The sequence below is a fragment of the Trichosurus vulpecula genome, chromosome 5 (genome assembly GCF_011100635.1).
Source record: "Trichosurus vulpecula isolate mTriVul1 chromosome 5, mTriVul1.pri, whole genome shotgun sequence".
NCBI classification, from domain to species: domain Eukaryota; kingdom Metazoa; phylum Chordata; class Mammalia; order Diprotodontia; family Phalangeridae; genus Trichosurus; species Trichosurus vulpecula.
In genome coordinates this window covers 285,230,307-285,302,395 of record NC_050577.1, presented here as the reverse complement: position 1 = coordinate 285,302,395, position 72,089 = coordinate 285,230,307, and the positions used below count along the sequence as shown (strand labels likewise).

The 72,089-nt window shown below is 39.9% G+C and overlaps 1 protein-coding gene across 1 annotated transcript; it reads left to right on the top strand.

Moving 5' to 3' along the window:
• The first annotated feature begins 22,286 nt into the window (after positions 1 to 22,286).
• On the top strand, positions 22,287 to 60,473 carry LOC118851633 (sodium-coupled monocarboxylate transporter 1-like). The gene is made up of 15 exons (XM_036761142.1): positions 22,287 to 22,637; positions 28,962 to 29,027; positions 33,852 to 33,903; positions 37,423 to 37,490; positions 38,108 to 38,262; positions 45,413 to 45,553; positions 48,855 to 48,984; positions 52,230 to 52,318; positions 53,384 to 53,496; positions 54,557 to 54,624; positions 55,348 to 55,434; positions 57,006 to 57,220; positions 57,600 to 57,703; positions 58,207 to 58,286; positions 60,348 to 60,473. Exons 1-15 carry the CDS (start codon positions 22,287 to 22,289, stop codon positions 60,471 to 60,473), a joined length of 1,845 nt encoding a protein of 614 aa, XP_036617037.1.
• The last annotated feature ends 11,616 nt before the right edge of the window (positions 60,474 to 72,089 follow it).

The following is a 72,089-nucleotide window of genomic DNA, read 5'->3' as shown; positions in this document are numbered from 1 at the left end:
AGTTTTGGGTAGAGGAAGGAAGGACACTACGTCAAAGCTGCACTCAGATAGGGTTGGCCTGTAAGCCAGGGCAAGTAGCTTATTTGGTAGGACTTAAAAATTTCTTTCTCTCCTGTCCCTCTTACCCTCTGTCTCCATCTTTATTCCTTGAGCTTTTCCATGTGGCAAGTAGACTTTGCACAGCTCTGCCTTAATTAAATCTAATTCACTTGCAAGTCAAGGCATCACCCTCCTTGATGTTATTGGTCCTCTTCCAGAAGGAAGGATGAACAACAATCTGTGAGTAGTGGTAGCTGTCCTGCTGGGGACCCAACCAGCCAGTTCCAGTTGGGCAATGCTGTTATTTCCTTCTCTTCCTCCCTCCCCCCCATCAGTCTAGGTGAGGAGTCATATCCTCACATGTGGGTACTCTGTCCAAAGGAATATAAAATTTGATCTCTTGGGGTTTGGGAGCTAAATATTTTTCCTTCCCTACTTATTTATTCTTTAGTGTTTTTTTTTAAAGTTGGGACAATTAACTCTTTTGTCTCATGTAGTTTTTATTTATGGTTTCTTGAAATATAGATCTGAAAAACCAGGCTTTGATAAAGCCCATTGGGATTTAAATGGAGTTACTTGACTATGCCTTTGAACCCAAATCACTCTGGCTTTCACTGATTGGCCAATAATGGGTTCAAACCTCACTTGCTTGTTGTTTGGGTTTTGATGGCTCAGAGTGAGTGTAAATAGCAACTGTTTCTGTTCTGGCTGGAAATTCTGAGGGCCTTCCCCTCCCTTTTAAGAAAACCATATGTTGGGGATATCGTAGACATCTACATCCAGGGTTAGTTACAAGTTGGACTAGTTGGCCTCTGAGGTTAATTCCAATTCTGTGATTTTGCGATCATTGCCCTGGTCTCCTGAAAGGTTTTTTGGTATCTGTTCTCTTTATCCCTCTTAATTTGTCACTACAGTCTTACATCTGCTTCTTAGCTATAAAATTTCCTTATAGATCTGGGTATGCTACTCCTCTGCTCAAAACACTTTGATAGCTCCCTATTGCCTTCTGTGGGCAGTTAGGTGGCCCAGTGAAGTCGGGAAGACTGATCTTCCTGAGTTTAATCTGGCCTCAGCAGTTCCTAGCTGTGTGACCCTGGGCAAATCACTTCACCCTGTTTGCCTCACTTTCCTCATCTGTAAAATGAGTTAGAGAAGGAAGTGGCAAACAACTTCAGTATCTTTGCCAAGAAAACCCCAAATAGGCTTGTGAAGAATTGGACATGACTGAAGTGATTGAACAAAAACAAATGGTCCCTTGAAGCTCAGTGTTCCCACGTTGGAACGCTAGAAGCCTGTTAGTTCAAAGCTGAGTTCTTTTCACTTTTAAGACAAGTTTTCCAAGTCCAGTATGTTTGGAAGTGGGAGATATGAGGCTAGATGGATGTGTGGGGAGGGTGGAATCAGTAAGATTGAATGACATTTTCATTTTCTGTTTGATCTATTTGAATCTGTGATCTCCCTGAGTCAAATTCAACCCTCTACCTCTCCCCACCACCCCATCATCCCACTGAGAGTCAACATTTCCTGAAAAGCCTGGGGCTCACTACCACAACCTGGTTAACTCCTCCTATACTAGCTCCCTCCCTCTCTTCTCCTACCCCTTACTCTTAACCAGCTTTCCCAGCTTTGGGATGTGGCAGGAGAAGCACTGAGACCCCATCCCAACAGGGATGGAAGAGGGTCAATCCCAGGACTCATCTTGGAGAGAGGGCAGTGACGAAAAGTCGGTACCCATCGCCAGCATGCCCACATACATAAACATCCTAGACTCGGACAGAGATGGGAGAGAGTGCCAAACATCAATAACCTCAGGACAGGAAGTGGGAGTCAGTATCAGCCCGACCCCGTTTGGAGTATGCATCCACCTAAGGAACAGAAAATTAAATTTAAAAAAATAAATTGTTTCAAATAGAGAGAGCCTAGAATTTATTTAACTTAACTTATCTTCTTAATGCCAAATTTCCATTTGATCTTAACAAGCCCTTTATTCCTGGGAATGATGTGATAATGTTTATCTATTTATTTGTTATTTATTTAATTAAATTTTTATTTATGGAATAAAACAAGCATTTCCACAACACAGAATAATAAAAAAGATGATTGCACATGAAACTGCAAATCTATTATGTACAACTTGCTATTTCCTTTTAAATATATAATAAACTTATGTAGATTTCTTTTTTTCTCTTTTTTCTCCTCTTCCCCCACTCTACCCTAGAGTTGGCTACTATTAGATAAAAATAGGTATTTGTGTAAAAATTATATACATACTTCTATTCATCAGTTCTTTTTCTGGATGCAGTATCTTTCTTCATGTGTCCTTTATTTTTAATTTGTGTATTTATAATAGTCAAAATGACTTAGTTGCTCAAAATCATTCTTAAAACATTATTGCTAGTCACTTAACCCTGACTACCTCCAAAAAGAAAAAGAAAAGAAAAAGAAAAAAAACCTCAATATTACTGTTACTGTATACAATGTTCTCTTGGTTCTGCTCGCTTCACTCTTCACCATTTTTGGTGCAAGTCTTTCCATGCCTTTTTAGGGTCATTAAGCTCATCATTTCTTATAGCACAGTAGTACTGTATCACAACCATACACCACCACTTGTTCAGCCTTTCCCCAATCGATGGGTATCCCTGCAATTTTCATGTCTTGTCACCACAAAGTGAGCTTGCTATAAACATCCCATTCACATTCAAAGTTATAATTACTACTTGTGAATCTCTCCATCTTATTTTTACTCACTGTTTTCTTTCTCAGCCTCTCTTTTTACCCTATCCCTGTTATCATCTTTCCCCGACTCTCCCACTCCCCATCCCACTCACCCTTCCAAGAGTTTAAAAAAAATTTTTTTAAGTGAGATTTCAGTTCAAACGCCAGAACTACCAAAGACAAACTGTTAATACTGTCAGATGAGTTCCTGATGCTTCCTTTTGTTTCTCTTCTGGCATTTAGGACCCTCCTATCTTTTCTACCTAGTTCTTAATGTCTTGCTAAAGGGTAAAAGGATGGAACTTTTCCAGCAGGTTTAGCTCTTCTGACCAAGTCAGCTGGGGCTGGGGGTGGGGGGTGGGGGTGGGGGTGGTGTTTCTATACAGATAAACCTTATCATTTACCTTGCTGGTGTTATCCATGTTAAATTAGTAAATTTAGTAAATTATTAATTAGATTAATTAGGAATTAGAATGTAATTCCCATGTTTCTCAGATAGAGGTAGGTCTAAGCATCCTCATTTTCCAAATGACTTTCCCAGTTGTGGGTTTGTTTACAGAAGGCAACAAGAGTGGCTATGCTGACCTCTTCTCCCTGGATTCCTCTCCTGTTTTTCAGGTTTGGTTGGGGTGAGAAATCACAATCTGGGCACAAGACTAGGCTCTGGGTTCCTCTCTTTGTTTTCAATCTCATTTTCACTATCCTAGGAAACATCAGAATCTCAGATAGATTATAATCGTCAGCACCCAATGCTGACCAAGCACCACTGCCAGGGCAGGTGAGTTGGTCTAGTTGGAGCATCAAGGCTCTTGGAGGGAGAGACTGAAGGTGAATCAAACCACCACCACCCACTTGACCACCATTTTCCCTCTCAGCCTGGTGGAGAGTGGCCAAGGATCCTGAAGCCGAGTGTGAGAAATGGTGGGAGAAGTTTTGTTTCCATAGAGTTGAAAGTATCTCCCCCTCCCCCAGCTTTAGAGGAGAGACCAGGTTTCTGATCAGGTTAAAGGTTAGAGGCTTGTACGCATGCTTAAATGAGCCACTTGAGGAGGGCATGACGTAGGCAGTCACGGGGTTGCATCTGGCCAATGAAGAACCAGGCAGGAGAGTCGAATTAGGAGCCAATAAAAGGACTGGCATTTGTCTGAGTCCCTTGTACTTTCTCCTGTAATCTGTTCAGGGGATGCACCCATTTATTCAGGAGGAATGAATGTAAGATATAATTAAAACCTTCTTGACCTTCCAACGAGTATTGCTTGTTCCTAGACAATGTAAGTATGTTTCTAACACAAGGGCCTTGGGAACAGCAGTGTCCCCCAGGTGACTGGTCCTACTTCCAGCCTCATGCCTCACCCCCTTCTCCATCATCCAGGATCCCAACACAGGTGTCTGCAGACAATGTCCCTACTCAAGACCCAGGGAGGAAAATTCTCATGACAAAAGTCCATGTCCCAGTCAAATGGTTCAACCTCACAAAAAGATTTGGGACTTAAAATGGAGAATAAGATATTTAATTTTGGACATGCCTTTTCTGGGGCTTTGTTTTGCTTGACTATGAATATTTGTTATGAGGGTTTTTATTTTCTTCTTTTTTAATTACACAATTGAGGAGGGGAGTGGGAGGGAGAGAAAGTAATGGCTTGTTCATTGGAAAACATAACAAAATTAAATTTGGGGGGAAAAGAAGTAGATATGATCTTATCGGTGAAAATGGCATTAAAGAAGATGTGTTACTTTGATACTTTCTAGTAATAATAATAAAATTTAAATAATGCTGAAACCTTTCCATCTGACTTACAGCTGAAAGCCTCCCCCATTAGAATGTGAGCTCCTTGAAAGTAGGGAGTGTTTTGCCTTTCTCAAGATACATGTCCCCATAGTGGTTTGCATATAGCAAGAGCTTACTAAATGTTTCTCCATTCATTCCTCTTTGGCAGATGTGGTCACCCAATAGAACATAAGACCCTCCCTTAGGACGCAAGCACCTCCAGATCAGGGAATCATCCCTGATATTTCATTGGGAAGTAAGTATCATCATCATCCCCATTTTCTAGATAGAGTAACTGAGGCTGAGAGAGTTTGAGTGACTTGCCCAGGGTCACATAGCTAGTAAGTGTTTTAGTCAGCATTTGAACTTGGGTCTCCTTGACTCCGAAGTCCATACTTTGCCATTCAGCTACTTGCTGAACCTTAGGCAAAGTCACTGAACACCTCTGACCCTGAGTTTCATCTGTAAAGTCTTGTTTAAGGATATAATGTTCGCTAAATGCTTTGCCAGCAAACTTTAAAGGGCACAAAATATCAGCTACTGTATCGTGTAGATTGTTTGCATTTATCTTTCAATAAAGACTTTCAATCAACTAATAGGTATTTATTAAGCTTGTGCTACTTACTATATGGACCAGGCACTATGTGAGGAATGAGAGCTACAAAGAAAAAAATAAGATGAAGCAGTCCTTGCCCTCAAGGAGCTTATATTCTGTAAAGTGAGACCATATGTACACATAGAAATAAATACATACAAAGTAAATATAACATAGGGACAGCTGGGTGGTCCATTGTTTAGAGGGCAGGACCTGGAGTCAGGAAGATCTGAGTTCAGATCCAGCTGTGTGACCCTGGGCAAGTCACTTGAACCTCTGTCTGCCTCAGTTTTCTCATCTGTAAAATGGTGATCATAATAGCTCCTACCTTCTTGGGTCATCTGTAAAGCATTTTGTAAACCTTAAAGAGCTATGTAAATTCTAGCTGGTATTATTACTATTATTATTGGTGGGCAGCTAGGTGGCACAATAGATAGAGCAACGGGTCTGAGTCAGGAAGAGCTGAGTTCAAATCCAGCCTCAGACATTTACTAGCTATGAGACCTAGAGCAAGTCACTTAACCCTATTTGCCTCAGTTTCCTCATCTGTCAAATGGGTTGAGGAAAGAAATGGCGAACCATTCCAGGATCTTTGCCAAGAAAACCCCGTACGGGGTCACAGAGAGTCAGCCACAACCGAACAACATTATTATCGCTTCAAGATGATTCGGTAGTATCAGGAAAGGCCTCATATAAGAGCCAGCATTTGTTGCTGTTCATCCTTCGTTCTTGAAGAGGACCGTGACGTCAGGGGCTTGATGTCTCGACTGGTGAGTGAATTGGATTTAAGTGAGGCAGAGCTGTGCAGAGTCACCAGCCTCACTCTCTCCTCCGGAGTCGTTGAAGTCCAACAGCAAGACGCAGGTCAAGGTGACCGGTGATGACCCCGGGTGCGGTGGGACACGCTGGCCTTCTTCAGCCAGGGTCTTTCCCGGGTCTCGGCTTATCTGAGGCAGCTCTCATTCATGAGCCGAAAGGCGGCCTCCTTTGCCTTCACAGAGAATCGGTCTGGGAAGGGAAGCCCCTCGGAGCTTCGGGATTCACACTCACGCTGAGCGTCACAATCTAAACTATGACCTGGCGGGGCTCGGGCTGGGACCTATTACCGGCCAATCAACGAAAGCCGGAATGATTTGGGTTTAAAGGCACAGTCGCGCACCTTCATTTGAATCCCAATGGGCTATATCAAAGCCTGGTTTTCCAGAGTTATACTTCAAGAAATCATAAATAAAAACTACAAGAGACCAAAGTTAATTGTCCCAGTTTAAAAAAAAATAATGATGGTGCAAGAGCCGGCATTTGAGTTAAATTTTGAAGGATGTTAGAGATTTTAAGAAGATGAGAGACGGAAGGCATTCCAGGTGTGAGGGACAGCCTGTCCCCCAAAGGCATAGAGCCGGGAGATGGAGAATCATCATCGATGAGGATCAGGAAGAAGACCAGTTTGCCTGAATATCTCATATATTTATATTATATACATATATATCTATATAAACATTAATAAAGGCTAACATTTATATAATGCTTTTAAGTTTGCAAAGTACCAGAGGTGCTAGTCCTCTTGGAACACCCCATAAACAAACCAACAAACAAATAAATAAATAGATAAGCACACAACAAATGAATGAATAAGTAAATATGGGAATAAACAGATAAACATGTGAATGGCTGAATATGCATTATCACATATATACAATATCTTTTATATATGTGTGTGTATATATTATATGTGTGTGTGTATATATAACATATAAATATATATGTATGTATATATATATGTAAAATTGGAGATAATCAGTAGAGAGAAGGCACACCAAGCTGCTTCCCTATCGTTCTGTGTCAAGTATTAAGCTTACCCTATACTAGAATGCTTGAGGGAGCATAGTACAATGGAGATGGAAAGGTAGGTTGGGAGTATATTTTGTAATAACCCTTCCCAACAATCTCGTGCTGAAGTAACAAGAAACCAAAAAAAAATGACATTGATTGCTAATGAAGTAATTGCGTTTTCTTCCTGCTAAAAGGGAGTGAGTGACAAGAAAATGACTCATTGCCATTTTCAAAATGTGAAGTATAATAGAGGGAGGGTTCTTTTTGACCCTCTTGCTCTTTTGGCGTTGATAAGTCCTAGTTTGATGTACTGTGTATCGTATAATGCCACACCTTTGCCAGCTGTTTCCTTTAAATCTTGCAAATTAATACATTACTGCTAAAGTGTTGAGATGCCTTGATTCATCTAATGTTTATTTTAATCTGCTAGCAAGGAACTAGGAAATAAACTAACTCTCAACCCCAAGCATTTTTTTTTACAAGACTTAGCTCCAAGAATTGTCTCTAAAAGAAATATTTTGTCATTCTTGGGATTAAGGTGCATTTGCTCAATACTTCCTCCTTTGGGGTGGGGGGGACAAAGATATATTGGCTTAAGTTCATACTAGATCAGGGCTTTATAACTGGAGCTGTTGTTATAAATATTACTCAAATAATTTGTATAACTTGATGTGATCATCTTTTCTAGAACTCTTCTCCTCCCTATCTGGAAATCAACTTGCTAGAAATTTGTAGCTTCCTGGCCAACTGGCACCCATTTGCCCAGGTTATCAGTGATAGGAAATCAAATGATGTTTGTGCCAGGCCCTGCCTCTCCCTATAGAACACGTGGCCCTCTTCCACATACCCAAGTAACTGGGATGTGTGCCCTCACTGAACTGAGAGGAGGTATGAAAGCCTGGAATGACTTGGGTACCAAATCGCATGGACACTTAGCCCTTTATTGCTTCTTTGGACAAGTAACTTCATTTCTCTGAGGTTCAGTTTCCTCATCTGTAAACTGGAGTTAGTGATATTTGAAATGCCTGCCTTACAGGATAGTTTGGAGAAAAGGGGGGCTGCAAGTCTCAGAGCACCATATATGTGAATTATTATAATCTTGTATCATATTCATTTTTTTACCATATCACGTCACCCCTATTAGATTGTATCCTCTTTGGAGGCAGGGATGGTGCCATTTCCAGAGCTTTGTACTTTTTTTTTCCTTTTTGGTCTCACACACAGTAAAGACCTACCTAATAAATGTTTGTGGAATTAATTAATTAAACGTAACTAATTAATTAGTTAATTCCCAGATCACAGATGGAAATTGCAAGAGTGCAGATTTAAGTTCCACATAAATTCTACTCAAGACCCACCTTCTTCAAACTGTATTACAAAGTGGAAATCATCAAAACGATCTGGTACTGATGAAGAAATAGAGTGGTCGATCAGTGGATTAGGTTAGGCACACAATACACAGTGGTAAATGACCCTAGTAATCTAATGTTTGATAAACCCCAAAATCTACCTGTTGAATATAAGGTCCTTGAGGTCAAAGCCTGGTTTTTTTTTTCTTTGCTGGCATGGTGCTTGGCACAGAGCAGGTACTTAATTAATAAATGCTTGTTGATCAATTGGTTGAACATAAGGAAAATAATTCCTGATTACAGCCACCCAGGAGTGAAATGAGCTTTCTTCCTTGAGAAGTGGTTGGATCCTCTTCACTGAGACTCTATGGGAGTAGCAAGAGTTGGACCAAATGACATTCAGGGTCACTCGTAATTTTGAGATTCTGTGATGTTGTATCCTTACCTCAACACATCCTAGCTTTGTGACGGTGGGCAAGCCATTTAACCTCTCTATGCCTCAGTTTCTCCACCTGTAAATTTGGGATAATAGAGCTCACACTAACTGCCTTAGAAGGTTGTTGTGAGAAAACATTACTTTGAATTCTGATAGCCCTTCCTAAGCATAATGAGCCTCTTCATTGCTAGGTACTGGGGGCTGGTTACCAAGAATTGAAAAAAAGGGGGGCTGCCTTCTAAGGGGTCTATAAACTAACTCTAAACAAGACATACCCTTAAAAGAATAGTATGGGGAAAGCCAAGATGGACACAATACATCAATTTCTTAGTGGTCAATTATCAGCAGTATTTATCTATTAATACAAGTATACTTAATTAACTTCACACTGAAAAGCTTGGTTTTTTTTGAAGACTATGTTAGTTGAATTTTTATCATTTCAATATTTTAAGTGCATTGGGGGGTGTTTGCCATGAGAGGAATCCTTTGGCACATGCCTTTTTTAATGGCAAGAATTACTCCACAGGGCAAGCAATCATCCCCAATTGGTTTTGCAAATAGGAATTTTAATATTGCAGAATTGCTTTAAGTGATGTAAGCCTGCATCTCTTCTGGGACATGGGTAGGCCCGTGGGAGATTTCTGGTTAATGTGGCAACACAATGGTTTGGTCTGTTCTTTACCAAGAAACACCTCTCCCGTGGTAGTGAACCCAATGAGTCAATCAGCAAATGTTTCTTAAGAACTTACTTTGTGTCACGTACTATGCTAGTCATGAAAGATACAAAGGCAAAGGTGAAACAGTCCCTGGCCTCAAGGGGCTTACATTCTATCAGGAGTAACAACAGGTATACTTTTAGACAAAATGATTTTGGTGGGGAGGAACTGGTAAATGGGGGTATCAGGAGAGGCTTCATTTAGGAGGCACCTGGACAAAGCCAAGCTGATGGGAGGTGGAATACTACTCAGTTATCCTTGGGGTGAGAAAACATCCCACCACTGTCCAACTCAAAGCAGAAATTATTGTATTCCAATGTTATGGAGAATTGTCCTGCATTTCATTAAAAAAAGAAAACCAAGAGACAGACCCACAGAATGTTGGGGATGTATGGGACCCTAGAAATTATGTAGTCTAACCTCGTTTCTTTTCTATAAATATTTTTTCCAAGTATTTATAGAATATAAACATTCTAGAAATACTGAAGTAACTATAATTTTTTTGGACAAGCCCAGCCTAACCATTCTATAGAACATGATTTCTATGGAGGAATTTGTTCAAATTTCAAATAATCTTACAAACTCTTGAGACACGACCTGTTTATAACTTATGGCCTGATTATACTACAAGAAAAATAAGCAAAATGGGAAAGACAGCAGTGCCTAGTGCACAGTGAGCTTACCTAGGTCCCAGGAAGCCTTAGGTCACTTCCAACACATACTTAGTGACCCTGGGCCCCACATTTTACTTCCCAGGGCCCCAGGCAGCTTTCCAAGACAGGCTTTCTTAACATTTGTTGGTGTTATGGATGCCTTGCACACTCTAGTAAAGCCTATGTACTCCTGCTCTGAGTCATTAAAATAAAATGCAGAGGATTTCAAAGGAAACCAATTATATAAAAATACAATTATTAAAATCCTTTTAAAAAATTAAGTTCCAGGGGCAGCTAGGTGGCACAGTGAGTAGAGCACCGGGCCTGGAGTCAGGAGGACCTGAGTTCAAATCCAATCTCAGACATTTGACACACTTAGTAGCTGTGTGACCTTGGGCAAGTCACTTAACCCAATTGTCCTGTCTCTCCCCATCCAAAAAAAAAAATAAGTTCCAGACCCTGGGTTAATAACTCCTACTATAAAACTACTAAGTTGTAAAATAATTGCCATATTGGTAGAGGGAGTTTGTTCACTTAGAGTTCCCTATACCAATTCAATCACAGATATAGATTAAAAAGATGATAAAGATCTAATTTTGAGGGCACTAGGATTCTTTCCCCTTTCTCTTCTCTAATACTCACTCAACTCGACCTCAGGGCATCTTGTGTTGGTGTCGGACAGTATTTCATCTTGTTAGGCTGTTTCAGTCTTGTCCAACTGTTCATGACCCCATTTGGGGTTTTCTTGGCAAAAATACTGGAGTGGTTTGCCGTTTCCTTCTCCAGCTCATTTTACAGATGAGGAAACAAAACAAGATTAGGAGACTTGCCCAGGGTCACACAGCGAGCAAGTAAGTGTCTAAGGCCAGATTTGAACTCACGAAGATGAGTTCTTGACTCCAGGCCCAGTGCTCTGTGCACTATGGTGCCACCTACCTGAGTACTTCATCTTATAGTAATGTGAAACACCAGCCATGACTTGGCTATTCTTCCTCCAGAAGCTATCTGTAACCTGTATCCTAATGTAATAACGATAGTGACGATGAAGACGGTTAACATTTATATAGCATCTACTATAGGCACTGAGCTAAATGCTTTACTCATTTAATCTCATTTGAGCCTCACAACAACTCTGGGAGGTAGATATTATAATGACCATTTTACAGACAAGGAAACTGAGGCAGACAAGGAGTAAGTGTTTTGCTCAGGTTCACACAGCTATGGAAGCTATGAGGTCATGTTTACCAGTTTCATTTGAGGGAGATGTCTGTCTCTCACAACACCTCTTTTGTCGAGAACTTTTACCTAGGCTTTCCCTGGGGAACATAAGAGTGCATAGCTCATATCCTGGTCTAGGAAAAGAACCCTCAGTTCCTACGGAAGCACCCAGAGCATCAATGTATCTCTATAATGCAGGGACTCTTAATCTGGCATATGTGAACTTGCGCTTTTTTATATTTTGATACCTGTAATTGGTTTCCTTTACAATGTGATGCATTTTATATTATGCATTTAAAAATGTTATTCTGAGAAAGGGTCCTAACTAAGTGCCTTCCCTTGTTAATTATTTCTGATTTTTCTCATAACTAGCTTGTTTTGTGTACATTTGTTTGCACGTTCTTGTTACTTTAAATTGTAAACTCCTTGAAGACAAGCATTATCTTTTGCCTCTTTTTGTATCCCCAGTACTTAGCATAATGTTTGCCACCCAGTAGGTGCTTAACAAATGTTTATTGATTGATTCAGCCCTCCCTCACTTATCCAATTCACTTTCGTGTCTCAGCATCACCTCCTTGAAGTCATGGTCCTCTTCCGGAAGGAAGGACAAACAAGAACAATGGATTGATTGAAAGGATCCAGGATACGAAAAAGTTAAGAATCCCTGACTTAGGGGAAGATCCCCTGGCTTGCTGCATGGATCCCCTGTGGGGGATCTATGGGAGGGCATGAAAGGGAGTCACTCCAGATAGGCAGGCATGGATGAGTGTGCACCATTGGAGATTGTACCCACATGGATGAGAACATAGCTCCATCAATGTATTGGAATGTCCAGAAATCTGCCCCTGTGAGGGGATCCTGGAGGTAATCACCTTCTGTCCAGAGGAAAGGTGACTGATGGCTCACAGAGAACTTGAGTATTCCACCACTGAACAGTCTCCACCCCAGGCCCTTCCTTCTTTAATCTTTTTCCTTCTTTTGGAGGGGGGAAGGCAGGGCAATTGGGGTTAAGTGACTTACCCAAGGTCACACAGCTACCAAGTGGTCGAATACCTGAGGCCTGATTTGAACTCAGGTCCTTCTAACTCCAGGACCAGTGCTGTACTCACTGTGCCACCTAGCCACCCCTTCTTTAATCTTTGCCCCACATTGCCCAGCCTATACCTGAAGTCTCCTTCAAACCCCATGTATATTCTTTCTATTACAACACTATAATTTCCTGTGTGGAAGACCATATCCTGGTTTCAGTGTTAATGGGAAAATAAATTTTGACCAGCAGAAATGAAGGCAGGTGGAGGAACCCAGAAGAAATGAGTTTCTGTCTCCTTGAGTCACCATTTACCTTCGTATCTTCCCACCAAAAATACCTTCCTTCCCTTTCAACTTTGCAAAGAATAATTTCCCCCTGTAGCAGATAAGCATGTTGGACTTGGAGTCAGGAGTCCTGTCTCAGACACTTACTAGCTGTGTGACTCAACCACTTGGTGCCTCAGTTTCTTCATTAGTAAAATGAAGAAAAAAAATACTACCTACCTTCCAAGGTTGGAGGATCAAGTGAGATAAGCTGTGAAGTGCTTTACAATCCTCGCAGCACTATGTAAATGGGTTTGTTATTGTTATTTTTTGCATGCTTCTCTCCAAGTCCAATTTCACAGGCACACAGAGACTCCGGGTGGGAAGGAGCCCAGAGGCCATCTCCTTCGACCTTTGCCTCACCAAGGGATGTCTTCTGTGGAAGTGCTCTTGCTTAAGACTCTAATCTCTTCCAGTCCCTGCAATTGCATTTTCAGATGTATATGTCTGTTTTACACACCCTTAGTCATTGTCTGTACAGCACTCTTAATTATGCTTTTTTCATTTAGTATTATTTCATGGTTGGCTAGACAGTGTCTGGCCTGGAGTCAAGAAGACCCGACTTCAAATCTGGCCTCAGACATTTCCTAGCTGTGGGACTTCAGCCAAGTTACTCACCTCTGTCTGCCTCAGCTTCCTCATCTGTGAAATGGGATGATAACAGCATCTGGTTGTTAGGAAAACCAAATGAGGCAATAATTACAAAGCCCAGTGCCTGGCATGCAGTAGGCACCTAATAAATGCTTCTCTTCTCCCTCCTCCCTTTGCTAGTCAGGGCATCCCATTTTTGTGCATTTGTACTGCTTGGACTGTTCCTTCTCCTCACCTCCAATTCCTAGAATCCTTGGCTTCCTTCAAGATTTAGTTCTGCAGGATAACTTTCCTGGTCTCTAATTCCCCCATCCCCCAGCTACTAGAGCCTTCCCCTTTAAGGGGTGTGTGTGTGTGTGTTACTGTATGTATACATGTATGTACATGTTGTATACAGGGTGTCCCAAAAGTCTTAATGCAGTTTAAAGCCTTAATAGCTTACATCTGCACTAACTATTTTAGAACACCCTCTATGGTATATAATATAAACAGCAAAGTGCAATGTTGTTGGGTCGTTTTATTGTGTCAGACTCTTTATGACCCCACTTGGGGTTCACCATTTCCTTCTCCAGCTCATTTTACTAATAAGGAAACTGAGGCAAACAGGATTAAGTGACTTTCACTGGATCACACAGCCAGTTAAGTATTGGATTTGAACTCAGGTCTTCCTGACTCCAGGTCCAGCACTCTATCCACTGTGCCACTTAGCTGCCCTCACAAAGTACAGCATGGAGGCATTATTATTATTCTTGGGAGACATTTTCCCCATTGTGGTACTGATGGGGCCAAGGGTGTGTCTTGAAAGCCGAAGCTTTTCAGTAAGAACACCACCCCCTGCTCCCATCTGTATTACCAGGAACTCTGAATGAGTTAGATGTTTCCCCAGAGTCCTGCCAGGGCTGGGTTTCTTCTTTGTCTTCTTTGGGGTTCTCCCTCTCCCCCATTTCCTCCTTTGGTTTCTTTATATGAAATGATGCCTCGCCCTGGGCTTAGTCTGGGACTTGAATGGACCTTAGTTGGGGTGGGGGGGAATGGTACCAGTCTTGGGGGGGGGTGCCATTTCCTGTCTCAATAAAAATCTCTAATTGTGTAAAAGGGGTGTCCAATGTAAGGGAAGGGGAGAGGAGGGCATAGTTACACAAAGAGCCTGATTTCCCTTTGTCCTCCACCCTAGAGAGATGCTCCTGCCTCAGACTGATCAGAGTGGGCCTCTGTTCCTAAATCACAATATCTTGGTTCGTGCCGGGCCTCCCCTGTCCTCTTATTTCCTCCACCCCCCAGATCAGGCCTTCCATGAGATGGATGGAATGGTCCTTCCTAGGGCTGGCCATCTAGAAAGATCCCTGTCCTCCCAGGAGTTCTGTGCTGACTTTGCTACTGACCAGTGTGTGACCATGAGTACCTCGATGACTTTCTCCTCTCTGGGCCTGTGTCCACATCTGTGAACCTGTATCTAGTACCATGTTAAAGGATCCCATGAGGGAGGTCTGAGCTTGATCAGGATACCTGGGTTTGAATCTCAAACTGCCTGGCTATAGACCTGCCTAATTCCAGTTTCTTCCCTGAGCCTCAGCTCAGGCTCCTTATCATAAAATGGGGATAATCATACTACCTGCCTCACAGGGTTGTTGTGGGGAATGCACTTTGTAAGCCTTCAAGTGCTTGAGACATGTGACCTATTGTAACTCTTTAAGATGCTTTGTCAAGGGGAAAAAAAGATGATGCCTCGTCATGGTTTGAAGTTGCGTTCCCAGGACGGGCAGGTAGAGCGCCCGTTTCAGGACAAGACAGCCTCTTTCTCAGCTCTGTACACAAGCTTCTGGTAAAACTCTCTCCACTCTATTCCCTCCCCTGACAACCTTTCTCCGTAAAACAGAAAGAGGTTTGTGATTCAGCAATATTCAGGACCTGGGATAATGGGCCATGGGAGCATAGGTCTAGAGGTGGAAGAGGCTCCAGAGGCCAATCTTTTCATCTTATAAGATCAGGAAACTGAGTCCCAGGGAAGGAAAATGACTTAGCCAAGGGCACAAAGGCAGGAAGTGCCAGAAGGAGGGCTTGAACCCAGGTGTTCCTGGCTCCAAGACTCCTGGCTCCTCTCTATATTGATGGTGTTACCAAGAAGTCGATCATCAAACCAGAAGCTTAGATTTACATCAGAAAGGGATCCTAGAGGCCCTTTAGTTCAACCCCTTCATTTTACAGATGAGGAAACTGAGGTGGGGGGGCTAAGTGATTTATCTGAGGTTAGGGAGGTAGAATATTATAGTATTGAACAGCTAGGTGGTATAGCAGTGTAACCAGAATGGCCTTTGTTTTCTTTGAATGACTCAGTTTACCTCATTGAGCCTCTGGACACTGTGGCTTGCTCTTCCGGGGCAGGAGGCCCGGGGAGCATGCCGGGAAGCAGACAACTTCCTGTGTGAGGAGTCATGGGGCTGGCTGAGGGGAGGTGTTAACGGCTATGCTAGGGGGAGGGGCCAACTCAAGAACCAATCGGCCCTGGTCATTCGGGCGGAGCTTGATGATGTCAAAAACCCTATAAGAGGGGAGAGGACAGCTTGAAGATTCTCTTCCTTTTCCGGTTGGAGCCAGCGACAGTTACAACGACCGTTACAGAGGCAGTTACGACAGTTACATCGTCAGTTACAGTTGCAGCTTCAGTTACAGACACAGACACAGCTGAGGCAGGAGCTGCCAGTAGCAGAGCTGACCTACGGGAGGAAGCTGAACAAAGACTTCAGGCCAGTGGGTAATCTTATTACCATCAAGGGGGAAACATGATTTTGCTTTACGCAATCATGTTTCTCTGTAGCCTCCTGGTTACTCTTTCAAGGCGTACTTATTGGGCCTGGAAGATTATGATCAACATATCAAAATGGGGCTTCTGGTTCATGGGTTGGTTACTGTGGAGCCTAAATAAATGTTTTGATTCTTCTGCCTTCTATTTTGAGAGTTTCTTATATCCGGCGGTTCCGAACCTTTCAGACATGTTTATGATCCTCTTTGAGATTATAAACTCTGCCCTCCTGATACAAGCAGATGGAGTGCTTCCCTGGAGTCAGGAAGACCTGAATCCTCAGACACTAGCTATGTGACCCTGGGCAAGTCACTTAATCCCGTTTGCCTCAGTTTCCTTATCTGTAAAATGAGCTGCAGAAGGAAGTGGCAAACCACTCTGGTATCTGCCAAGAAAACCCCAAATGGGGGCATGAAGAGTCATGCATAACTAATCAAAAAGAGAGATAGTAAACAGTAAAACTTGGGTTGAAACTCTAGTTCTCTGACTCCAAATCTGGCATTCTTACCACTGAACCGCACTGTCTTACGTCCAGCTCCCCAGGGAAATGAATTGACTTGCTCAGTGTCACACAGATAGCATATAACAAAGCTGAAATGGGATCCAGATCTCCTAATGTCAGCACAGGAGTTTGATTAGCCATGCCTCAATCAATCACCTTTAACAAGCTATGAAAGGGGCAAAGAGAATGCCCAAGAGCAGGCCAATTTGTCTACTTATCAAAGAGTTAATCTTCTCATGGGGATTTTACAACTTCCTTTAGGAACTGGGAGAGAAAGAATGGGCTTTATCAGGTGTTTCTTGGGCACACCCTCCATAGGGGCTATAAAAAGTACTGCTGAAACAGTGGGTCCTGAGGTCATCTCCAGTCGTCCTGATCTATATCTGGCCACTGGACCCAGATGGCTCTGGAGGAGAAAGTGAGGCCAGTGACCTTGCACAGCCCTCCATCACTTAAATCCAATTCTCTTGCAACTCATGGCAAAACCTTCTTGATGTCTTGGTCCTCTTTGAGAACAAAGGACGAACAACAATAATAAAAAACACTGCCACCAACAGCAGCCATCATTTTCCCCGCTGTGGATATCCCACTCATTGAACTGAGTGCTCATGGCTTTGGTGTTTGAATCCTACTGGAGGAATCAACTCAAGCCCACTCAGGCATTATTTGTTGAACAAATGCCTCCTAGGTTGTCTTAATAGGATTTGACTTCACTTAATGTGAGGCATGTGTAGATGGATACTTTGTCATTCCAATCTTAGGAGCATAGATGGATCTAGGGTGAAAGGATAACATAGCTGGAAGGAATCTTAGAGACCATCTAGGCAGCCTCTTCACTTTACAGATGAGGAAACTGAGGCCCAGGGAGGTTAATTACTTGCCCAAGGTGACACAATTTCAGTAGATCATAGAATCAGAGATGTAGAGCAGGGAAAAACCCTCTCCAAAACCTCTCCTTTTACAGATGAGGAAACTGAGCTTCCAGGCCAGTGGAACCAGTCATAATTAGGGTGGGTGGTCTGAGCTTTGCTCCAGACATGGAAACATAGAGGGTACAGACAGTCTTTTTTTTTTTAGAAACAACTAAATTTAATACTTTCAAGAATAATTAGTTAAAATAGGAAGCCAGTGGAAGGTGAGCTTCTTCCCCCTTGCCTAAGCATCCTGGGAGTTCTCCATGGAGTCTTGTGTCCAGATGTTTGAAACCTCTCCCTGAAATCTCTCCTCTATCTTCCCTTCATTTTTCCTAGACCCCAGTCACCAAAGCTGCTAGTTTAAGTGTGGTTGGGAACACTTGAACCTCTTCTCTTATGCCTCTCCAACTCTACAGCTTCTTCACTGAGCCTCTCTCTCCCATCTTTTTTGGTTCTCCACCCAACTCTGCTTTTCTGTGGGGTGCATCCTTGCTCCCATGTGAAGGTGAGGGAAAATTAGTTTGGGAAAGAGGAGGAGGATGAGGAGGAGAAGGAGAAAGAGCAGAAGGAAGAGAAGGAGAAAAAAGATGAGGAAGAAGAAGAAGAGAAGGAGGAGGAAGAAGAAGAAGAAGAAGAAGAAGAAGAAGAAGAAGAAGAAGAAGAAGAAGAAGAAGAAGAAGAAGAAGAAGAAGAAGAAGAAGAGAAGGAGGAGGAGGAGGAGGAGGAGGAGGAGGAGGAGGAGGAGGAGGAGAAGGAGGAGGAGGAGGAGGAGGAGAAAGGGGAGGGGAAGGAGAAAGAAGGAGAAGGAGGAGGAAGAAGAAGAAAGAGGAAAAGGAGGAGGGGAGGAGAAGGAGGAGGAAGAGGAAGAGGGGAAGAAGGCATCATTAATATTCATGGGTGTGGGTTAGCAGGGCTAACCAGTGCTGTTAAACCTGAGCTCCTCTATCTAGCCCTGGTACCGAGGAGAGTCTGGAGAAATCATTAATTCTTAGGGAGAAATATGTGAGTCAGTCTTATATATATATATATATATATATACACATATATATATATATATGAATGATATATGATGAAGTATGATGAAGTTTGTGAATAAGACTAGAAGGCTAACAGAGGGAAATAGATAAGAAAAAATGAGACTATGACAACTTTTAGGAAAAGAAAGTGACTTAAGTCACTTTAGCTGTAGCTTCACAGCTACGAGGACCTTCTAGGCCAGCTGGTCCAGTCCCCCTAATCTTATAGCTCAGGAAGCTTAGGCCCACAGAAGTTAAATAATTTGTCAAGTTCAAGAAGCCAGTAAGTAGCAGAGTCAGAATTCGAACACAGGTCCTTTGACTTTAATATCAGCTCTCTTTCCATTGAGCTGCCGTAGTACAAGACTATAGACTGGTGTCTAGTTAATAATAATAATAATAATAATGGCTGACTTTTTATAGCCAGAAAGACCTGGGCTCAAGTCCCTGTCCTGCCACATACTGGCTGTGTGACCCTGGGCAAGTCACTTAACCTCAAAGTGTTCAAGGTTACTCTCTAAGAGCGTAAATCAAAGAGAAAATACCACCTTGCATTGGTAGAGAGTTTTCACGTCTAGAACTTCCTTCCTCCATTTATACAGCATTTTAAGGTCTACAAAGAACTTTACGCACATTATAACATTGGATCCTCACAACACCCCTACAGAGGTAAATGCTACAGGAGAAATGGAAGGCATCAAGCATTTAATAAGCACCTGTGTGCCAGGCAGCGTGCCAAGAGCTTTACAATGATTATCTCATTTGAGCTTTACAATAACCCTGTGAGGTAGGTGCACTTATTATCCCCATTTTGCAGATGAGGAAACTAAGGCATACAGAGTTAAACCACTTGCTTGGGGTCACAAAGGTAGTAAGTGTCTGAGGCCACATTTGAACTCAGGACTTCTTGGGGAGAATAAGAAACTTTCAAACTTTCAAGGAGTGATAGTCTTAAGCCTCCACTAACACCTAGAGATTTCTCATTACTAGAAACAGGTTAAGCAATCCTGTAGGACAGAAAGAAGCTAGAGGAGAGCCTAGAGGGACGTTTTGCACCTTCATGATCCAGGGGTCTCTTCTAAAGTGTAGGAGCCAATGGGAAGGCATTCATTTGTTCAAACAGCATTTCCCTATTTTGTTAAACCCTGAAGTATCAACTTCAAAGGGATATCCTGAAAAGGTGCCTTGATTCTCATGGTAAGCAGGGAAACAGCTTGTGTGAACTTACCAGACTAGTTCTTACAAATGAGCCAAGTGTTTGACATAATTACAAATCATGCATTTGTTTAAATGATTGAATTACCTGGATCTAGTTTTCCTCCAGAAGACTATTATTCCTGCATAAAAAGATGCAGAGAGAATTCTTATTTACACACACACACACGTATGTATATATATACATAGATAATATGTGTGTATTATATGTATTCCATATAATATAACTATATGTGTAATATTATATATAATGATACAGGGTGTTCCTAAAGTCTGGACACATAGGCAAAAATGCATTTCAAGAAATGAAATGAAGGAAATTTTCAACAACATTTTATTTAATTGGAATATTAACAAATAGCATCTTCAATATGATTTCCATCATTTGTGATGCAAAGGTTGATGCGCTTTGCAAGATTCACATGAACTCAATGCAATGACTCCACACTGCCATCAGTTTTAGCACATTCACTCTTTATACGTTTGATCAAGTGTGTTACATCTGTGATTTTCATTGAGTACACCTGCCCCTTTAGCATACCCCAGAAAAAGAAGTCGCTGAACAAAACAGTCTTCGGTGAAATGGCTAATGAGATGTTAATGAGATTTCCTATGTGTCCAGACTTTAGGGACACCCTGTATATAATCTGGGTATTTGTATACCCTGAACTATGTAACTATATACATGATGGCAATGGTAGTCTTTTTTTAAAGAAACAACTGAGCTTAGTACCTTCAAGAATAAATAGTTAAAATAGGAAGCTGTGTATTGTATATGCCAAATAAAGAAGGTGAAAGACAGTCAAACAATCTTAGAGCAAAAAGGGATTAATGGAATTTATATGATGCTTTAAGACTTATAATATATATTTACAAATATTTTCTCATTTTATCCTCAAAATAACTCCCTCTTACAGATGGGAAATCTGAGGCAGAGGTGAGGTGACCTACCCAGAGGCAAACAGCTAGTGAGTGTCTAAGGTGGGATTTGAACTCAGGTCTGCTTCCCTCTCACTCCAGTGCTCTATCCTCTGAACCACCTAGCTACTGGTACCTGGTCTACCCTTGCCCCTTATTTTCCAGAATAGGAAACTGAAGCCCAGAGAGGTTGTGAAAATACTAACCCCAAAGAAATGCCTACTTCAGAAGGTGAGAGCAAGTCTCTTAGAAGAAAACTGTGGCATTCAAGGAGAGACATAATTTCTGGTTAATTAGTCATTTTATTAATAATTTTATTTTATTATTTATTAATAATTTTATTAATAATGTCAGCATTTTAATAAAAAGAGGTCAGTGGCACTCTGGAATGCCAAAGATAATCATGGCAGCAGGCTCATCATTTATATGCCCTTGGAAGAGTGGTGTTCCTGAGGATAGCAATCAACTCTGGTTAACAATGACAGGTGGACTTTACAAAGAGAAGTGAGCTTGCGCCAATGAGGGGCTGAGAGTGACACGATGTCACTCTTGGACAAAGAGACTATCCCCATACCTTAGAATGCCCCCAAACTTGGGCAATCTAGACAAAAGAATCTACTGCCATCCAAGCTTGGTTGAGTGGAATTCACCTTAGATTAGAGATTCCTGGTAAGGTTGAATGGGCACTGACCAAGATTGAGAAGAGTTAATTAACTCTCAATGTCCAAGAGACTGAACTTTGAAATGAGGACTATAGAAAAAAATGGAGGAACTTTGGAACTCCCCAAATCACTGGTTATTAATAATCATTTCTCTCAAAACCTACTACCTGGCAATCATATTAAATGACTTTGTCATTAGTCATATCATAGAAATACTACTTGTCACCTAAATCATTACAACACTGAATCTTGAATATTATCCAGAGTAGGCTTATCCCCTATCTGATTAGCAGTTGTCTTCATGTGTCTTTATTTATATCTAAGGATGTGTCTCAGGCTGTTACTAAGGACACACGTATCTGTAACAGACGAATAAATCTTTTCCTTCTACCGTTTAGAAATCTGGAGAAGGTAAGATCTACCGTCTACTACTACTAATTTTTTCTCCACACCCACAACCGATTAAAGAAATTATCTGTTAAAAGAAATATCTCTCCACTTATCTTCCCGTAATGCCAGGAGTTGCAGAGATAGACTTAGACCCACACCCTCCTTCAGCCTCTCCCTGTCATTTAAATTTGCATTTGCCCTTCCCAATGGGGTGGCCAAAGCTACCACTTCCTGCTAGTTCCCTGGCCAAGGTTCGAAGACACAGGACTCCTCGCCGTCACCACCAGTCCCAGTCAGGTGCCGGGCATTCAAGTCTGCAGGACCCAGCCTAGTTTGGATGTCCCTCAATCTGGCAAGCAGAGAGTCTCTGGCATCATAGTGGCCTGCACCTGCCGAATTTTCTTTTCCCACTTTACCGTACTTCCAGTCCTGGGTTCAGGGTGGACAGCTCCCGGAACGTCCCACTGCCGTCTCTGCCCGCCCCAGTATCTGCTCCCCTGGGGGCCAAGGAGGGGACACTCCCTGGGACACTTCTAGGAAGGCTCCAGTGGCCGGGCTGACTGACAGCCAGCAGCTCCCGGACGCTGAAGCTTGCGCTGCACAGTCATGAGCGCACCGCGGGAAATCGGCACCTTCGTCGTGTGGGACTACTTGGTGTTCGCCGGCATGCTGCTTATCTCTGCCGCCATCGGTGTCTACTATGCCTTCGCCGGGGGCGGCCAGCAGACCTCCAAGGACTTCCTAATGGGCGGCCGGAAGATGACCGCTGTGCCCGTGGCACTGTCCCTCACCGCGAGCTTCATGTCCGCAGTCACAGTCCTGGGGACCCCCTCTGAGGTCTATCGCTTTGGGGCCATATTCAGCATCTTTGCCATCACTTACGCCTTAGTGGTCATCATCAGCGCCGAGGTCTTCCTTCCAGTTTTTTACAAGCTGGGAATTACCAGCACCTACGAGGTAAGGTCACTGACGTCCTGTTTGGTTTGGGTAGATCTTACAGTACTGAGTTTGTGGTCGTAGGATTAAAGATTTAGGTTAATCTGGTCCATCCCTACCCTCCCATTGGGTCCCAGAAGAGGATAAATGGCTTGTCTAGGGTCATACAAACATTAAGAGATAAGTCCTCTGATTCGAAATCCAGAGTTCTTTCCACTGTGACATACTTCCTCCCCATCTATGAAATCCTATCTTCCCCGCCCTGAACATTTCTTGGGAGCACAACAAAGACACAGAGACCTGCTTATTTAATTATCCTTCTCCTCCTCTCAACTTTGTTGACTCATTGGGAAGTAGAGAAGTGGAAGGATTTCCAATGCATTTTTGTTCATTTAAGGAGCTTTGTAAGTCTCCCTTTTCCTGAAATTTTAACTTTTGCTATAGAAACACGGCATCCCAAATCACAGTTGGAGTGTGGGCTATAAATGTTTTATTCCTAGACCAAATTAGTGAGAGGGGACAAAAAAAAAATACTGAACTGGAGCCAGGAGAGCTGAGCTTTGGCTTAAGGATTTGTTCCTGACTGGGTTTCCAGGTAAGATCATAAAGCACTGATGCCAACCCCAGTCTTGGCGATGAACTTTTTCCCTGTGTGTGTGTCTATGCACAAAGCGTTTATCCTGCTTCTTTCTCCTTTTGTTGTCTGGGAAAAGTAAGATTAACTACACCCTGCTCTTTTCTCATACCTGTATAGAGGAAACAAGGTATGCTCTAGTCTAGAGGATAGAGGGCTGTCCTTGGGGTCAGGAAGACCTGGGTTGAAGTTTCACCTCCCTGTGACCATGGGCAAGTAACCTAACCTTTTAGTGCAGGGCAACTCATTAAGACTTAGAAATGACAGCTGACTGATCTGCATTGAAGAAGAGAGTGTTCACACTGAGAGTTACATGCACTAATGAAACCACATGTCTGGACACACATACATATTTATATACATATATGTGTTTATGTAATAGAGATCTGGACTGAAGAGATACACATGTACGCATGTGTATATATACATGCACACATTTGTATATATGCATATACATGATAGAGACAGAAATAACCATAATATTAACATGTTCAAAATACTGGCATTTTTCTCTAATATACTTTTTAGAATCATGGCATACACACCCATACATACATACACATATGACATCAGTGTCATAAGTACAATGCAATATAATGTATAATATAAATATAATAAACATTTTATTTATGATTTAATTTATATATTTATGTGTAGATAGATCTTGATATATATATATAGAGAGAGAGAGAGAGACTCATGAGTATATCTATATAGACATATATATGTATAAAGAGAGGGGAGGAGAAAGAGAGAGAAAGACAGAGATAGACGGGGATAGGTAGAGAGAGGGAGAGACAGAGGATGAGAGAGAGGGAGAAGTGGAAGAGAGAGGAGGGGATGGAGAGTGAGAGAGAGGGAAGGAGAAGGGAGAGGGGGGAGAGGGGGGGAGAGAGAGAGAGAGAGAGAGAGAGAGAGAGAGAGAGAGAGAGAGAGAGAGAGAGAGAAAGGAAAGAGAAAGAGAGAAAGGAGAGGGGAGGGGAGGGAGGGAGGGAGAGAGTTGTGATTTCACCGCAATAAGAAACTGCTTCCCCTGTTGCAGGTCAGCACCTTCTCTGCATCTTATAGCCTTCAAGAGTCCCTTAGATTCCCACAGTCAGTCTTCTATGTGTCAGAAATGAGACTCGCAGTTTTTTTCTTAGCTATAGTTCTCTATCCAGTACACCAGGGTGTGTGTGTGTGTGTGTGTGATCTTTTGAACTTGAGCAAGTCTGACGTTCATTGCAACAAGTGCACACGATATACCATTACAATATACAAATATATCCTGTGATTCTGTAAAATACTTTAGAGAAAGTTGCTGGGGTCCTGGAAATCCTATATCCTGGTGATTTCTGTCTGTGCCATATACTCGCATTGGACAGTGAGCTCTGAGAGAACCAGACTGTCCCTTCTTTACATTTTGTCTCTCTCCCAAGGCCTCGCTCAGGGAGTGCTCTGCATACTCTAGGTACTGAAGAATCTGTTGACATTGCACAGGGTTGATGCTTAATCAAGATAGATTGAAGTTAAAAAAGAAGGGGGGTGGTGCGGGGAAGAGACATGAAGGTAAAGGGCTTTTGAAACGTGAGCACAGAAAGTTTGGTCTTGAATCTCTGGTAGGACAGAGATGCCTTCAGCGTTCTTGTTCACCTCCACCCTTCAGCATCTGTTAATTAATACTTTGAAACTCAGCAGACAGTGTTCCATTTCATACAGCATAACAACCAGGGGTCAGCAGTTCCTAGTTAATCTAACTGTTTGCTTCAGTTGACAGAACTGATGGGCAATTTCATACTGAGGTTGGTTCAGTTTACATGAGGTACAGTGGAAAGGGTTGGATTTTGAGTCAAAGGATCTGAGTTCAAATTCTGATCCTGCCATTTGTTTGACCTACTCACCCTTTCTGGGACTGTTTGCCTCTCTGGAAAATGTTTTGGGCTCTCTCACTGTTCTCTCTGAACCAATTGAATCTGCACACTGCCTCCCCTTAGTTTTTCTTTTTAAAATAATTAATTTATTTTTAGTTTTCAACATTCACTTCCAAAAGATTTTTGAGTTTTAGATTTTCTCCTCCTCCCTCTCCTCCCCTCCTCCAACATGGCACGCAATCTGATATAGGCTCTACATATACATTTCCCCTTAGTTCCTTCATGGCTTGGCTTAGGTGCAAGTCTTTTCCTAGAAACCTTTTCTGATCTTCCCAGTTGATAGTCGTTTTTTTCTTCCCTCCCCTTGCCCCCTACCAAATTATCATGTTATTATCTTGTTATAGATTCAGAGCTGAGAGAGAATCTAGAGGCCATCTTGTCCAACTTCCACATTTTACAGATGAGGAAACTAAGACCAAGAAAGGTGAAATTACTTGCGCAAGTAGTAAGTAGGAGTGTGCAGATGCAAACTCAGGACCTCACATTCCAAATCCAAGGCTCTTTTTACTGTACCACTTGTTTCATTTATATTTCAACATATTTGGCTCTATTGCCCTATAGAATATAAGCCCCTTAAAACAGAGACTAGTTTTTTTAATCTGTGTATCTCTAATACTCAGGGCAGTGCTATGAACAATTGTTTGTTCTATGGAGAGGGGTGGGGCTCACCCTCTGATTTTATTGGTATGGAACTAGTTAAGAAAAAAAACAACTCCCTGTATACACATCACTGTCTTACACTGTCAGACCTCTTCCTCTCCCTCCCCTTGTCTTCTCTGTCTGTCTGTCTCTCTTTATGTCTGTCTTCTCTCTCTTTGTCTTTCTCTCTCTCTGTCTCTCTCTGTCCTCTCTCCCCCCACCTCTCTCCCTCCCCCATCTCCCCCTCCCACTTTTCTCCTTCCCTTCTCCCTCCCCCTCTCTCTATCTCTGTCTCTGTCCCTCTGTCTCTCTCTCCCTCCTTCCTTCCCTCCTTCTCCTTCTCCCTCTCCTCCTCTCCCCCCTCTCCCTCTTTCTGTCTTTCTCCCTTTCTCTGTCTTTCTGTCTCTCCCCCTCTCTCCCTCTGTCTCTCTCCCTTTTTCCTTTTTTTCCTACTCCCTCTTCCTCTCTCATGGACCCCTTTTGCTGCCTGATGAACTTGATGAATCCTTCTCAGGTTAATGCTTTTGAATACATTAAAGAACATACCCAAGGTTCAGGAAACCAATTATAATGAAATATAGTTATCAAAATATTGAAGAAAACCAAACTCTCCAAGTTCATGGTCCACAGGTTGAGAACCTTTGTCAGGGCAGCAGTTCTCAGGTATTTTGGTCTTAGGACTCCCCTAATCTCTTAAAAATTATTAAGGAACCCCCCTCCCCTCTCCATAGCTTTTGTCGTGGTGGGGTTATATCTATTGATATTTGCCATATTGGAAATTAAACATTTTAGTATTATTGGGAAAATCATTTTAACCCCACAGGCTTCCTGAAGGGGTCTTGGGACCCCCAGGGATCTCTGAACTATACTTTGAGAACTGCTGGGGGAATAAAGTTAAGTGAATTGCCCAGGGTCTCACTGTTTCAGAAGTAGGAACTGATCCCAAGTCTCCCTACACGAGCCTGCTCTCCATCGCTATTGCCTCTTATAAGTGCTTAATGAGTGCTTGCTGGAATGAAATAAATCAGAAAGTGTGATTTAATCAGCTATAGAATGTGGTCAACCATCCTAGACATTGCTTTGGGATGGATCTTGGCTATTTCCCCACGTTCTGGCATGACTGAGCATCTTTTTGTTTTGTTGTTGTTCAGTTGTTGTTTCAGTCATGTCCAACTCTTTGTGACTCCATTTTGGGGGTTTTCTTGGCAAGGATATTGGAGTGGCTTACCATTTTCTTCTTCAGATGAGGAACTGAGGCAAACAGGGTTACCTAGGATCACACAACTAGTAAGTGTCTGAGGACAGATTTGAACTCAGGAAGAGGAGTCTTCCTGATTCCAAGGCCAGTGCTCTATCTACTATGCCACCTGGTTACCCATGATCACTCCAGAGTGAAAGGATGTAGCCCATTTGGTAGACAGGGCTGAGCCTAGGAAAATATGGGCAAAATGCCTAGATAGAGAGCAGCAATTCAAGGAAAGAAATTCGTCAAAGGCAGGAGAGAAAAGGAATTTTTAGGAGCACGTCAGTAAATAGATTCCATGGAGGAAGTCGCTGAGGGAGGACTTCTTAATCTCTTTTGTGTCATCAGCTCCTTTGGACAGCTGATGAAGCCTATGAACAATGTTTGTAAATGAATAAGATATATAGCATTACAAAGGAAAACAATTATATTGAAATATAGTTATCAATTTTAAAAAGTTCACAGATCCCAGGTTAGGAAGCTCTAGACAAGTGTTTATCTGTGACTTTCTTTTCATGTAAGGTAAAAAAATTGGGGCAGCTGGGTGGTTCAGAGGATACAGTACTGTGTCTGGAGTCAAGAGGACTTGAGTCCAGTTCTGGCCTCAGACACTTACTAGTTGTGTGACTCTGGGTAAATCACTTAACCCTATTTGCTTCAGTTCCTCATCTGTAAAATGAGCTGGAGAAGGAAATGGCAAACCACTCCACTCTATATGCCAAGAAAACCCCACATGGGGTCATGAAGAGTCAGATACGGCTAAACAACAAAAACCATTTGTTCAGTTGGGAGTGTAAATATTCCAGGCTCAGGTTTCTTGCTTGGGTTTCACATCTCTCCGTTATGATTTGCCTTCCTTTACCTAACACTAGCTGCTAAAAGACATTTTGGGAAATATACTAAATATGTCTTCAGAGCTCAAGGACCCACAAGAAAGGCAGTGTTGCCTAGTAGAGAAAATATCGCAGCCATCACAACCAGGGTTTGAATCCTGACTCTGATACTTACTGGCTGTGTGACTGTGGGCAGATTACTTAACTTGGCTAAACTTTAGTTTCCTCATTTGAAAAATGGGGAAGAATAATACAGTTAGCATCTATGTCACAGGGTTGTAGGGAGGGGAAAATAATTTCTATTTTTATTTATATCCCTGTTTTTTCTCCTACCCAGATATCCATGGTGGGGCGGTGGGGGTGGGCAGTGGTGGCTCTCAAGAGGTAAGTGTTATTTATAGGAGCACTTGGTTGTAGGGAAAGGGTCTTTCAAAGAAATTGCCTCCCACAGTGCTGCAACAAAGTCCCCAAATGGAGAGGATTCTTCTGGAGGTAAAAGCACCTTAGGGTCATATTTAAGGAGTCTCCACTTCAAGGAAAGGGGTCCTCTTTAGCACTACATTAGAATACTATCAGCCTATCCTCTTCCTGAGGATGGGGAAAAAACAGATGACTTAAAGTGAGATAAAGGTATTTGTCTTTTTTTAGGTCAAGCAGTATGCTAGGTAGGTCTTGCCAATTTTATACAGACAAGCCCCCCACCCCAAGTAACAGTGTCTCATTTAACTCAGTTTCTCTAACTTCGAGTCTTGTCCCATTTCCATTGTCCCATACTGCAGGGTTGGACTCTGTGAGGTTAACCTGGACCATTGATGGGAATTTCTTCCTTTATCAGTGGTCTTGGGATCCCTAGATTGTTGCGAGTCTTCTAAGGTCTCCAGGACCCTGAGAAGAGCTTATTCATTTGGTGGTGGTGGTGGTGGGAGTCCTACAAAGGATCTGGGCTCTTCTGCAGGGTTTTGGACTCTACACAACCTCCTCCTCATGCTCTTGCAGCTCTAAATCTATTATAGATATTATTCCAGGACAGGGAGTATTGGTCATACCTACTAAACTATTTTACCTTATTTTTTATTTTTTTTAAAGTACTTAGAGCTTCGTTTTAATAAACACATTCGCCTCTGTGGAACCATTCTGTTCATCGTTCAAACAGTAAGTAGCTCTCCAGTGTACTTTTTATGCTTTTGCAGTCTAAAATGTTTTGGTAAAATATCTATGGAAACTGAGTGTCTTGTTCAGTAAGAAGCTTCTAAATGGATTTACAAAAATGAAAATGGAAAAGGAAAAAGAGTAAATGAACTGCAAATAGGAGAAAATGTTATTGCAGAGTGTCGAGGACAGAGATTCTGTGAGCTCAGAAAATGTTCTGAGTTAAAGTCTTGCTAGACACTTACTGGCTTTGTGATACTGGGTAACTCAACTTCTCTGTGCCTCAGTTTCCTCAGTATGATAAAAGCATCTACCTCCTAGGATTGGTGTAAGGCTAAAATGGGATATTTTTAAAGTATGTTGCAAACCTTAAAGCACCATATAAATGCTAATTATTTATAATAATTATTATTATGACCAAAATAATAATTATTATTCACAAACAGAATTATTTAGATTAATCTGTAGACCTGGTCTGAAAAAGTCATATGAGTTCACAAAAAGTCCTAAATTCACAATATCTACTTAGCCCCAGTTTCTTAAATTAAAAAAATGATTAATACTCTAATTGATATGGCAAAGGTATTTGAACAGTTTGTTGGAAATGCTCAAGAATTACCAACAACTCCCCATCTATAGTACTTTAAGGATTGCAAAGCACTTTCCTAACTGCACTCTTGTGGAGTTCAGCTAGGTGGTATTTACAAAGGATCTGGGTTGTGAGATCTTCTGCATGGGGGACTCCCATTATGGGAACAGCAGTCACCATTGCAGAACCAGATAGCAACTCTGACTGATAGGCTCATATCAACATAGATTTGGAACTGGTGGAGACCTTAGAGGCTATGGAATTATACTACCTTACTTTGACATATGAGAAACTGAGGCCTGAACAGGAATAGTAACTTCCCCAAAGTCACACAACTGATAAATGAAAAAGGCAAGATTTGAACCTACATCTGACCCCTGGTCTAGAACTCAGTGCCTGATACTATATGATCATAGGATTATGGCTTTAGAGCTGGAAAGGAAACAGGTTTGGAGAAGTTGAATGAACTTGAAATGAAAATGAAATGGTAAAAATGAAAAGTGAAAATTGTAAAGTAGAACTAGGATTTGAATCCAGATCCTCTGACCCCCAAACTCAACATCCTTTCTATTTAAGTACTATCTAAATACTAAAATAGTATTTATTTTTGCCAATTACATATAAAGACAATTTTTGACATTCATTTAAAACAAATTTGAGTTCCAAATTTTCTTCCTCCCTTCATCATCTCCCCCTTCCCTAAGATGGTCAGCAATTTGATATAGGTTACATAGGTACACTCATGTAAAATACATTTTTATATCAGTCTTCCAACATCCTTTCAGCTACACTTTCACTGCAAAAATATTATCTTAGGTACCATAAATTTATGGTTATCATTTCCATTTTCGAGTTGAGGACACTGGGTTTTAGAGCAGGGACATGAATTGTCCAGGGTCATGAAGGTACTATGAAGCTGAGGTGGGCTTCAGGCTCAGTTCTTGACTCCCAGAGCACTTCATTGGGATGATCAGGTAAGAATAAAGTAAGGAAGAGGAATTAAAAAAAACAACAACAATGGATCCTTGTACAGAGGTTCATTGTTTTTGCCTGACATCTTGAGGAGAGGAGATTGAAAAAGGCATGCATGTATCAAACATAGCTTTCAAAAAAAAACCACCAAACTATTAGGTCTTTAATAAAAGAAATACCAAATACTTACTCAACTGAAGACTGGCATTTAAACTGGGAGACCATAAAAATCGCACATTGGTGAGCTCACCTTCAAAGCCAAGCATTTCCTAAAGAACTATCCAGGAACACAGGAATACACCAGGGAAGTTAGCTCAATCTGGAGTCAGAAGCTTGGGAAAGTAGGTCACTGTGAAGCCAGGGATGCTAATTGTTGCCTGAAGTGTTTGGGGTTACTGATGTGGCAAAGGGCTGTCACAGAGAACCTTCCTGACTCACCAGGTTCAGCACTTCATTGTGGATAAGGATTTTGGCAAAATTTAGTCGGTCTTTGAGGAGGGAACCAATGGGAAAAAGTAGAAGTCTTTTGTTCTTCATTTTGACCATTGAAAGTCATGTAGACCTTTGCCATGGTGACTTGAATGATATCTCAGCCAAACTTGTATCCAAATTCTCCAGGAAGTAGGAGAGGAATATAGAGGGAGAAAAGGGGAGTTGGTCATGCTACCTGGCTTGAACTGCTGAGTGAGGTCTGCAGCTAATGTATACAGTTAATGATCCCCACTTGCCCTGCCAATTCAACCCTTAAGTCATTCTTTGAAATGCTCAGAGAAATGGTTGATTAGGAATGGGGGGCTCTCATTCCCCTCAATAAAAATTCCTGGACATGCTTAAGGCTTTCTCCATCACACACACACACACACACACACACACACACACACACACACACACGGCAAAAACCTGGAAAGACTTACATTAACTGATGCTGAGTGAAGTAAGCAGAACCAAGGGAATATTATACATAGCAACAGCAATATTTATGATGGTCAACTATCATAGACTTAGCTCTTCCCAGAAATACAGTGATCTAAGACAGTTCCAAAAGACTCATGGTGGAAAATGCTATCTACATCCAGAGAAAAACTATGGAGTCTGAATTTAGATTGAAGTATACTGCTTTCACTTTTTTGTTTTTTCTTTCTTGTGGTTTTCCCCTTTTGTTCTGATTCTTCTTTCAAAACATGACTAATGTGGAAATATGTTTAACATGCTCATAAGCTATATGAGATTGCTTGCTATCTTGGGGATGGAGGAGGGAAGGTAGTAAGAGAGAAAAATTTGGAACTCAAAATTTTACAAAAATGAATGTTGAAAACTATTTTTACATGTAATTTGAAAAAATGAAATACTATTAAGGAAAAAAAAGGAATGGTGCAGGGGCAGCTCAGTGGCACAGTGGATAAAGCACTGGCCCTGAAGTCAGGAGGATCTGAGTTCAAATCCAGCCTTGAACACTAACTAGCTATGTGACCCTGGGCAAGTCACTTAACCCTCATTGCCTCCTTAAGTTTAAAAAAAAGTGGTGCCAAATTATTAGGAAGCAGTTCCATTAAGAAAAATAAGGTCTATATTTTACTGGGTAGGAAATAGTTAAGCAGACTAAGCAATACCAGTGAGTACAATATGCTCCTGTAAAGACAAAAATGAAGAATATGCAGAAATATGGAAACATCTATCTAAAGTTGTGCTAAATGAAGAGAGTAAAGATAGGAGCATGGAGTGAAGAATGCCAAAGCTAGATGGGACCTCAGTGCCTATTAAGTCCTGCTGAATAGGCATTCCTTTTACATCATCTCCAGTGTGGGACAGTGGAAAGAGCACTGGCTCCAGAACAGAAGACTTGGGTTCCAATCTCACCTTTGATTATTGCTACCTGTTACTTTCAGCACATCACCCTGGAGCTCAGTTTTCTCGTGTGTAAGATGAAGGGTCAGAATGAGGCAGATCCCATCCAACTCTGTGCCTGGAATCCTATGCTTGTCCAGCTTCCATCTGAAGATCTCTATCAATGGGGAGCTCAATTCCTTGGAAGCTTGCTTCACTGTTGGACAGCTTCAATTGATAGACAAATTCTGTCTCTCTGACACTTTGATGCTTTTCTCCCTAGTTCAGTTCTCTGGATGCAGGAAGAGCAAGTTCAGACCCTCTTCCATGAGAACCTTTCAAATGCTTGAATTTAGCTCTCCTGGCTTCTCTATGACTCTCAACTCAGGTGCCACAAATTTTCTCTTCTGTAGGCTGGCCCTTTGATCGTCCATGAATGGCGTCTCCAGTGCCCTCCCAATTCTGGCTGTTTCCTTAGGGATAGACTCTAGTTTTTCAATGTCTTTGCTGAAATGTGATGCCCAGAATTCAAAACAGACCAAGTACGGGTGTGGTCCATCCCTGGAGATTCCTGAACTGTTCAACAAATATTTATTGAGTCCCTAATTGTGTGCAAGACACTATATTAAATACAAAGAAGGATACAAGTTGGTCCCTCCCTAATGAAGCTTATAGTCTAGTAGGAACTGAAAGATAATGTACATAAATATGTACATAAATACCAAAAGGTATAATGCTCAGAGTTGGCAACAGTTTATTAGAACCAAATGAAATATGTATCCATATATGGGGTACATTATCTATTGTAAACATAAATATGAGTTAACATGTAAAAAGTACTTTGTAAACTTTAAAGCATTATATAGTGCTAGGCATTATTATTATTATTAACTACAAATTATAAACACAATAGAAGGGAACGGCCAGAGAGTAGGAAAGTAACTGATAACCAGCAATAAATAAGGTTGACATGCAGGAGGGAACAGCAAGCCCCCTTCCAATGGGTCCTGACCCAGGTGGAGGGATCAGGGTAAGGGAAATTCAGAAGGTTCTCATGGAGCTGATGGGGGAAAATGAGACCACCCAGGATGAGCAGGTAAAAACATTTGGGTAAAAAGGAGTTGTACTGTTCATTCATTTATCAGCTATTGATGACCATACATATAATTCTATTTGTAAAGTTCATGAAACATGTGGTCATCAAAGCATGAAAATTAATTATTGAGTCCATAGATATTAGGTCCCACTTGTTCTGGAGATGAAACCAGATGTGCTGGAGGACACAAGAGGGAGTGGACATCTTCCCTCCATGCACAAAATATAGTTAAATAATAGAAAGAGAGTTACCAGTGAACTTGAACAATAAATAGACTTTAATAATAAAATTCACATACTGTTAAATTGTATTATTTCAGTTTTAAAGTCTGGCTTTCCTTTTCTAGATTCTGTATACTGGAATTGTTATTTATGCTCCGGCTCTTGCTTTGAATCAAGGTAAATTTTTGAAGAGTCAACAATGCTGCTTGTACTTACATTTGGATGAGAGCAGTCATCTCTCAGGGAATAAGGAGTAGGATTGGTTGATGTAGCAGTGATGGAGATGAGCTTTGGCAACCTTCATGGGATCATAGAATCCTAGCATAAGATCAAAGGCTCTTAGATAGTATAGGTACTAGAATACACCTTAGAAGTCAGCTAAATCAACCTCTCATTTTACAATTAAGGAAACTGAGTCCCAGAGAGGTTAAGTAAAGTGCCCAAGGTCTCAGAGACAGTAAGTGGTTCAGTTAGGATTTGACCTCAATTCATTTGACTCCCCTCTGCCCCCATCTATTATTTTCTTTGCAGTTCACAAAGTTACCTCCTATCAATTTCATGAGAGAGGTGTGGGAAATGTTTCCTTCTCTCACACAGGTGTAAAGTAACTGTCTTTGCGTGGGAACAAAACTTCACAGAATATGAGAATCTTTGAACTCAAAGAGACATAAATTCCAAAAGAAATCACAAATTTCCATTTCATAACACTTTTTAAAAAGTATATGTTTGCTTTTTTTTTAAGCAAAAGACTAAGAAGCAAGTTCTACACATGACTTTTAAAATTGTCCTGGCTGTTTATATGTTCTGCTCAACTTCTATTTTTTTCTATGTACTTTATTTATTTGTTTATTTTTTTCAATTAACAAGCTTTTTCTTTTTTGCTTTAAAAATATTACAATGACCCAATTTTAGATTGATCTCCCTATCCACCCATCTAGCTACCCATCTATTTACCTATCTTTATCTCTCTCTCTCTCTCTCGCTATCTATCTATCTATCTATCTATCATGGACTCAATCCACTTTGGCATAGCAGTGTCATTTTGACCTACTTCATTTCTGACCTGGGCTCATTGAAACCTCCTTAGGCAACCTGGTGTTCCCTCCCATTTCATCACATTGGTGCTGAACTAGTTCCAAAACCTCATCGGCTTAGCCCACTAAAATTTAGAACTCTCAATCTCAAGAGATCGACTAGTCTCAGTCTCCCTGGTCATAGGATAGCTGGGATTGCAGTTGACCATCACACTCAGCCTAGGGGTAATTTCTTTGGGAAAGAAAAGGATCACGGTAGTCTCAAACCTTTGATAGAAACAAGATTGTAAGAGATGACATCTTTTGTGATCTCACCAGATCTAAATCTGAAGGAAAATGGGCTAGTGGACTTTATGTTTGGAAGACCAGCATGGAATTCAGCATTCTAGTCCTAGCTCCTTAATGGGGCAGTCCATTATCTCTGTTCTCATCTTAATAATAGATATGGTTATGGTTATAACCTGGTGCTGATAACAAATTCTTGGAATCATGATACTATGGAACTTGAACTTTTCCTGATTTTTACAATAGATATAATAAAACTAGTCATCAGATACTTGGGATGTACTTTGAAATCACCATAAGAATGTGTCTCTGATACCCACCATTCTGTCTAGTAAGCTCAGGACCCTTTGTAACTACAATACAATACATTGGTTTATTTCATATTTCATGAATGGATCTATTAGCTATTAGACACAATCTTTACAAATTACCTATTTGTTTCTAAGTGAAATTAAGTTTTAATTTTAATTTAGGAAATGAAAGTCTAGGAACATTAACTTTCATCTGTTGAAATATCTGGGGCCTTTATTCTTATTAGTGCCTTAGTCTCTCTATGGAACTAAATTAAATCATAAGAGGGAGGAGGAAAGGAATAAGTATTTATACATCACCCACTGTGTGCCATATACTGTACTAAATGCTTTACACTTATTATCACATTTGATGCTCATAAAAACCCTGAGAGGTAGATGCTGTTGTTAGCACCCAGATTCTCTGTCTCTGAATCCAGTGTTCCTTCCATAACACAGTGTTGCCTTGAAAGAGGGGGGTTGGGTGTGAGGATTTCAGCCACAGAAGTCTGGGAATATATTCCTTCCTACTAACCGTGAGCTACTAAGTCTCAGTTTCCCCATCTGTAAAATGGGGATGGAGCATCTAGGTGGCACAGTGCACAGAGCAACAGACCTGCAGTCAGGAAGACCTGAGTTCAAAATTGGCTATGTGACCCTGGGCAAGTCTCTTAACGTCTGTCTGCCTTAGTTTCATCATCTGTAAACTGGGAATAATAAAAGCACTTACCTCCTAAGGTTGCTGCAAGGGTCCAATGAGATAACACATAAAGTGTTTTGTATACTTAAGTACTATATACATGCTAGCTATTTTTGTAATTGTTATCATTTTTATTGCCATTCGAATCACCTTCCAGTCCTCGTTGGCTGAAAGGACAATCTTTATTCTAACCACTTCTATTACCCAGCTCCTTTAATGAATGGAAGGAGAGAGAACACAATTCTGAGCTCTATCCTTTCTAAACATCCAGCTGTAAGGACTCTTCTTTTACCTGACACCCCACCACCAGCACTGACCTCTTTGCTTATAGGAAATAGAAATATGTGTTCCATTCCTCTCTATATATCCTCTCTCTCTCTCTCTCTCTCTCTCTCTCTCTCTCTCTCTCTATATATATATATATATATATATATATATATACACACACACACATATATATATATGAACTTATATATATATATGCACATATATATTATATATATATGTGTGTTTGTGTGTGTATGTGTGTATAGATAGATAGATTCAATGTGGTGTGAAAGATGGAATGCTAGAAGTAGAGTCAAGAAGAATTGGGTCCAGATGTCACCTGAGGTGCTTACTAGCTGCATGACCTTGGGCAGGTCCACTCATCTCTGCGGCCATATCACTTGTCTTCAGTTTCCTTCTCTGTAGACTAACATCCCATTGAGCTCTAAAGCTCAGCTTGTGGTTTCTCTCTCCTTACTGTGCATCCATATTTTGGAATCGTAAAACCACAAGATAATAGAACAAGAAGAGACCTGGAGTGCCTCTTCTTCAAGATAAATTAACTAAATTATATTGTTTTGGACTGGAAGGTATTAGAGAAGTAAATAGAAGATGATATCTGTTAAACCCAATCTGTCTCACATGTAGAATCAAAGGATTTGGTGTTAGGTGTGGCCTCAGAAGTATGGTATATTGGGAAGATTTGGAAAGATATGGATTTGGTGTTGGAGGATCTGAGTTTAAATCTTGGCTTTCTGCTATCTAGCTGTGTGAGCCTGAGTAAATCATATAGAGCTTCATTTTCCTTCTCTATAGAATGTGGGGCTTGGCCCCAGATGACCTCTCAGGTCCAGTCTAGCTCTAGATCCTTTGATCTGGGAGCTCATTTAGTCCAGACCTCTCATCTTTCAAGAGAGGAAACTGAGACTCAGAGAGATGGAGTTATTTGCTCAAGCTCACATAGCAGTTGGACTCGGGTCTTCAGACTCCAAATCGAGTACTCTCTGCACTGTGGCTATATTGTTTTACAACAGCTTTCTGAACTTTGGAATGTAACTTTCAAAAGGCTATGGCACCATAGCATTTCATGAGGATGCTTTTGTTTTTCCTGTTTTTGCAGTCACTGGATTCGATCTGTGGGGCGCGGTCATTGCCACTGGGGTGGTCTGCACTTTCTACTGTACAATGGTATGCTCATCCCTAGTTTCTACAGGGGCACTGCTCATTGGCTTTGCACAATTTAAATTTCCCATAGGCAGGCACTGTTCTTTTTATGACAGAAACTCAATTGCCCATATTTCTTTAATTACACCAGAAGGATGGTCAGGTCAGAATTATTATATCTTCCTTGGCTTTGCTTGATTCTTTGGCAGCAGTAGAGGGGGCAGGGTGGAGGGGAGTAGGGCTAGGGGGTGGAATAGGGAAGAATAGTTGGGGGAAGAAATCTTGGATATAGTGCTATGCTGTGACCTGATGGGGCAGTGTGATGGGAAGAAAGCTGGATTCCAAGTCAGGAAATCGAGGTTCAAATCCTAGCTCTGCCATTTGCCAGCTATTTAACCTTAAGCAAGCCACTTATAATAATATAAGTGGGTCTCAGTTTCCTCACTTATAAAACAAGGAGGCTAGACTAAATGGCTTCTAAAAGCCCTCACAGGTCTAACTCTTTGATTTTGTCAATAGAATGGTAATACTCCAATTGAACTTTTTACCCACAATCTATGATCTTGTCGATAGAATGGTAATATTCTGATGATCTTATCATCAGAATGGTAATATTCCCAATGTACTTTTTCCCAATGAAGGGTGGTCTCAAAGCTGTTGTCTGGACAGATGTTTTCCAAGTTGGCATCATGGTGGCAGGATTTGCATCCGTGATCATACAGGCTACTGTGGTTCAAGGTGGAATCAACAATATTCTAAATGATTCCTATTATGGAGGAAGACTGAACTTCTGGGAGTAAGTTTCCATTTATTCTTTCTGTTATGGTATTTGTGAGTTAGTCAATAAGCAGAATAAATTTTCAATAGAAACACAGTAGGCTTTAAAATAGTAGTAAGGGTGGCATGAAAGTAGACAGTAAATAAGCATTTAAGGTTGATATGACACACTTTGGGGTTGCTCTTTCATCATTATACTCTTGGAATCAGGAGAGAGTAGGGTTCAAATCCCACTTCTGTCATTTTATTAGCTGAGACTGTGGGCAAGTCACTTAACCTCTCTGATACCCAGTTTCCTTATTCTGTAATACGGGGATAATATCAGTAGTTAGCGACTAAAAGATACAGCTTGGCATAATGGTTAGAAGACTGACCTTGGAGGCAGGAAGATATGGTGTCAAGTCTTTCTTCTAACATATACATACTAGCTGTGTGATCCCTGGCAGACTTGAAGCTTCTCATGTGACTCTTAGAAAATGACAGATGTTGGGGATGGGTTTTTTTTTGGTGGGGAGGGGAAATAGAGAAGGGAACAAGCATTTATAAACCCCTACTATGTGCCAGGCACTGTGCTAAGGACTTTACAATTATTATCTTATTAGATCCTCACACTAGCCTTATGAGGTAGGTGGCTATTATTATCCCCATTTTGTTGTTCTTCAGTAGTGTCCCAACTCTCTGTGACTCCCAAGCCCAGTGTTCTATCTATTCTGTAGGTTCCCAAAGTGGGTGATACAGACCCCGCCTGGGAGCACTGGAATGATGGGGGTGGTAGTAGCCTCAGGTGCAATTGGGGGGAGATGAATAAAAATAATGGAACTATAAGGAAAAAAGAGAAGAAAATTTTGAAAAATTGTTTGTATATGTGTCATCCGTTGTTTAACAGAGTTAAAGTTGTAGTGATTACGTTATTTTCCAAATAAACACACAAAATGAAAGATATAACTCATCAGTGGTCAAGTCCCACGAAAGGTCTTAATAAGCAAATGTTGGCAGATGCACATTGTCGGGAAGTCCAGCGGGCATCAGCAGGAATATGTGCATGCAATGACTTGTTTATGGTGCAATACTATACAGTTACATGAAGCAATGTTACATCATCACAATTTCAATTCAGGAAAAAAACACAAATTTACAATAAATTATTAAAATTAAGATGCATCATTTAAAAATATTTTATATTTTTTGAAATTTCAAAAAAACTGTTTAAGGATTAAAGAAAGTAGATTTCCAGGGGGGTAGGAGTAATTTTTTTAAAGGGTGTGTAGGCCAAATAAGTTTGGGAACCTCTGAATTCTATTGCATTGCCTGGCTGCCCCTAGTGGGCCATGCCTTCAAGAGAGTAGGTGACTTGTCCATGTTCAGAGACCAAATATGTGTCAGACGTAAGATCTGAACCCAGACCTCTCCATATTTCAGTTCCATCACTCTCTCATCTGTCACAGAAGAAACAATATTAGTACAATACTCTGTTTTTTAGGCACAAGTCTGCCAGAAAGAATTTAATTTAACATTAATATTCAAACATTTCAGGGGAGGGGTGGGGAGAGAGATAGAGACTGAGACAAAGAGACAGACACAGAAAGACAATGTCCAAACTGGCATCACCCCCTTTCCCATGACCTTGGACATGTCCTTCTACTGCAAAGCAATTTGAGATAACATTTATAGCAATCTTGAATAAGGGAAAAATAATAATATATTAAAATATAGTTTGAGGTAGTATTCCAGAATAATATTCAGTACTAGATTCTTTTCTTGACTATTTTTCTTAAGGATCACAAGGGTGTCTTCCTAGAAATCACTATCCCAATCCTTTGTGAATGGAGAGAGGGTGTCGTAGTTTGCTTATTTTAAGGTGTGGGGAGCAAAAGGATCTTAACAAGATAAGAGGTGCTCCTTGTTCAAAATTTATTTTCTATCCTTAATCCATTTCCTTAGGAAGGCCTTTTGTCTTCAATTTAGAATCCACCTTTCTTGGGTTCGGGGGGTGTTTCAACAATCCAGCTAGCAGTTTCTGTGGGGGTGTAAGATCCATCCACAGCCAGCACCCAGAAAGCTGCCAACAGCACAGGTTCTTTTGATCTGCTTAACTAAGGAAAGCAAGGTGAAGGGGTTGACAAGTTTACTTTAATCCAGCATACAGACAGCATTCACTTAGTTCAGGGGAAAAAACCAGCATCCTGAACTTCAGAACAAAGTACAAAAAAATTATAAACATCAACAGACAGACCCAATACAGATTCAGTTACCAACATCTAGGTTCAGCCCAGGAGCTCAGAACAAGGGCTGGCCCAGAGTCACATGCCACCACTGCTGTAAGGAGGAGCTCCAAAGAACAGACAGCCAACCCCTGGTTTTTATATCTTTTTCAGTGTTAGGGGTGAGTCACACATGCGACTCACCCACGTGACCTAGAATCGTCACAAAGAGGCGGACTTAAACCTACGTGGTCTAAAAGCCTCTGCTCTCCCAGACATGTAAACTAGGCCCTCCCTGGAGTTAGCACCACCTTGGGCCCCACCTTAGTTGCCGATCTACACCCACTAAGGTTTTACACCTGATAGGGGTTTGGGCCTGAGGCTTAGCACGTAGTAAGGCTCAATGAATTACTCAAAGGGAACAAAAGCCAAACTATTCAAGGGCACTTGTTGAACTAAGTGCTAAGGAGCCCATTTTTGGTTACCAACGGGGGGGGGGGGGGGGGGGGGGGGGTGAGGGTGGTGGGGGGCGGGGTGGGGGGTGAGGGAGGGGGGGGGAAGAAAGTCTGGAAAGGGCTGTTAGGCCAAAGAAATATTTTTTCTTAATTTCAGTTGAACTAAAAAGGAGGTTTTTAAAGGTACTTCCATGCTTCCCCCATTTTGTGCTAACAGCATAATTAATTGAGGCATAATCTACATTTATTTTATAACTGGCAGAAGATTGGGGTTATATGACTTGCCCAGGGTCACACAGCTAGTGTCTTAGGCCAGATTTGAACTCAGGTCCTCCTGACTCCAGGGCTGGTGCTCTATCCACTGCAGCACCTTGCTGCCCGCATTTGTTCATTTTAGATCTCAATTTTGTATGTTTTAAGCAGTAGTGAAATATACGACTCGGTTCAAAAGATGGCATTACTTGTGCTTTCAGTTAATATAGCTAATTTAGAAAAAGTGAGGCAATCAGAGCTATTGTAGATGTTAGAACAGTGTCCCTTAGGGTACCGAAAGGAATGCAGTGACCAGTCATATTGCAGTCTCCAGCCAGCCTTTTATGCTCTAACAGTAGCCACAAGGATATGCAGATTAGCAATTCTAACTGAGATCGAGGAGGTCCAATATAAAAACCATTGCAACTTTATCCTGCTGGTCAATTGGCTCAGTAGATAGGACAGATATTCTGAAATCTATATACCGATTCTTTTATTATAACTGTAACTCTCATCTGGAGAACATCCTTAGTATTTGTGCAATCCAACAAATCTTATCGAGTATTGTAACTATGCCCTCATCTCAACTTTTGTAGCACACTGCAACTGGATGGCTGGAAAGGCTGCAAAGTTCATGAATTCCATGTTTTGCACCAGACATTTGGCATTATTCCAGAAGCACATACTATTAACTGAGAGGTTGCATGCCCATTCGTTGTGATGGACTACTCTGTCCTACTTGAATGCTTCTATGCATTCCTGAGTCATGCCTAGATTCACTTCATGGGGTCATTGGCATGGAAGGGGCATCATGGAAGGCTGCACTCTCAATCTGAGAACTTCCAGAATAATTGTACAGCCCTAAGTCAGAAGGAATTACTGATTATTTGAACTGATAAGTCAATATTGATGAGTGAGTTCATCAGGTATGGCCCTCTGCTTATCATTCAAGGAATTTTGAATCTCACATTATTGCTTAATCTACATCAGAGTGTCCTATATGGCCTGCTAGACAATTTCATCCATCAAGGAGGAAAATAGAGTGCTCATGGGGTTCTCCAGTTTAGGAATGATGTGGAACCCTCCCAAACCCATCTGGAGCTGATTTAATAGGTTTCTATGATAAGGAAGGCACTGGGCTTTTATAATTGTACCAGCTAGTGCACACTCCAGATTGAAATAGCATTGTCGATTTTATCACAGAAATATACAATTAAATTTGGCTTACCTCCCCTAGACAATTAGGACACTCAGGTGGTAAACAGGTCTAGTTAAGCTGTGTCAGACTGCTTTAATCTTAGAGCAACCGAGAGTATTGGGAAACTACAAGGTGTTAAGGAGAGGATAATTTACAAATCCCTAGCATAGCATTTACAACATTTACCTAATACTTTTTATATTCTATGATAAGATAGCAATATGATCCTATCTCAGATCCACTGTACCAGGAACTATAGCTGTAATCTATTACCTTACAAAATGTAATGACAGTAGAAAGAACAGTATGATCCTCAATGATAACAATTCATATATCACTCATTGCAGACATTGTATATACCAGTATGCGCAATTAATACGTCATATAAACGAACAGATTTCTGGCCATTGAGATTTGTTGTTGGATTTCTGACTCTTTGTGACCCCATTTGGACTTTTCTTGGCAAAGATACTAGAGTGGTCTGCCATTTCCTTCTCCAGCTCATTTTATACATGAGGAAACTGAGGCAAACAGAGTTAAGTGACTTGCCTAGGGTCCTGCAACTAGTGTCTGAAGTCAGATTTGAACTCAGGTCTTCCTGACTCTAGGCCCTGTGTTCTATCCACTGTGCTAGCTGCCCCTGGATGAATACCTCTACCTCAAGACGATTTGAAGTAACATAGGAATCTTGAACAAGGAAAAAGTAATAATATGTTAAAAGTAGTTTGGGATTAATATTCCAGAACAGCAATAAGTATACTATTGCTAGAATTTTTAGGGTCCTTGCTAGGCATGTATAAACCAGCATAGGGTACAGATAGGTATACTGCAGTTTGTTTATCCACTCAAGAGTCTTACACACACACCCTCATAGATGATGGACATGTGTGTCCAATAATTCCACAGATTGTGTGTGTGTGTGTGTGTGTGTGTGTGTGTATTATGGTCTTTCCTCTGGAGCTATATGAATCAGAGTTTGGGTAAAATCAGGTTGGCCCCATAGGCTTAGAAAGCAGTCTTGGGTAAGACCAGGTAGGGCAGGTAAAAAGAAGGTACATTTTTGGGAAAAGAAAAAGGGGATGCTAAAACCATTACAAAGCCCTTTCGCATAGCTATTTAAATCAGACCAAAGAAAACGGCCGTCTTCTTTATCAGTCAGTGAGTTAATTAACTTTTGCAAAAGTCCTACCCCACCTTTTCAGTTGGGGAAAGAAAAGGTGGTGAGTTCTTGGAGCTATTCAAAGTTCTTTGAGGTTTTTTGTTTGTTTTTGTTTTGTTTTGTTTTTTGTAATTGTAAAGTGATTGGGGAAAGGGGAATGTGGAAGTAGTCATTCAATATGTTGCATTACACAGAAAAAGAAAGAAACATCATTAATAGCAAATAGAGCACAAAATGGAGTCAGTCATATTATCCTAAAAATCTACTTGCAACTCCATTCTTTCTTGGATTCCTCCCCTCCAGTATAGCAAAGGTCTCCACCCAAAAACCAGTATTTAAATTCTTTCTGAATGAAAACATGAAAACGGTAGGTCTCAGCTCATTTGCTTCAGGGTTTGAGGGGAAAGGAAGGATCTTAACAAGAGAAGAGGTATTCTTTGTTCAAAATTTAATTTCCATCCCTAATCTATTTCCTTAAAGAAGACCTTTTGTCTTTGACTAATTGGTCACCTTTCCAAGAAGAGAAAGGGGGAGTCTTGAAAGGGCTTTCAAAGCAGAGAAATATTATTTCTTAATATTTTTAGTTGAACTAAAAAGTTTTTTAAAATATGTTTCTGTGATACTGTACTGCACTGTCTTTTAAAAAGCCAAATAGCAAATATATGAATGGTCAGAATCACAATAGGCTTGACTTAGTGAGAACTTTAGAGATTATTTAGTACCTGCATGTCAAACATGTGGGCTACAGGTATCATAATACTTCTTAGTATGTACTGACCCAGATTAAAATGTAACTGGGAAATATTTAACAAAATAAATTTTTGAAAAATTTACATATATTTAAAAGGAATAGCAAGTTGGGCATAATAGATTTCCAGTTTCATGTGTGTTAGAAATACACTTGACACTGAAATTCTGGTATCAAGGGCAATTCATTATTCTTGAGAAATTCAAAGGAATTGGTAAATGTTCCTGGCCAGGAGCAGACTCCACCCTTCTTAAGGAAGAGGGAATGGGGAGTACAGGAGTGAGACCAAATTTTTTCTGTTAGACTGACATAGATTGATGCACCATCAGCTCAGTACCTCCCTTCAGAGAATGGATTGGTCTGCTCCTTTCTAGGTCACAATCTTCCCTATGCGCCCCCAGCATATGTCCCATGTTCAAAAATGGCAGAAAACTCCTCCCTGTGGGTGTGTAAGGTAATATTCAATTGACCAATTAAGCATGCATGAAAGCCATTTGACCCAGTTTTCTCTTCAACCCTGACCGTTATCTGTCCAGTTTAGACCAGTTTTCCTAACATCCTGGATAGCATCCTGAATCTGTGGCTTCCGCAAAACCGCAAACTTTATTCCTATTGGCTTGGGACCCTCCTCCTGGCTAATCTTTACTTCTTCTTTGTTTCAGCTGACACTTAATTAATTATTCTGTGGAACTCAATTAACTCTTCTGTGGAAACCTAACTTTCCCTAACTTTTACCCATCTCTCACAGTGTGCAATTACTATTCTTTTTATTATACCATGTTTTATTCCATAAATTAAAAATAAAATAAATAAAACATTAAAAAGAGGGATTAAAAACATGAATAATATTATATCTTAAAATTAAGTCAATTTGTACTCTGAAGGGATCTTCATATACAAATTAATGGTGCCAAATTTATACTGGAGTTTGACACTATTGGTTTAGTCAACACCATCTTTTTGTGGAGGAGAAAAACAGGAACATTGACATTCATGGGTATCTACATAAAAACCAGGCACTCTTCCTCCCCTTATGTCATGAATGTCAAAGAAATAACTCTTTATTTCATTTACCTCAAATGTGAAATATTTCAGCAGTGTTGTTTTTTGTGTGTGACAGGTTGACATTCTCTCTCCCCCATTCTTTTCCATTTAGCTTCAACCCAAACCCTTTGCAAAGACATACCTTTTGGACAATCATCATCGGTGGGACCTTCACGTGGACCACTATCTATGGTATTAACCAATCCCAAGTCCAGCGATATATTTCCTGCAAAAACAGATTCCATGCAAAAATGTAAGCAAAATCCCAGTATACACATCAATACTCTTTAAGCATCCTTCACTCCTCATAAAAGACTATCTCTTCTTATATCTCTCCTTATATAACAACAACGATGATAAAGATGATGACAAGGGATATCTTGGTGTAGGGCAGTGGCTCCATATACATAGATATATATCTATATACAGATATGTATGCACACGTATATGTGCATCATACACATATGTGTGTTATTTGTATATGTATGTACACATACATGTGTGCATATTGTTAAACCTGAAAGTTTGGTTGAAGGAAACAACAGAGATAGGTGATAGAAAAATCCATGTTGTTTATGATTCTCCCTTAAAGCATAGCTAAGCTAGCTTACTTGTACGTACAAGGAGTCAGAGCATAGGCTCTGGCTGTCTGAACAAAGGAATGAGAAAACTTATATACATTATTTTAGCAGACCTAGCAAGCCTGCGTTACCTCACCTCCATGACCCCCATGTATGTTTAACCATGATACAAGAAGAGGATTTTCCTTAATGGAATAGGGTTGTAAAGGATGTTGACAAAGGTCAGTTAATATTGAGCGAGGTAGTCTCTCTTCGGGTTAGGGTCTCATCCTTCAATGGCTAACAGGGGTAAGAATGTCCTTAGGTCACTCTGATCTGGTCTTGTTGACAGAGGTAGGGGTATTCTGAGTTTACTCAGAGAACAAAGAAGCCCAGGTCCTGGATCTTCTTCCAGTTACTCATTAATTCAGGCTCTGGGTCTGGTCGAAATTAAAAATGATATAAAATGACATAAAATGTTCCATAATATATACACAGATATGTATATATACGTACACATACACACGCATATATTATGTTGTTCTGAGAATCCATTTCAACAAAAACAAAAAATTGTGAACCTCTGGATTAACTTAATATTCCACTCATTGCATTCTTTTTGATTTATTAAGTCCTTACACTGATTAATTTTGCACCCAAATCTTCAAATTAAAATTCATTTTATATAATTATAATTATAAAATATTTTATTCCACTTCCACATATGAAAACTGATGTAATTGCTACATGACCACCAAAATTATTGTGAGCATGGTCGTGAACAATCACTGCAGAAAAAATCTATAATGTCCCAAACATGTGCATACTTCTTGTCACAGAGGAGAAATATATTTGTGAAGTGATTGAGCAACCTCTTACTGCTTCAGGCACCATTAAGTAATTTTTAGGGCAGCTGAGTGGTGCAGTGGATAGACTACCAGGCCTGGGGTCAGGAAGACTCATCTCCCTGACTTCAAATTTGGTCTTAGACACTTACTAGCTGTGTGACCCTGGGTGAGTCACTTAACCCTGTTTGCCTCAGTTTCCTCATCTGTAAAATGGACTGGAGAGGGAAATGACAAACCACTCTGGTGTCTCTGCCAAGAAAACCCCAAAAAGGGGCCATGAAGATTGGAACATGACTGAAACGACAACAAAAATCATTTTTAGCTCAAACCCTTTGGACCTTAGTGTGAATTATTACATGATACTCCCCCACAATTTTATCAATTGAATTAGTTTACAAAACTTAACTGGTCTAAATTGTGCCAGCCTTACAGTGAGAAGAGGGGGTTGTTTACATGGGACGATTTGAAGAAATGGCACACTAAGACAAAAAATATCTTCCTTGCTGGCCTGCTGCAGTGCCTAAAGTTCCCATCATTAGAAATATATTCTTCAGGTTTCAGGAAGTATTTCTTAACAGTTTAGTATGAATGAGTTTTAGAGGTTGTCTAGTTTAGTGGTTAGAGAGCTACCCTAAGAGTCAGCATGGGCTTCCAGTCCTGTCCTTGATACACACCAGCTGTGTGGCCAACCCTCAATGCCTTAGATGACTCTGTAAGACTATAAATTGCAGAATCAGTGCCTATCAACTTTGGATTAGCAGGGAACATCCTCAGTGGGAAATCCCTATGCTAGTAACATCTTAGTAACACCCCCCCCCCAACTTATCAAAGTAGAGTGAACTGGCCAGTCATCTAGCAAGGCCATGGGCAAATGGGATAAATGGCCTGAGAAAGGAAAGGTCTGGAGCTGGAGTCCCAATCCATTCATCCTTGTAACCCAAATCCTATGGAGAAAGTTATAGCTGTGGTTTCTAGCCACCCTGTCCTCCATTTTTGATGGCAGGAAGCTCCTAGAAGGACTTCCCTACTGGAATCCCACAAATACATTCTCGGGCTATCCTGTCAGCATAGTCCCCTTTCTTCCCTACCCCTTAGTGGAGAGACTTCACTATCAGGATCATCCCTCTACTCCATCACAGACTTTACCATTTAGCATTTTGTTCAGTCATTTTTAGTTGTGTCTGACCCTTCATGACCCCATTTGGAGTTTTCTTGGCAGAGATACTGGAGTAGTTCACCATTTCCTTCTCCAGCTCATTTTACAAATGAGGAAACTGAGGCAGATAGGGTCATACAGCTAGGAAGTATCTAAGGCCAGATTTGAACTTAGGAAAATATCTTCTTGACACCAGGCCCAGCACTTTATCCACTGTGCCACCCACCTGCCCCTACCCTTCAGCATACATCCCTATATTCACCAGGATGTGGCATTATTTTGTTTCTTGCTCACTCAATGAGTCTGCTAACATCATAAACGTATCAGACATACTCGCTACCTACACTGTCATCTTACCTCTACCCCAAGTCAGTGAAATCTTTGATTTTATTTCAATTAGCATGCATTTATTTTCTCTACCACCTAACTTTCCCCTTCCCCTTTAGAAAAAACAAAAACAAAACAAACAAACAAAAAAAACCAACCCTTCTAACATTCTAGCAGGTTTGCGTAGTTAAGAAAGAGAGATTCCCAGGCTGGCAACGTCCAAAAATGTAGGTTTCGTTCTATGCCCTGAGTCCATCATCTTTCTGTCAGAAGGTGACATTCTTTATTATTGCTAAGAGTGTTAAGGGTCTTTTTCCAAGGTCACACAGATAGTAATAATGATGATAATAACAATAAGAGCCAGCATTTCTATAATATTTTAAGGTTTTCAAAGTGTTTTACAAATATTATCTCATTTGATCTTCATGACAGCTCTGGGGGGTAGGTGCTATTATCACCCCCATTTTTCAGATGAGGAAACTGAGGCAGGCAGAGTTTAAGTGATTTATCCAGGATTAAGTATCTGAGTCTGAATTTGAATTCAGGTCTTCCTGACTCCAGGCTCAGGGCTCCTTCCTCTTCACCATCTAGCTGTAATTTTAGTTTCTAAAATCCTTTGAACATAAATGATTGATTTATTAACCATTTGTTTATTCCATTTAGGTCCCTTTACATAAATCTTGTAGGACTCTGGGCAATTCTCACCTGTGCAGTATTCTGTGGGCTCTCCCTTTATTCAAGGTACCGTGACTGTGACCCTTGGACGGCAAAGAAGGTGTCAGCCCTAGACCAGGTTCAGTACTATATATTTTTCTCATGACTGCCTTAGATGAACTAACCAAGAGGATTATAAAATGATCTCTTCAGTTTATTTTATTTTATTTTATTGTTACAAATTAACAAAACTTAACAAATACCAGATGAAATGAACATTTCTGTATGTATAGTAGAATAGAAAAAGAGGATTGTGGTGAGCCTCCTAATCTTTCGTATGTTCAGCGTACTTTTCTCAGTCTACTTTGAAAACTTCTGCATTTTGATCACATAAAAGATGGGCACACTAGAAATTCACTTTTATGAACTCCTCGAAAACATTTGGGGAATTTATACTGTAGACATTATAGTTGGGTGAAGAATCCTAGATGTAGAAATGCAAAGAAAAAATTTAAGAACATGTGATAAGTAGAAATATTTCTGTTTGAATCACAAGTAAAATAGAACTCAGGAATGAATTCCGAAGGTCAGATTGAGTGAGTATAAAACCTGGTGAAAGGATTCTCACTTGCATTTAGTTGGTCATGGATATCTTGAAAAGAACTGGTCCTGGAATCATGCATCAAACTGAGTTACCATTTAAAGAAATCACCAAGTCCTAGGAGAGTATTTGTGGCTTTTTTTGAGAACTAATTCTGAAATGCAGGCTGTCTTTTGAGTAGTTTAGTAATGATAATGAAGCAGGTTCATCCCAGCAATATTTGCTGAATTCTAATTTTGAAAATACTAGTGAAATAAACACTACCAATTCAATCATGTGTTAGTCCTACACATTATCATAAAATACACTTTCTGGAAAATTTCATTTGTGACATGGCTGAAAATCTTTGGCAATTAAATTTTCCAATGGAAAAGGACATCTGTTCTAATTAATGAATAGAAAAACTTTCATATTATTTTATATTAGTAGAGTTTATTTCAAGGCACCAGGTATACATACATGCACATACACATACACACATGTATTGTATACATATATATGAACATATGTAAATGCATACACATGTATAAATTTTCAACCACCCTGGTTCCTTGAGAGAAACTCTACCAATGTCAAGTAATAGAAAAGATTTCATATACATATATGTATATGTGTGTGTACACACACATACTCACCATATACACATTTATTACCTGACAATGATATCTCATTGATTTAACTTATGGACCCAGATCTTTTTCATTAAGGAAATTGAAATTCATATAATGCTTTCATATAATGCTTCAAGGTTTACCAAGGCCCTTCCTTACAACGATGTTATAATGCTGATAGTACAAATATTATATATATTATACTCATTGTTATATTATAACATATTATGTAATATGTCATAACAGTACTATTATAATATTACATAATAATATAAAAGAATATATTCTGATGTTATATAACAGTATTATTAATTATGTAATATTACTATTATAACATTATACCAATTATTATATATGGTATAATATATGTAATATATATTATACCCATTTTACAAATGAAGAAACTGAAGGTCACATAAGTTAATTGACTTGATTGTGGTCCCACAGCTAATAAGTGCCAGAATTTGAACCCAGGTCTCCTGACTCCAATTCCAGGGGGCTCTAACCACTGTAATGATAAAACTAGTATTATAGAAATGATTTTTATGAAAAAATTGATTTAGTATTCCAGGATTTTGATCAATTTATGGTATTAAATATGCTCCAATTTTCAGTGGAACCTTTGCTTAGAATTCTATTTGAAGACTGCATTGAAGGGCTTGGAAAAAATTGTGGCTTTGAGAAGTGTCATCTCCTTTCGGTGTCAATATATAATTTGCAAACTCGATAGACTGTTTTCTCCCCAAGAGTCTAGTGCAAACTGATTTGAAGGTGTGTTCCTTCGTACTTGACTAAGAATCAGTTCAAATGAGATGAATCAGAAGGGCAAAGCTTCCTAGGGAGCTGTCTGTGGTCCTTCATGTTACTATTGCAGAAACAATGTTTTGAATGTTGGTCACTAGTCAGAGAATCCTACTAACAATAACAAGGATTTTCTGAAAGGTGAGAAAAACCATTTGAGGGGAGGCTGCTTCATCTTTTTATTCCCTAATCCACGTCTTTAAAGGGCCGTGTGTCATGCTGATACGGGAATTCTACAGCTGGCTAGTCTTCCCTCCACCTTTATGAGAAATTCAGCTGCAAAAAGGAAGCTGATCTTAGGGACTTGTTTGAGAAAGCAAGTACCTGGATCTCTCTTGGGCTTCAAGGTCATTTGGACCTATTGTTTAAAACCCCTGATTCAGATGCAGGCATTCTGAAAAGAACAGGGCGGGGTTAGCAAGTTCCCCGTGCTACTGAACTCGTGATACCATCACCCTGCCTCAGACCTCGTCGTGCTCCGTGCCTGAGGCTTCATGCCGCTCACAGCACAGTCTGACACGTAAGATTTGTCCAGGATCGCATTCAACACATCGACACTCAGGGAAAACTATATTTCCGTGAAAAGAGACCAGCTGTTTCTCTCGCTCTTCCTCTGGCCAAGAAATCAGCTTAGAAGCCACAACTTGAGAGCCAGTTTGGGAATGCTAGTCCAGAGGCTGTGGATCCCTGTTTTTTCTGTTACCTGTAAATAGCCACGCAGTGGGAAAGAGGCCGATAGCCTATTAAAGCTATTGAGAATCCTTGCTGCTTTTCTGTTCCAGAAGCTCAAATGCTCTACCTACCTTTACTGTGCTAATACTCATCTTTAGTATAGTCCAAGAGCTTAGTCCGTGGACTTGTCGGGGGGCTTGTAAATAGATTTCAGGGGGGTCTGTGAGTTTAGATGAAAAAAACCCTTTATTTTTTAAATTTCAATTTGATTAATTAATTTTCCTTTATTTTATTTAATATTTTTAATTTTTAAAATTTATTTTATTAATTTATTTTCCTTATATTTTAAAATTTTGTTTTCCTTCCTTAACTTCTAACTGAAATTTAGCATTTTCTTCAATTGGCAATTTAGAAAAAAATACTTTGTTCTGAGAAGGTGTCCATAATTGTCATCAGATTGCTATAGGGGTCCATGACATACATACAAAATTATGCAATATAATTTAGAAATATTTATTTTAAAAAGGTAAAAAAAAGTTTTGGTATCAAACTAAACAGTTATCTGAAATGTGCATTTGGGTGAAATAGCTCATTCTCTGACAATGATGGATAAATGAAAAATTGATCTCTCCATCAGTGATTAGAATGGTATATAATCTGATGAGAAGGAGCACACTAGTAAATCTTGGACTTTTTCAGCTCATGCCCTATCTGGTGCTGGACATTTTACAAGATTATCCAGGACTGCCAGGACTCTTTGTGGCATGTGCTTACAGTGGAACATTGAGGTATGGACTTTATGTAATTAATGAAGTGTGATTTCAGAGTGGTTTATAAGGACTTTTATATTTCATGAGCTAAGGCTGAATTCCAGCTGTTGTACTAAGTATGCAATTTATGTATGCATTCTATGAAATACTTCCAGAAACTATTGTGACTTCATCAATGGGTATACCAATCAAGGTCAAGAACCCTTAACAACTTAGGAGATTGCTCTGGACCCCTCCCCCCACCCCAAAAAGAAAGAAAAATCAATACCCTGAGAATACTTGTTAGTCATCACCCTCTTCAGATTTGGCTGATTTTCAGACAATGGTTCATTGCTGAGCCCACACTATAAGCTTTTCCAACCTTCCAGGAACTGTCAGATTTAGTGTTTAAATCCCTAGAGAGACCAGCGCCACCTCCATGCCGCAATATGACATCTAAGTATAACTTTATTCAATATATTAACTATATCATAGCTATGATTAGTTCATACTTTACCTGGGCCTCAGTTGCTTCCTTTATTAAATTAGGAGTTTGGAATAAGGGGATCACCAGTTTAAAATCAGATCCTATGGCCTTCTAGAGAGCATGTGGGTAACATTAACAGAGTTACAGGAGAGAATATAAGCTCCTTGAAGGCAGGCATGGGCTTTCATTTTCATTTTTGCATCCCCCGAACCTACAACAGGGCTTGGCACACAGTGAGGACCTCATGAATGTTTGTTGTTTGGAGTATCAGTTACAGCTGAATGTGGAAAAGTATGGAATCAGATAGTGTGGAAATTCACTGATTCTGGAGTCAGAGGTCTTGGGTTCAATCCTTTTGAAGCTTGCTAGCTGTGTGACTTTGGTCAAGTCATTTAACTTCCTTGAATTTCAGTGTCCTCATCTGTAAAATGAGGTGGTTTTGCATAATTATTGCTTTCTGGGGTTCCTTCCAGCCCTAGAATGAAGATCCTATCAAATATTGATGGTCATTACCAATTTTTTTTCAATTTCTTCTCTCCAGTCATAAAATATTCATAATGTTCATTAAAGCATAGCAAAATAAACCAAAAACAAAAGATTTTCCTTTGTCTCCCCAGTACAGTGTCTTCCAGCATCAATGCTTTAGCCGCAGTAACAATAGAAGACCTCATCAAACCTCACTTCCGATCACTCTCAGAAAAGACTCTGTCTTGGCTTTCAAAAGGAACAAGTGAGTGTCCATTGAATATTTTCACTTTTTCAAATGGCATCAAAGGGATGGATGTTTACAAAATCAGAAACTCTTTCTCACCAGGGATCTGGCTCAGTTTAGGCTGGACAAACATTTTTGTGCTAATCCTAGATTTAGGATTGAAATCCTAATTTATATTAGATCTAGAGTGAGAAGGAATCTAAGACCATAAGAGAATTATGGAATCTTAGAGCTGGAAGGAACCTCATTTGGTGTCCAATCCTATCTGTATCTTAACTAGCATTCTCTCTATTTCATAGCCATCAAGCAGTCATCCAATCTTGGCCTGAAGACATCCAATGCTGACAGTAGGAAATGGGGGAAGAGGATGGTAATCACTACCTCCTTAGGCAGCTGTTTGACCTTTTGGCGAGTTTTAATTATGATAATGGGCAACTAGGTCGCACCATAGTACATAGAGCATCATGCCTGAAGTCAGGAAGGCCATCTTCCTGATTCAAATCTGGACACAGACACTTACCAGCTGCGTGACCCTGAGCAAGTCACTTAACTTTGTTTACCTCAGTTTCCTCATCTGTAAAATGAGCTGGAGAAGGAAATGGCAAACACTCCAGTATCTTTGCCAAAAAAAAACCAAATGGGGTCACAAAGAGTTGGACACAACTGAAATAAATGAACAATAATAACCATTCAGAATAGAAAAACTCTATTGCTGGTAAACTGGGATGGAGATATACATTTTCCTATAAACAGAAATGTTTGTGGAGGATTAGACTTATAATACAATAGTTGTGAGGCTTATGGTCCCCACGGTTAATTCCAGGGATTCTTTTCTTGATATAATCTGGTGTTTCAACTAATCCTAAACACAACACTAGGGTATTATTTGTCGACTTTGCATATTATTTTTCTGGCAGAAAAACACATCCCATTTTTACCTTTTACCTGCTTTGATCTGTGTGGCTATTCTTCAGCCCAGTCTATTACCTGCCTGTATAAAAGCCAGGATGAATACTTTCCATTCAGAATGTGAACTCTCAGCATCAATCTGAATGTGGCTTTCTGTCTGTCCCTCTAGGTGTACTATATGGAGCCCTATGCATTGGGATGGCAGCCTTGGCATCTCTCATGGGAGCCTTGTTACAGGTAAGAGTTGAATTGTGGCAGCTCTGGAAAGCAATTAATGGTGAGAAGTCACTAATGAGTTTACTTTTCACCTAAATGATACTTCACATTCCCTACCTTTCTCTCACTATGGCCATCGGAAGGCATTTTCATGGCTCAAAAACCTACTTCTGATTGTGAAAAGAGATTGAACCTTGGAATGCCCTCATGAGGTGCAACTCCAGTTGGCCATCACCACCAAGCAGCCTCTGTGATAAACAAAAAGTGCCTATTTAGTACTTTATGTGTACACATATGTGCATGTACACACATATGCCTATATATGTATTGTGTGATTATAGGCATACATGTATGTGCATATAGAAACATCTATTTCAAAGGTGGATCTTACTATATGCGTGCATGCGTGTGCATGCATATGTATGTGTGTATATGGACACATGTGTATGCATATATTGGTATGCATACACATACACACATATACACATGTGTATGTAGATGTGTATGTGTGTATATGTGTGTGTGTGTGTGTGTGTGTGTGTGTGTGTGTGTGTGTGTGTATGGACATTCCACTTTGGCGTCCTTCTAGTGACTCTACTAAAGGACATTTGGACTTTCTTTCTGACAGCCAGCATATGTTGTTGGCTCCTGTATTCCATTCTTTCCTGTCCTAATGGAAAAGCTAAACTTTTCTTAAGAATGTACCTTTGATGGCTAATCTGTGACATTTTATTTTCTCCTTAGGCAGCGCTTAGTATCTTTGGCATGGTTGGTGGACCACTTTTGGGCTTGTTTTCTCTGGGGATCTTGGTCCCCTTTGCCAACTCAATTGTAAGTATAAAGTATGACTACGAAGACAATATCCTTCTCCAAAGTGAATGAATGCAAAAGCATTTATTGAGCACTTACTGTGTGCCAAGTATGATGCTAAGCACTCATTGAGGACAGAAATATGAGGGTCCCTGCCCTCAAGGTGATTACATTCTTATACCAGTTAGTGGTGCCAGGGAGAGGAGTTTTGGTGTGGGGAGTCACCATGATGGTGGGTTGATGTAGGAGTCCGTCGATTGACTTGCTCTTTCTAGAAGTACTATGGATTCTGTGCCCAGAACACAATGGGCAGGGAAGATGGCAGATGAGATAGTAGGAGGCAAGCAGATGGCAAGACAGCCTAGGGGGACAATGGGATATTTACATGGAGATATAGAATCATGTAAATCTGGAGCCAGAAGGGACCTCAGAGACCATCTAGTCCAATGCCCTTATTTTTCAGATAAAGAAACTGAGGCCCAGAAAGTTTAATTGACTTGCCCAAGGGTACACATAGTAAATATCAGGGGCAGGATTTGAACCCAGGTCCTCAGACTCCAAAGCCAGCTCTGTACCAAGCTGCCTCCTTAAGATGAAGTCTGTTCTCTGGTGCCAGCTCATAGATCTTGTTCAGTCATTTTCAGTAGTGTCCAACTGTTTGTGACCCCATTTGGGGTTTTCTTGGCAAAGATTTTGGAGTGGTCTGCCATTTCCTTCTCCAGCTCATTTTACAAATGAGGAAACTGAGGCAAACAGGGTGAAGTGACTTGCCCAGGGTCACACAGCTAGTGAGTGTCTGAGGCCAAATTTGAACTCAGGAAGATGAGTCTTCCTAACTCTAGGCCGGGTGTTCTCTACACTATGGCGCCACCTAGCCACCCCATGAGGTGACTGGGTAAATGGTAATGAGAAGGGAGAAGAGGTGAAGATGGGAAACTTTCCAAATGAGAAATGAATAAGATTTAGTGACTGAATGAATGGACAGGAAAGATCACAGGATTATAAATCTGGATGGTAAAAGGACCTTAGAGAAAATATAACCCAGTTTCCTTATTTAGCAGATGAAGAAACTGAGGCAAATCTAGCTTAAGTGACTTTCCCATACTCAGGATGCAGAATAAGACACACATTTGTTGTACTCAGCCAATGTGGGAATTTGCTTTCTTGACTATGTATATTTGTTACAAAGGTTTTGTTTTTCTTTCCTTTTTAGTTTGGGGGTAGGGAGAATGGAAGGGAGAAAAATTAGATTTCTAATTGAAGAAAATAATTTTAATACTTTTTTTCAAGCCACAAAAAGTGGCTTTCCCAAGGTTATACAAATAGTATCAATCGGGATTTAAGTAACCCTGAAGAGCCCTAATCCTGGGCTCTCTCCACTTCTGCATCACTGTATAATAAATATTTGCTAACTATATACTATGTGTACCAGAGTGCTTGGCACATAGTAGGGGCTTAATAGATGTTTGTTTACTGCTTTATATGTGCCAGAAACTCTGACATGTAAAAAGTTTGCTTCAATATTCCATCCATTCCTTTTTCCTCCCAAAGAAAATGATTGTTTTCCTCTCAAAAGCACTTCTATTTTACAGGGGGCCTTGGTAGGACTCACTGTTGGATTTGTCATTTCCCTTTGGGTTGGAATTGGAGCTCAGCTTTATCCCCCACTTCCAGAGAGGACTTTACCCTTGAGCCTTGTTACTGATGGTTGCAACATAACCAACTTAGAGTCCCAGGGGAATTGGACGATGACCACCACAGAAATGCCATTTTCTACTAGTGCTTTTCAAATTCACAATGTTGAAAGGTAATTTAAATAAGTTTTACAATATCATGTTTTTTTTTTTAACTAAGTAAACAAGTAGAAGACATGACTTCACCAATTTGCCTTAGGGATCACTGATGTATGTATATTTTGGGTTGGTCATACCATATATCTCCATGGATCTTTGAACTCACCAATGTGTGAACCCCTTTCAAAAATACAGATCCCAATCCCAATCCATGCCTGTTCATCCTATGGGACTCTCCCCCATGTCTTCCCACAATGGGGAGCATAGTGGTACCCTTCTTCTAGTTCTCTTAATACTTTATGGATACCAATGGAACATATTGACTGCCCATTGTTTTTGACATTAGACTCATAGATTAATCTTATAATGTAGCTTTTCCCCTCTTCTCTCTAGAACTCCCTTAATGGATAACTGGTACTCCTTATCGTATCTGTACTTCAGCGCCATTGGAACCCTGGTCACTCTACTTGTGGGAATAATTGTTAGCCTCCTAACAGGTACTTGTTTCTACATCACAATTATTTTGAGATAACCTTTACATGACAATTTACAGTCACTTGTATCAGTGATTCTATATTACAGTTCTCGTAATAGAACACATTAATTGTTTCCTCCAATTTATAAATGGGAACCTTGAATGATTTATTTCAACAATAAACATTTATTAAGCTCTCACTAGTAGGGGACACTGCACTTAGGTGCCAGAGATAGAGAGACAAAAATGAATTTTTTTTATGTTTTACCACCAATCCACTTTCTTAAGTCTCAGTTTCCCTTGCTTCTTGGACATTTTGCCAAGAGAATAGGTTTAAGAAATGAGGAAGAAGGTTTTAGCAGAGGGCATTGTTTCTTGGGGAGTTTGATTAAGGACTGATAAAATGTCTTTTCTTCTGGTAAATGTGGAAAGTTTTAGACAGGAGAAAATTTTATTTCTGAATTCAGCTTACTTAAAAATGGAAGCTTGAATATGCTTCTCTAACTGGCTTTTTATTTTTTTCAGGAGGAGGAAAACAGAGCACAGATGATAGATTCCTATTAACAAAAGCAGACTTTTTATCCAACTTTGACTTTTTAAAGAGGGTATGTTTTTTTTTTTCCTTAAATAAGATCATCCCTAAGATTTTATAACAGGAAAAGTTGCCTTCCTCTCCTCCTTCTCCCCTCCCCTTCCCAAATATAGAGAAGAAAAGAGGCAATTGATATTCCTCTAATGATACCTCCACCAAAGTCTCACTCCAGTGGGGATGGAAGTGACCATGGGAGGTCAAAGCCTTTGCCAACAGAAGGAAGCTCTGGCAGGTTCTATCAAGTGGGACCCACAATACCTAGGGACCTCTCTAGTTAATTTTATAAAGGTTTAGCACCAAAAGTTTGACCATCAGGTAATGATTTTCCCCTCAGCCATGGTAACTTATGAAATCATATGCTAAAAGTTGAGGGAGAAGCATTGTGTCATGGTGGAGAGAGAGCTGTCCCTGAGCCAGGAAAACCTGAATTCAAATTCTGCCTCTGATGCTATTGGCTGTGTGATTAGAGGCAAGACACTTAGCCTCTCAGTGCCCCAGGAATTCTCCAAGACTTCAGGTTGCAGATTGGTTATAGGTCTACAGTGGGAGAAGTTCCCCCATTACTAATGAAATCATGAAATCACAAATGCGGATTCTGTCTTTCTTTCTGTTTCTGTGTCTGACTTTTCCCATATACAGGATGTCTCAAAAGCCTAAGTGCAGTTTAAAGCTTATTAAATCTAATTAAGGCTTAAAATTGCACTATGACTTTTAGTATACCTGACAGATTTGTGTATATGTGTCTGTCATATAAGGCAATATAACATAATATAATATAATATAATATAATATAATATAATATAATATAATATAATATGACATAGATGTGTGTATACCTATCTCTATCTGTGTGTATGAATGTGTGTGTGGATTTAAATCATTGGTTTTTGCAATGTTAATGTTCTTGTATGAGTTGTTCTCCTGGTTATGCTCACTTCACTCTGCATCAGTCTATACAAGTCTTCCTGGGTTTCTCTGAAAGATCCCTTTCTTTATTTCTTAGAGTACAGTAACATTCTATTACATTCATATACCAATATTTGTTGAGCCATTCCCCAATTGATGTTTCCAATTTTGACTTCACAAAAAGAGATGCTATAAATATTTCTGTACATATAGGACCTTTTCCTCCAAAAGTGATTTTTATCAGTGCATATTCCCTCCACTTATAAACCTTTCTCCAACATAAATACATCATACATATACAACATATACAAATATGTAAGTATATAAACACATACACATGTGTACATATGCATACATACTTATGTGTACATATGTACACACATGTTTGAGGAGGGGGTATATGCGGAGGAGCTATCCACTGATAAAAATCTTTTTTGAACTTGTGAAGTTTAATGATATGTGTTTGTTAATGATATGTATTATTCCCTCATTAAAATAGGAAGTCAGTAGTAATAATAATAATTAGAATTTACGTAGCACTTTAAGATTTGCAAAGTACTTTACAGATATTATCTCATTTTATTTATTTTTATAATTTATCTCATTTTTTTATTTTGAAAACAACTACCCAGAGAGGTATATATATTATTATCTCCATTTTACAGATGAAGAAACTGAGGCAGAAAAGAATTAAATTCTTGCCCAAGGTCACACAGTTAGGAAGTGTCTGAGGCTAGATTTGAACTCAGATCTTCCCAACTCCAGGTCCAGTACTCAATCCACTGTTACCTAAAGAATTTTTTAAAAAAGCATCAATAATTTGAAATCGTGTGTGTACATGGGTCATCCTACCCTCATTCCCCTTCATTAAAATCTGATTGTCTTGCTTCATGATGGCAGGGAGTTGCTGCTAGGGCCTTGAAGCTTCTTCTAGTGAAACCCAAGCACTAACAAGCCCTTCCCTAGCAGGAAAGGCTTTGAGCTGGGCAACTGAGAGGTTCATCACCACAAGGTTGGCCACTAGGGGGAAATGTTTGTCAGCTACCACAACTCTTGGAGACCATCTAGTAAGACAGGGGTGTAATTCCCACTAGTGGAGAGAGAACCTTGACTGATGAAGCTACCCATCTTCAAAGTATTGATGTAACCAGTTAACTTTTCTTTTTAGGAGAAACTAATTTTAAACCACCAACCTTATGCAATGGAAGATGGCGGCACTTTTAACCCTGCCTTCAGCCACATTGAAATGAACTTCACAGAAGGCAAAGGAAAGACCCATGGGGCACACTTCTGAGGCAGTTCTTATATTGGATGAAGTTAAATGCCTTGCTGCTTTTTGTATTTTTTTCTAAGATAATTGCATTGAATTTAGATTTTTCTTTAGAATACCTCTGTATTTTCTGAACCTCTTAGCACTTCAGGTAATGCTCTAAGACTATAAGGGGCTGAGAAGGTGATGACTGGCATTGAGAGGGGGAGTTCCTTGAGCCAATGAAATCACATGACTGTCCCCATTACTATCCCTATATGCTTTCTGTTGACTTTCCTTTTTTTTTTCTGGTCCACTTTGACTTCTAACTTGGCTGCATTTCTGGGTTCTGATCATGTCTCATCATAATATTGATTCTTTTGCTCCTGGTTCTTCCTATTGGATGGAAGACTCTATGCTTTCCTTAGTCTTGGTGCTGATAACTCCTCCTTCCCATGATCTGCCATAAAAAAACAAACCAACAAAACCATGGATCACTTAGAAATCAGATCGTTCCATCACATCTGTAACCCAAAGTGGATCACCTAGAAATCAGATCATATCATTACATCCACAGCAAAGTCTTTGAAAGCCTAATTTAAAGTCACCAAAATCAAGACAAATGTTTCAATAACTAGAAAATTATTCATTTAATTTAATAATTTAACCACTGTGTAAAAACATTGAAATTTTTCTTGAATGATGTCCTTCAGCACCTTAGATACAGAAAGGCTCAAAGTTGATTTGTTACTGATTTTATCTTCTTTCCAGTCTAAGTATCTGGTATTGAGATTTCATTGTAAATTTCTTCTCTCCTACCCCTTTCCCCCGCCACCATGGCTACAACATACATTATTTAAGAAATGTGTAGGTGAACAAGTTTTTTTTTTTTAATTATTGTAACTAAATATTTGAAAGACAACTTGGCTTTGTAACAGTGGTATCAAACAGACATAGAGCCACCTATTGACTTAGAAAATCACAAATTAACATCTGTGTTGTATTGTATTTTTTATTTATTTTTTATTAAACAATACCCAATTACATTTTTGATATGGTTGGCAGGACTGGGCAGTTTTGTCCTTAGCTCTCTGCTGCTGCCATGAGTGGGCTATGTCTGGCTTAGTGAATAGAGAGCTAGCCTAGGAGTATGAGAGGCTTGGATTCAAGCCTTGCCTTTCTGACAAATCTTGACTGTGAGCTCTCAAGTAGCTCTCAGTGCCTTAAGCAACTCTCTGAGCCTGTGAGTTGCAGAGTAGGTTGTTTAGTAGGTTGTTTTACCTGTATTGGTAAAGGGAATTATATCACTGGGAGTTCTCATACCAATAAAATTTCAGGAACAGTAAAAAAACAAAAATAAGAAATATTTAGATGCCTTTTAAAAGTTTTAAACTAAGAAAATAATTTCCCACTGGCTTCTTGTCCCCAATATTTGAGTAAAAGTATATTGTAATGCTATGTTGAAATGTTTCCAGCTCAAAATGTTTTAAAAAGAGAAAGAGGATTATTTTCAATGAAGAGTATGAATACTCATACATTCATTCAGTAAGCATTTATCAAGTGCCTGCTATGAACCTGGCACTGTTCTAGGTGCTAAGGGTACAAAGAAAAGGAACAAAGGAGTCTCTGCTTTCAAGAAGTTACATTCTATTGGGACTCAGAATGTAAACATACATACTATGTAACATCTAATTAAACTATGTAATATAAGTATGCTTCAGGTACTTATAGAATTCTAGTACTGATGCTTTAAAAGGGCATCTTGGGTTGTTGGGCAAAGTGCTAGTTTTCAAATCAGAAGTCATGGGTTCAGATTCTGGTTCTGCTAATTTCTAGCTGTGTGACCCTGGGAAGGTCACTTGCTCAGAGCTCCCAGCTTCCTCATTTGTGAAATGGGGAAAATACCTACCTACCTCACAGGGCTATTGTGAGGAGAATGCTTTCTTTGAAAAACCTTAAGAGTGCTAGAGAAATGTGAGCTACTATTATTTCTAAGGAAAAATGTTATTAATCTTTCTTATAATTTTATAAATGAGCAGGATGTTGACATGTTTTATTTTTGTATCTAGTTTGATTGAAATCATCTTGATATTTATTTCACAATTCTGTTTGTTAAATTAATATTCGTATCAGGTATGTAAATATAGTACTGTCTTGGAAATGGAAATCAACCATCTTACTATTGACCCCCTTATTTTGAACACAGAGTTCAACTGACTGTGAGATATGGGAAGCTAAGTCTATAATTCTTACCCATGCATTTCTAGTCAAGGAAAACATTCCATTACCTGCATTAGGAGGATCAATGGATTATTTTATACTCTTAGAAAGGGACTTAAGATAAAGGCAGACACTAAGAAGCTGAGTAATGCATGTGATATAATCCTGGCGAATTCTCCTTCCTTTTTAATTTCAGTATATTTTGGGCAAAGCTGAAGTGATGGCCATAATCTGTGCTACCCGTTGTAGTCAGTAGGCTAATGTCATCTGTCTAAATGTTAAGACTGTCCTTGACTCATGCTGAAAACAAGGCTTTATTTAGCTGAGGGCAACCTAAGCATGATTCAAATGCTTAAATAATGATAGCTAGTGTTTACCTAGTGATTCAAGGTTTGCAAAGCATTTTACATATGTTAACTCATTTGATTCTCATTTCATTTGATTCTCCAACATCCCTGAGGTGGATGCTATTATGATCTCCATTTTACAGATCAGGAAACTGAGACACAAGTGATCAGCCCAGAGTCATATGGCTAATGAGTGTCTGAGGCAGGATTTGAACTCAGGTCTTCCTGGTTCCAAGTCCCGCATAAATATTTATGCTACTAGCTGCAGTGGAGAAACCATGGGAAAAGTCCAAGTGGGCTTTGGATAGTAGATAGATGACTGGATGTGGAGTCGGGACAACTTGGGTTTGAATCCTACCTACAACACTTGCTAAGTTTCTAGGAACCTTCGTTTCCTCATCTGAAAAGTGGGCATGTAGTCAGAGAGATGCTCAGAAAAGTGTGAAGAAAGGGAAGAGAAGAACCATTGGTAATATACGTAGCAGTATGGTCTCCATATCATAAGAAAAGAAGTTTCTTTGTTGAACAAGACAATTGACAAGGTAGTCACTTAGAGAATATGATCCCAAGATACAAATGTCCCTAGAATATCAAGATAAGAGAAATCCCACTGTTCTGGTTGCAGACATCCTATCACCAACAGGAAAGATAGCTCTTGTCAATCTTATCTGGTCTTTGAAGTTGCTGACCCAGAAAAGGGCATTTTTAGAGTTGAGCAAAGCCATTTAGATAATCAATTTAGGCTTTGGACATTATTGGGATTCAAATAAGCTGAAAGGATAGTAACTTCCCAATAACTCCCCTTCTCAAAAACTAGAATCTTTACCCCAACCCCCAACAAAGAAAAACAGTTATGTAAAATATATTAATATGGTGACTGTGTATACAACATTCATACCCGCAGTTCTCCACTCCCCAACTCTACTGATAAGAGGGAAGCATATTTCAGCCTCTAGAACCAAGTATAACTCCCATTCTGGGTTACTCGTCAGATTGGGTCTCCAGAGGATGGCTGCTACTCCCCGGTTCAAGTGTACTCTGTACATTTGTGCTCCTAAAACTATAGCTTATGAGCCCCATACTGGTGGGCTTCCTCTTAACACTCAGCCTACAAAAACAATAAGCTCAAAGCAGTGGCAATTATTAAGATGTCATACTAAGAATAGTAGTTACCACCTAATTCCCCCATAAATCAGAGGCACACTTTCCCACAAATATACAGACTATCCGTGGGAAGAGTTAGCCCAAACTTAAGAGGACAAGAGTGGTAAGGTGTGCTCATAGGGAACATATGGAGCTAAGGCAATTAGTGTATATGGGACTGCAAGCCATAATGCCCTTTTCCTCCTCCTGCTGGAGTTCTTAAAGTACTTCCCTCAGTATCTCTGCTAGGTGGGTTCCTCGGTTGGGTTCCCATGTTCCACTCCTCTCCACAGGAGATTGTACTCCTTGAAGCTTCTTGGGTTGGGATTATAAATTTTCCAAGTAATTCTTTGGGTGTATCTAGGTAATGAAAAGTTGATGGAGTATTCACTAATTCTTTGGGCAATTTGGTTAGTTCATCTAAGCTGGTAAAGGCCAGTGCCAGCCCTAGGAACATTAGTCAATACAATCATTGTGCAACTCTGCCTCACTTAAATCCAATTCATGCACAAGTCAAGACATCACCCTGTGATGGCATTGGTCCTCTTTGGGAATGAAGAACAAACAACAGCAACAATGCAATCAACCACAGCAATTTCCAGGGATCACTTTATTTTATTTTAAAGCAATAGTGCTTTTCATTCAGATGTAGGGCCCTCAAATGGAAAGCCAAAGGAACATAACAGAAAGGGAGAGTGTCAGGGATGAAGGCAGCCCAATGAGCCCCACTTCACATTGGAATGAAGATCCCATCCTCTCATAGTCTCAGTACTATTGTCTAGGATTTTCAAGCTGCCTCCCAGCACCCTGACCTGAGCCTCAAAGCTTCCTACCCCAAGCAGACTTGTAGACACCATTTTTCATTAAATGGCAGCGCAAAGAAACTGATCAGACTTAGAAAAAAGAAAAAAGAGAGAAGGTTGAGGAAGGGAAGAAGAAAATAAGAAAGGAAGAGACCAAAGAAGGAGGTAGCAGGGAGAGAGGCCAGGATGCTGCTCTCAACTGATACACTCTGTGAAAACCCAGACTATTTGTTTTACATTGAGTAGGGCATACAGTTTTCCATTTCTGGTTTAGTCATGCCTCTGGATGATGAGGGCCCAGTCTCTGGGAATCCCCTTGAATCTAGAATACAGTCTCTGGAAGCCCCCTTGAACTGTCCTTGAATCTTCCAACTGGATCTGGCCTTCCCCTAAGGCCACAAGCCTCACATTATCATTAGGCCCAAATCTCTACCTAGCCTCGCCCTTTGTTGTTCAGCTACTTCCCACCCTTAATCCCATTACCTCACCTTGCCCTCCTTGGACTTCCCCTCAAGACCCTTCCTAAACCCCTCCTCTAGTCACCCCAGACCACCCCTCAATCCCTCCTACAATCTTTGTGTATATAATCTCCATCTTGCCTCCGTGAAGGTGCTCAGATTCAATCTAATTCAGTAGGTTGAATCTGGCCTGCTTGTGGAAACAGGCGTCACAAAGGGGGGGATTTCTTAAGACAGCCCATTGTGGTGAATCCCTAATAAACTTTGTCTTTTCCCTTGGCTGAGAAGGCTTGAGTTGAATTCTTTCAGCAGGACCCGGTACGTCAATATTTTGGAGTGTCCAGTGTTATACCAGAAGCGAGTGAGACACGCCACAGAGTATAAGTTTTGAATGGAGAAGTTTATTAGCCGGTGGTCATTCGGGGAAAATTCCCATAGCAAATGACCACGTTTAAACGGAGAGGGTAGTTTATATAGACAATACAGGATTCAGTGCTTAATTATCTCTTAAAGTTTACATATGTTACTTTGCAGACTCAGCAAGCCTGTGTTATTTCACTTTTTATGACCATGATACGTTAGAGGAACCTCCTGAATAGATTGTAAATACAACATATCAGATAGTTGACAAAGTGTCAATTGGAATTACAACCCAGGATCTCTGTCTCCAACTTTTGCCATAACTTTTGAAGCTAGGAAGGCTCAAGATAAGGCAAAAGTCATATAATTCAAGATAATGTCTAGGGCCAAGGCTTCCATCCTGGTAATTAGCTTACATTCCTTGGAAATGTCTTAGGGGCCCAGGACACTCGCCAAACAGCAGGAACTAAGTCTGATTTTCTTACACAAACTGGGGTTTGCAGTTAGGGGCTGGGGGCAGGGTTTTTCTAGCAATAGCTGGCTACTCAAGTATCACATCTCCCACTTCTTTTATGGAACATTTCAAATATTTGAAAAGGAATGACTTGATTCAGAGCACCTGAGGTTTGGGCCACTAAGACAGGGACAGAATTAACATGAGAATGAACAAGGTTGGGGATATGAGAAAGTAATCAGGATCCTATAGACAGGATCAATAAAATGAGGGGGGGCCAGCCAAAGTGCTAGCAGGGTGGTGAGCCGGGGGCGGGGGGGGGGGGACGGGACGGGGACATTGGTCCCCTGAATATCACTCAATATCAGCTTAGGCTAGTGCCAGGTGAAAAACTTGCAGTAAAAATTCCCTAAATGGATCCTGTAAAGCAGGGATTTGGGAAGTAACTGAAGGCTTGCATATAGTAACAATAGAGGGCAAGGCTTCAGGCAGAAATTCAGAAGCTTCTTCAATTAGAGTGGCTGTAGCAGCCAGGGAGTCTAATTGTTTCTTAAACAGGCAACTGGCTTAGGCAACTAAGGACTGCGTTAGGACTCCCAAAGCCTGTGCTCTCCCTTCATCAACATGCCAAGTGAAAAGTTTGTAAAGACAAGAGTTTTGACAAGGGTCAGTTAAATGACTAACAAGGAAAAATATCCTTAAGTAAGTCTGATCTGGCCTTGTCAACAGACGTAGGGGTATTTCCTGAGCAAAGTTTAGAGAACAAAGAAGCCCAGGTCCTGGATCTTCTTCCAGTTGCTCATTAATTCAGGCTACAAAATGGTATAAAACATTCCACATTTCCCCCTTTTGGTCAAAGGCAAACTGAAGGTTTCGCCTGAAGACCAATTAAGGTATGGAAAAAAAAAACTCTACCTTAAAAGTTCTAAAAATCCTTATCTAGGTGGATTCAGGTTTTTTTTTTTCTCTCTGTGTTTGGACATCCCCAGAGATGGACAGTAATTATAAACTACTTGTAAACAAGCAGGGGGAGCAAGTTGCAAGGGGGATCAGTAGGGGGCACAATGGGGAAACTAGAGCACCCGAGTAAAATAAGCTAAAGACACCAAAGGTACAAGTAAACAGTCTTGGGAACGCAAGGGACTCAGAAAGAGAGTTGTCCTTCGTACAGGTTCAGGTCCAGAGTCTCGGGAGGGGCTACCTGCGTCTGTTGCTGTCCCCTTCAGGCTCCTCTGAAACCGGAGGGCAAGGTGTCCTATGGGCTCAGGTGTCCACTTGGGATCAGGGGCAGATGTGACAGAAGGATCAAGGAGTCCATCCACAAGTTGGCAGCTGTAGAAGTAGTCAGATCTGATAGGAGCTTCCAGAATACATATGATTTGATAATTGAGAGAAAAACAGCACAACATAGGTCCCAGCCACACAGGGCTAAGTTCAAACAAATACAATACCTAGATAGTAAAAGAGAGTTCTGCTTCTCTGGTTCAGATCTAGAAATTCTCAAACAATTCTTACCTAATATAACTTAGTACAATCACTTAAATTTGGTTCTCCTTCCTTTAACTTCAGAGTATTTCAGTTCATATATCATCTACTGTTTCTGTCCTTACCTAAATTTTGTACCCGGTATAAGAATCCTTTAAAATATGAAGGTCCAACCATAAATTGAATTCATCTTCCTTTAAAATCATCAGACAGATACCTTACAAAGGAGATATAATTTCACTTGTAACAATATCTCATACAATTTCCTTGTGCAAAAATCCACATTTAAGATCTTATTACCAAAACATACTTATCAGCTCGAATTTCCAGAATTGATAAAGTATGGAGCCAGCCATACACATCTGTATATAATTCTTAGGGGAATTGCCTTTTTCAAAATTTGCTATCCCTTCCTTCTCTTAGACATTGATCACATTACATCTTTGCCTTATTTGCTTTGCCTAATCATTTTCCCCTTTTGAGGATGTTATCCCTATATTATGTCAATGTTTTATTTGGCCATGAACATAGGTTAAAATTGTAAGCTATTCATACCTGTATCCTATTATAATAACTCAGAGATATTTCAATATTCTTCTATTACCTAATAGATTTAGCATAGTGCTTACAAAACTTCTTGTTAATATAAATTTGCTATGAAAGAAATGAGGGACTATGTCATATATCTTAACAGAAGGAAAGAACTTCCTCAGCTCTGTTTGATTCCAGGCACCAGTGATATCTGATAGCCAATCTTATAGTCACCAGGTGCTGAAAGCAGGGCTTAAGAGTAATCAGGTGGAGACTTTCCTTTTCAGAAAGGAAATAGCAGAATTGGGAAATAGAGTCAGGAAGATCCTACCTAGGCTGTGTCCAAGGTCGTCTTCAAGACTTTTTCCCAGGCACAGACCTTTCAAGTTCTCAGCTTGCAATGCCCGCCATACTACCACTGGCTTCACGTGACCTAAACCTGTAATCAGAGCTTAAAACAATATTAAATTGTAGTCCCATAAAATCTTAAATAGCAAATAAATATCCTTCAGATGAGACTGCCCAAATTTCATTGAGCTAATAATTAACAAATCAAGCTACATAACATTTCCAGCTTCTAAATATTTCCTCACACTCTTTCCCAACTTGCTAAAACCATCTGAAACTATCATTCTCAGGACAGGGGAGGCTTAGCTAACTCCCATTTGTCCCCTAACATTCTCATCTGCCTTTCGTATCCCCTCAAGCTTTTATTTACCTTTCCAAACCTCTCAAACCTATTACTCAGTGTCCCTTTTACATTTCAACCATAACACAAAACAACTCATAAGTTAGTACTTTTTACTGACATAACTGTGTATACTGGAATCCCATTCCAGTTTGCTTAAACAAACAAAAGAGGTTAATGACTGACCTCACAAGTTGATGGATTTGTCCCTGTTAATTCCTTCTGGAGGAAAAAGGAACACTTCAGGAATTGAGTCTTATACACATTGTTAAGCTCTAACTCTCGCTTAAAATCACAAAAACATTTTCCAAAATACTTCTAGAATTGTTTGCCTAAACTGAAGATGTCTCTGATTTAGTCGCAGTAATTAATTACACTATTTGTGTCAATACCCAATTGCTCTTATATCACTTCACAACATCCAAGAACTCTATCTCGCAGAAATACAATACAACTTTAAAATACCAGTCTTAGTCTATGGGATAATGGTTCAACCCTACATCATAAAACTTCTCTTCCCTTTCTAATTATTCTCATTAACACTTGAGAAACCATATTATCTTTCATTTGACTATAGAAGAGTACCAATATAACCAGTCATTTGATTAAAACAACAAGATTTTACATATTTGCATTTATCCAGTTTCCCATTTTTTAAAAACAACTTCTTTCACAATAGTAACAGATTCTGGCAGATAACTTCCCTTTTGTCACTACCTGCTTATTTCTGATTAAAGAGATCTGCCACATCATCTCCCCCTGAGGGTGGGTTCTTTCCCATCAGATGGCAAGCTTCACTAATAAGAACTGTATCCTTAAGACCCACATCCTCCTCGAAACCTAATCTTATCCTAAAAACATCACCTTTGCTGACTTTAAAAAGCCAGGTTTGAGACCCCTACTGTTCTTTCTTTCATTAAAAACTCAAATCCCAGTAATTGTTGCCCCTCCCCCTTCCTTCTTAAAGCAAAATAATCTTTAAACATTTGGATTCATTCACAAATTAGTCCATAAACCTCCAGATTAACATATGTAAATATATATTTTTAAAATGATAGACATCTCCTTCTTTTTCCTTAAAGCAAATTAACCCTTAAATGCTGGAATTCATTAACTAAGTTGGTGCCAAATATCCTCATTCTCAAATATTGCCCAGAATTCCTAGATATTACAAGTTCCTTAGTCAAAAAGATGTTGTAATGGGGATAACACTTAGTTTCTATACCCAATTAAGTTAGCTTTTATTACAATAACAAAGTTTACCAGGACCTTTAAAAACTTTGTCCATAGGAATCCCTCTATCCTGAAAACTTTCACAAGATTGAATATCTAAACGTCCTCAGTTCAGTTAACAACCTCAATTTCTTAATTAAGTACAATTCTTAATCTAACCTCTAGATTATGAGAGAAATTATTTTCTAACAGCATAGGTAATGCGATGTTAACCAATTTGTATATAATAAGAAATTTAGAAATAAGTACACCACAAGCAATTATCATGTATTTAAAACTTGAAACAGATTCTAATTAATTACCAATCTAGTGATCATAACTGAGTTGGATAAGCAAATCAGATCTGGTTTGTAACCACTAGTGGTAACATTCTTAATTTCTAAGGCCCAATACTCTTAGCATAGTAAAAGAAAACATTACTGTTTATAAAACCATACTTTAACAGTTCACAAGAGAACCCGAAAGGCCTCTGCACAAATTCCTGACTTATAGCAAAAACAATTTCAATTGAACTTCCTTTTAAATAAAGACAAAACTTGGAAGTTCATAATTCTTTAAGTTATAGCAATTGTCCAGCTTCTTAACCTAATGCAACTTTAAGCCCTAAACATTATTATGTGTGTAAAGTATGAACTACTCATTTCTGTCTAGGTAAGTACATTCTAAACCAAATATGACAGTTTAAAATTACCAAATTTTCATCACATCCTCTAAGAGCACTCAATTCACATATATCAAACTCAGATTAAAATCGCATAATAGTCTTTTCAAATTACAAAATCTAAGAATTTCAGAAATATAATTTTAGAAGTACAAAAACAATAAATTTCAGATTGCAATTCCAGATTATCACATATAGGAATTATTGAGCCTATTACTTCTGGTATTTCTATATTAATATATTAATATACATGCATAACATATATCAATACATTAATATCTTAAATACACTTTATTTATTTAACTGTATATTCTCAATCAGGTAACAAGTTTCTTTTAGCTTCAGCTTCCACAGTCTTTCAATGTGGAGGGTGGGGGGAGGGATGTGGCCAGGAGCAACATCCCCCCCACCTAAATTTCCCCATACAAGTTTTCTCTCTTTCTTTCCTAATTCTTGACCCAAAGTACCTCAAACATTTCAAGTGAATAATCAATTACATACTCTCCCAGCTTTTATTATTTTTAGAATCTAATCACCCCTTAATTCAGAGCCCATTTATCAATTTAGATGAGCAAATTTCTAAACCTCTATGCACAGAGAATCTTCCATCTCGTCTTTAAACCACCAGATATATGCTCATAAAAACTTTCTCACATGGAAAGTGTGTTCTCATGGTTAATATCAGTATTATTAATTATTCACTTGTTACAACCACATATAACAGTTCCAAATTTTATCACATATAGAAATTGTTCAACTTACTATTTTGGTATCCAAAAAACTACTTCAAAGGTTAACAATTACATGAAATCAGAGAGATAATAATGTTGTGTCTAAAATATAAACAACCATCATTATTATTTCCCTTTGCAAATCAGGAAACAGGTCAAACAGAGATTAAAATACAGTTTGCAATTGGAACAAAAATGTGAAGTTACCTAGAGCAGAAGCTGGTATCCCAGTGGTGACAATTCTGGGAGGCAGAAAGTCCAAATCCATCTACCTCGCCCTTCCCCCACGACTGCAGAAGTTACTGAGCCTAGGGCAGTTTGCAGGTTCTGAGGACAGAGTGGGCAAGATGCAAAGGACCTGGATGGCATTTCCAAGCTTTGCCAAAAAGAATGGGCTACCCAGGGGCACAGGACTGACTGTTAGTCTGTGAATTTCTGTCCTTCTCCTCCTTTTTACCGGGTGGGGAAGGGTGATTTAAGTTTTCCCTACAGCTCTCCTGCGTTCTTCTAATCTGATCTGAGAGGAGAGGAGTTTGTTTTATCTGCT

What these genes read in the sequence shown, in the direction of transcription:
- LOC118851633 (XM_036761142.1), top strand. Translation starts at nt 22,287, where the DNA reads ATGAGCGCACCGCGGGAAATCGGCACCTTCGTCGTGTGGGACTACTTG. An exon ending in GAATTACCAGCACCTACGAG is followed by an intron (nt 22,638 to 28,961) that starts GTAAGGTCACTG and finishes TTTTTTTTAAAG; the next exon opens with TACTTAGAGCTTCGTTTTAA. An exon ending in GCACTTTCTACTGTACAATG is followed by an intron (nt 37,491 to 38,107) that starts GTATGCTCATCC and finishes TTCCCAATGAAG; the next exon opens with GGTGGTCTCAAAGCTGTTGT.